Source organism: Pipistrellus hanaki, assembly GCF_964339955.1.
Source record: "Pipistrellus hanaki genome assembly, chromosome: 8".
Lineage (NCBI taxonomy): Eukaryota > Metazoa > Chordata > Mammalia > Chiroptera > Vespertilionidae > Pipistrellus > Pipistrellus hanaki.
The window spans coordinates 48,192,114-48,264,202 of NC_140510.1; the positions used below are offsets into that span (position 1 = coordinate 48,192,114).

Genomic DNA, 72,089 nt, shown 5'->3' on the forward strand with positions numbered 1-72,089 from the left:
TATGCTTGCTTGTTGACATATGTATAAGCACACACCTCTCCCTTTAAAAACACAACGAAGAGCTATGGGTTCCATTTCAACATCCTTTCAGTTCTTGTTCTGAATGGGTTAGCTCCTATAAACATATCCCTAGAAGAAATTATGCCCCTAAATGTGAGTCCTCATTAAATTAAATTATGTTAAAATACCATGTAAGGGCTCTGAAAGTTATGTCCAAATGAGGCTCTGATCTTCATAGGTATAGAACATAACCAGCCTCCAATACTTTCTCAATGATTTTACATGCTGAAAATATAGTCACATCAGATAAATTCATTTGGTTGATAGGTATTAGTGGTATCTGTGCTTTATAAGTGATATAAATTAAGGAATAAGGACAGGGAGGGAGGGGAAAGCATTTCTGTGAGACTTCCTACTGATGTAGATTTTGGTGAAAATGCAATAAAACCCTATTTTGAGATTATGTAAATCAAAGCCAAATATAGATTCCTCCTTCAAATATTTAAATAGACTCACGTGGCTCACTAGATAATAATACTATATCACTATTAAATTTTCTGCATTTGATAATTATGTAGTGATTATGTGAAAGAATGTTCTTGTTCTTAAGAGATGCATGCTGAAGTATTTAAGGATAATGGGTTATGATATTTGAAACTGTCTTATACAGTTCAGCAAGAAAATAATCATAATGAATATGCATAAACTGAAAGAGAAACAATGTGGCAAAATGAACCTAGTAAAGGCCAAATGTATGTTCTTTGTATCATTTTGGCAACTTTTGGTAGGTTTAAATTTTTTCAAAATAAAAAGTTGAAAAAATTAAATTAGACTCACAGATACCAATATGGAATTTAAGAAAACAGAATTCACCACTTTGAAACTTTCTCTTGTTTACTGTTTTTTGCTCAATAACATGTTCTATACTTTGCTTAATCATAACATTTTGTATAAAACAGGAATCTCTTGGGGAAAGAGGACAGTAAGAAACACAGAGAAGAAATACCATATTGAGGGGGAAGAGAATGAAGTGAGAGAGACAGAATGGGAGGGGTGGGATGAAAGAGAACGCTATTGAAGGAGAAGGCATACTGCAGGGCAGTGCTGAGCCAGAACAGCATCCAGAGCAGCCAGGGCTGAGGCTGGGAGGATGTGGCAGAAGTTTTGGGGGCAGAGGTCTTACTTACAGGGATGGGATCATGCAAATACACTACTCTCTTCTTGCAAACATAAGTGGATTGGGCAGCCTGGTAATGGCAGCATGTACTTTCTTCCAGCAGAGAACAAAATTCAGCCTGGAGGCCAGACTGAGGAGTCATAGTGCTGGGAGCAGTCAATCCTGTGGACAGGGTGCCTCCACACCCCCTCCCTGGCCTGGGCACTCATCAGAGCCTATTAGCCTGGAAGAGGTTGGGCCTGTGGGGAGGGTCTTTACCCTTTTGATATGTCTCTACCTTTGTGATTTGGGAAGGTTATGAAAGTTTTTTGCCTGTTAATACAACAATTATAAAATGGCAGCAGTTAATTCACCTTCACTAGAATATGTAAGTAGTTTTTAATTCATCCTGTGAACTGTAGGAAATGACAGTGGTGAAAGAGGTCACACAATTCAGTTGTTCCATTTAAGTCAGGAGCTAAAATATGCCCAGAAAAGGTGTTTGTAATAATGAGTAGACACCAGACCAAGAGGACAGATATAAAAGCCTGGGGGAAGAAACGGACAGGGCCAGACAGGCAGCATGCAGGATAGAGGCCTGATATGTGGGAGTGATAGCCCAGCTGTGGGGAATCTCCATCTCATCATGGCTACACCCGAGTGAGTAGGTCCCTCCAACGAGCTACCCAATAAAGAGCAGCTCCGGGGACCTCTTTCATTTATGAATTCACCTCCATTGTCAGCTTATTAGCCTTAGAGCCCAGAAATTCCCACAGACTGATGTAAACAAAGCTGAGTGGGCTAATGTCTTTTTTTTTAGGGGTAGGGAGTCTTGAAATAATTTGAGACAGGAAGAAGTTTAAAGGAGCTGTTTGCTTGTCATATTTGTCATATTCTTCCCACACTTACCTTACTATATGCTCAGAGCAATATTCTTTGTTCTCAAAAAAAGAAAGGATCTCAAATAAGACATTCATGTTTCACTGTCAAGGGCAAGTAACCAGTGCTAAACAAAAGACTCTAGGAGTTCATAATCCTACAAGTCTGTGTTCCTTCCCTACAACTCAGCCCTATCCCCATGATTGGCATCGTGATGTATTTTTTGGCATCTTCTGGTTTTCTGCTCTTTTTGACTTTCGTATAAAGCTGACCTTCCTTATAGAAATATATTAGGGGGTGGAGGGTACGATTTCTTCTGGGCCCTCCACTGTCCTGGAGATGGCACCAGGCACAGGCACTGGGTTTGGAGCCAGTAGGCTTGGGGATCAGAGCTGTGTCCTCCATGGTTTGGACCATGGAGTTGGGACATTCTTTGGTGCATTGATATTGTGCATGTTGCATTCAGTAGAATGGAGATAGTGGGGTTTCCATATGGGCTTTGAGGGAAATGCCAAATGACTAATATAAAAGGTTAGTCTGAGAATCAAACATTGAACATTAAAAGTTATATCCTAGGGAAATCATGTTTGTTCTTTTAAATATGGAAACTCTTCAGCCAAAGGCAGCAAATGAGGTGCCTGCTCCTTCACACGATGGGAGGTTTGCTCAGTTCACACTGTGAGGCAAATGCATGTAGAATATTGCCGATTCAAGCTAAATTGCTGCCTCCTTAGGGTTATTTGGTATTTTACTTGAAACCTGAATTTCACACAAAAGCCTAGCAGAGGGAGAAATACAGTCAGTTGCCGAGATAAGGAGGGACATCAGTGCTACCTCTCTACCACATGCCACAGTTCCTGGACTCATTCACACTTCCCCCTCTTCTCCCACACTTGACCCTGGTTTGGCTGCATTTCCCTTCATGATCCCAGGAAGATTTATTCCCACAGACATGGAGAATCTGTGTCACTTGATTCATATTTCTAGGCTGGCAGGGTTGAAATGAAACCTACATTTAAAAGAGCAGCCTACCAGCAGACAATATAGTTCCCATCTATGTAATTATGGAACCTGGAGTCATAAGAGAATACTACACAGGACAGTGGAGACATGAGAGTATTAGGAAAGACCCAGAATATGGAATTCTATCCAGCAGACTAAAACAATTTCGATAATGACAAAAGTTTTGCAAGAGGGTGAAAAAGGAGCATCAGAGATTTCCTGTGATGATGTGTTTGTTGCTTATTTCCAGCCCTACTGAGCAACTCTGGCATTTCTGCGGCTGGCCTCAGGCCTTTCCACCCACAGGATGAGGACACATTACACTGAGCCACATGTGAGAATTCAGAGTGTGATTTGTCAGCCATCTGTTGGAACAAACTTAGGTGTTTCAACTATCTTAAAATGGTATCTGGAAAAGTCGGATAGCATCAGGTAGTATCTGGGAAAACTCGGATATTATATATTTATTATATAAATAAAAACATTTAATAGGGTAATTTACTTTAATGCTTAAGATATGTTGTTTAATCACTTGTGTGCACTCCAACTATATAAATAGCGCGCCATAGGGTCAAAGAAATGAAAAATCCATTTCTAGGGCATCAGTCTATTCCTGCTTCTTCAAGAATATGAGCATAACTACCTACTTCTTATAATAACTAAATATCCTCACTGGAGTGAAGAGCTGTGATGCACAACTTCTGTAGTTGTAGTCTCTTCCTTTGGAGCTATAGTCACACCAGATAACGGGAACATGCCATTTCCACACCCCCAGTTACGGAGTCTGTTTCTTTTCTCTGTCCTCTCAGGAGAAACAGATGGCAACCCCTGCTACCTGGTTCTTCCTGTAGGTGGCCGACAGTCCAGCCTAAGAGTGAGAGAAACTCCTGCTATCTTGTATCAGTCAAAGTAGTTCAGGACAGTGGCTCATACAGTTTAGCTACATCAGAATCCCCGGAGAACCTGTTAAACTACGGGTTGCTGGGCCCTGTCCCCAAGTTTGTAATTCGGTAGATCTAGAGTAGGGCTAAAATGTGCCTTTCTAACGAGCTCCTAGGCAAAGCTGATGATGATAGTCAGAGGACTGCATTTTGAAACCACTGGGTAGGTTATACTGCAGCAACAAATGACCAGAAATCTCAGAGTTATGTTTCTTTCCTGCTACAGTGCAGGCCAGCTACAGTGCTGCTCTGAGTCATCTACCCTCCAGAACCTGTATGTCCCCCATGTGGATCAAGCCCTCAAACTGGGCATGTGCCCTGACTAAAAATCAATCTGGTAACCTCTTGGTGCGTGGGACAATGCTCAGCAGAGCCACCCCAGTCAGGGCCTGGTTAGCTCTTAAAGCTTTAGCTTATATTTCATTGGCTGAAGTAAGTCACATGGCTAAATTTGTTGCCAGTGACAATTGAGGGGCCAGACATTTTTGTGAATAATCATACAGTCTACCACACCCCCCAATATCAATTATCCCTTCTTCCATATTAAATGTGCTCAAGTTTTGATTGGACAAATGGCTGCCCTGAATAAACACTGGATTTCTCTGATTCTTCTGCAGCTAGAATATCATTCATAGCCAACGGGCTATAAGCAGAATGTTGAAATCATTCTAGAAACCTTCCTGAAATGAAAGCACATATGTACGCGCCTCCCACCTCTCTCTCCCTTTCCCTCTCCCTCTCTCTCACTGTTTCCTACAATGAAGACGCTAACATTTTTGAAGCATGAAGTCAAGGCTATGCCTCCAAATAGCAAAGATATAAGGCACATTAAGCATCATACAAGCACCAGGCCACCAACCCACACTTCTAGATGAGAGAGAAATAAAAATCTGTCTTGTTGAAGTCACTATTATCTTAGGTTTTCTGTCACTCAGTTCTGAATATAATCCTAACTAATGCACACTCAGAAATGCTATCTTTTGAAATCTGCTCACTTCTGACTGCAGCTTCTCCTGTCCTACTCATTCTCTGGCTAGCTTCTGAGCTTATTTCTCTCCTTCACATCCCTTTTATTATTCTTTGCAATGCAGTGAAAATGTCTACAGAAAGAGGTCAATTTAGCTTCATTCTTTCTAGGAACACAGACTAAGATGAAAGATGCATAGTATTCAATGGTAGGGAAAATGGTAACAAAAGGAAATGTTTGTCTAGCTAGAACTTTACTAAAGAGTCTTCACTGAAAAGCAACAAAGATAATGTTCCTCTTTATTGCCAAACCTTCCTGTGTAATTCAGGAACACTTCTGATGCCTGGGTTTATGCAGTTTGCACACCACAGGATACCTCATCTGACCACAAGGGGAAACAACCAGGCATAGGTGTTTAAAGATAACTATTAAGAGATCATATATCATAGAAATGCACACTTGAAACTTATATGATTTTATTAACCAATGTCACCCTCATAAATATAATAAAAAATAAAGATAACTGTTAGAGGCCTATGGTCACCCTATCTTCACTCTTAATTCTCCATCTCTGCACTCTTTGCCAGTTTTTCCCCAATCTGCCTGTTTTGCCATCTTCAGAGTCAATGTCTGTTGTCCACATCTCCCCACAGACGAGGGAGCAGCTGGAGAAGAGGGAAGAGGAGAAAGTCAACAAAAATTAAAAAACTGGGAAAGGGGGAGAGAGAGAAATCAAATGGAGAACATCAGCTCCAGGGTGGAAGGGGCTCTTTTCTGGTTAAAACCAGAGTTATATACATTCAAGGCCTCACTCAGATATAATAAAGAGCTTCAGAGCTAATCCAGAATATTCCATCAATGTATAAAAATAAATTACCACTTTAGTTACCCAAATGTGATTTGTAAACTACACACACACACACACACACACACACACTTTCAAGAGTATTTCTCTTCTGATAGAAAGCCATTTGTCTGGGGCATTTCACATACAGAATCTATTGCACTAGACATCATCAGTCATTTAATAAAACAGAATGTCCCAAGTTGACAATGGCTTACTTTTGGAAACCAAACAGCTAAACAAAAACTAGTTTTCATTGTCAAGTAGGCTTCAGAAGCACAGCACACAATGTTCTCTCTCTCAAAATACCTTATTCAGAAATTCACAATGTACGTTGGCATATTAAAGGTTCTGAGAATTGCTGTGGAGTGAAGATGCCCATTTATTTCTTCATAAGCAAACTTACTGACCCACAGAATCCTTTTTTTTTTTTTTTTTAGTATATCTATTAACATATGGAATGTATCCTTGGAACACAGTCTAGGATGCAGTCTCAAAAAGAATAAAAACTATTATGCAATACATGACATGTTAGTTTTTACAAAAGGAGTTACCGCAACCTGGACTCTTGTGAATATTCATAAACTATTGACATTTCTCTGGACCACACAAAAGTTAAATAGCACACAGCACTGCTCAGAACCACATGCCAGGAGCACAACACTTGAAATTTTCGGTTTATGCCAGATGTCTAAAACCCAAGACTGCACTGCAAGAGTACTTACTCTAGAATTAAAATAAATCAACCAAAATAAAGAATAAATTGTGATTAGTAATCTATATTTATAAAGGCTAATATGCTAAGTGTCCATCTGACCGGTAGCTATGACACTCACTGACCACCAGGGGACAGACCCTCGATACAGGAGCTGCAGACCTGCAATGACTTGGCAGTGGTGGTTCTCGGGTGATGAACACTGAAACCAGAGAAGAGGGAGCCCAATTCCTTGTGGGACCTTGTGATTCCACCTTAGGCCGTGGGTTATGTGGTTGCTGGGGCACTGTTGTCCTCGGATCCTGTTTATTGCACACTTGCATTTGCTTTTCACACCCTGTACGACAGCAACTTTTCGGAGTGTCCTCTCACATCCGGGACCCCTCAGGGATATCAGAGAGCTGGTTTTCACCCGATGCTCGAAAGCCAGGCCAAGGGACCCCACCTGCAGAGGGATCCCACTCACTCCACAGATGCCCTTTGAGCCAGGGCACCATACCCCAGGTGTGGCTAGCCGGGGAGGGACCGTGGGAGGTTGGCTTCAGGGTGTGTCCAGCCTGTCTAGCCCAGTCCCACCCTGCTGGTCACCTTCTAATTAATTTCCTTTCAGTGTGCTTGAATCCATTCACCAGGTCATAGTTAATAATAAAATAATAAGAAAATACCCATCTAAAAATGTCTAGATGTGGAGGAGACCATAACAAGGAGGAATGATTTGAATCAAATTATGCAAAAGAAAAAAAACAAAAGAAAAAAACACAGTGAGTTTAGCAGGATACAATTCACCTTAAAAATGACATTAATCTAGGGCCGTGGTCGGCAAACTGCAGCTCACAAGCCACATGCAGCTCTTTGGCCCCTTGAGTGTGGCTCTTCCACAAAATGCCACGGCCTGGGGGAGTCTATTTTGAAGAAGTGGCGTTAGAAGAAGTTTAAGTTTAAAAAATTTGGCTCTCAAAAGAAATTTCAATCGTTGTACTGTTGATATTTGGCTCTGTTGACTAATGAGTTTGCTGGCCACTGGCCTAGGGTTTTAGTGATTCAGCATCCTTCTCTGCCCAGAGGCAAGGGGAACTAGAAAAAACTTGGGCTTTTGAGCCCACTTAGCCTCATAAAGCTCTGTATTTATTGCTATTACAATGTTTCCCACAGTGCAATGCAATAATTACTTTTTGGTAGTTTACCTTATTATTCTGTGTGATCCTGAAGGGCAAGTGTTGCTGACCTTATCTCCTTTAGGCATTCAATAGTCAGCACACAGTGTGCATTCAGTAATGTTTGCTGGATGAGCATGTGAGAATCCTGGATATGTGTTGGGTAACCACACTGCAGGCTGCATCCTGATGAGTGAGACTGAGAGGGTTTACCACACAAATCATGTGACCACGTGACTGTGGCAGGAGGTAAAAGGAAGAGACAGCAAAGGTTTTCACTAATCAAGTAATAACTGTTGCATCTGGAACTGGGGCCAGGTTTCTGGTGGTTAAGAAGTGGGTGGGAGACATTTTTCATTTACAGCCTTTTGTTCATTTGGATTTTTATCTCATACAAATGTAATTCCTATTCAAGAGTTAATGATCTTTTCAAGTATCCATGAGTGACTACTAGGGTATGAATTCATGCATGCCAGTGACTAAAGATTTCTAGTTTTAAAATTTTCCACCGTGCTCACTAGTCACTGGTTAGTATTGGAATAAAACTATTGAGTGGGATAAGAATAAGTAAGAAACAAATCTAATTCAACGGCTTCACAGAATGCCTCAAACCTGCTCTCCGGGCCTTGGGTCTCTCCCAGCACCACCTGCTCTGAGCCACAGGGAACCCTTCCCCTCTCAGCACTTCACACACCGCCCTGCCTGGGTTTGCACCAACTCTGCCTACCCCATCCTTAGAGGGTTACTTCGAATGCTTGGTCTTCTGTGAAGCCCTCACCAACACTTAGAATTAACCCCCCAGTATCTGTACAGTAGCCCCCCCTAATCCGCACAGGGTACATTCCAAGATGCCAGAAACCGCGGTTGGTACCGAACCCTATATATACTGTGTTTTTTCCTATACATACATCCATACCTAGGATAAAGCTTAATGTATAAATTAGGCGCAGAAGAGATTAACACAAAACTAGTAATTACAGAATAGAACAATTATAACTATATACGACATAAATGTTACGCGAATATGGTGTATCTCAAAATATCTTAGGGTGCTGTACTCACCCCCCTTCTTGAGAGGATGAGAGGAAGCGGGGAGAACGCCGCAGGCACCGCTGGGCGGCGTCAGGCTGCTGCCAGGGCCCCTGAGCACGAGCTCCGATGCCTGCATCTGCTTACCAACACGGCTGCTCAGGGACTAACGGGGGCAGAGTGTGAACCATCGCGTGGGTTTGCCAAGACCGGCGAGTCACGTCCCAGACAGACCAGGTATCGCGAGATTTTGTCTTGCCATCCAGAATGACAGGTAGGTCATTTTAAATGTGTGAACTGTTTTATTTCTGGGATTTTTCATTTAATATTTTCAGACTACGGTTTGGCCATGAGTACCTGAGACCACGGCCGGGCTACTGTACCGCACTATCAATTGGCGCCATCCTTACTGTGCTTAATGAATGCGAAACTTGACCCTGGAGCAGCGACGTGGAATCACCTGAGAACAGTGGTGACATACACAGATTCGGGACTACAGAGCAGGGCCTATGTGCACAGTTCAAATCCTGCTTCCACAGGACAGCAATGGGGCCTCCAGCAAGTTGCCTCAGTTTCCTCATCTGAATAGTGGTCATCTCATTACCATTTTTAAAAGAGTTGTTGTGAGGATGAAAAGGCCCGTTTTAACTTTTTTGTGAGATTAACTGAAAAATGAAGCAGGTGGAGCAGAGCAGGCAATTTCAAACTTCAGTGTGCACATGAAGTTGGTGAAGAAATTCAGATTCCGTTCCCCTGGAATAATTGTTTCAGTAGGTCCCGGTGGGGCTTGGGAAGGTGTATTTAACAAGTGCCCGGTGCAGCTCTGCACAGGGGCTCTCTTTGACCTTGTTTTTCAAAATATTGCACCCAGTCAGTCGTTCCAAAACTCTGATCTACATATTAGAACCATCTGGGAAGGCTCTTTAAAAAAAAAACCCTGTGCAAATTCAGAGCCCCAACCCCGAGATTCTAATTTAATTTTTATTGGGTGAACCTGGCATGTCAGTATTGTTGAAATACCTCCTCTGGTGATTCTATCATGCAGGCATTGTTGAGAACACCTGCACTAACTGTCTCTCTGCTATTTATATCTATTTAAAGAAATTAAAATACAACTGAAATAGAGTCCCCTTGAACTAGATTATATGGATGGGCAAAAGTAGTTTTACAGTTGTATCAGACACTTTTTTCTTGTATTATTTATTAATTATTGTATTATGTATTTGTATTACAAGTATAAATTTTTGCCAGCCCCTGTACGTAAAAATAAGAATTCCAAAGACTTGGTTTCTATCTAAATTAATAAAAAGTTAGAAAGAGCTCTGGCCGGTTTGGCTCAGTGGATAGAGTGTTGGCCTGTGGACTGAAGGATCCCAGATTTGATTCTGGACAAGGGCATTTGCTTTGGTTGTGGGCACATACCCAGTAGGGAGTGTGCAGGAGGCAGCTGATCGATGTTTCTCTCTCATCGATGTTTTAGCTCTCTATCCCTCTTCCTTTATCTGTAAAAAAATTAATAAAATATATTTTTTTTAAAAAGTTAAAATGGATAAATGTGATCCAAGTATGCAATGCTCAAATGACCATACCTGTTGTATTAGTTTGTCTTGAAAACTTACAAGGCAAATGTCAATTGCTAAACCTTGCTAAACATCATCATGCATCGCTCAGGAAAGTGAAAGCAGTTGATTGACAGTAACATTCACAGTATACCTGCTGTTTAATGCACACGGTTGTTAACTTGGATAATTTTCTGAAGCCCAAACTTTAGCTGATATGAAAGTTTTAGGCTTGTATTTTCATATTTACCAATGGAAAAAGTATTTATGTTTTTTTATTGCATACAAATAAATCCCACCAAGACATCAATCTTTGTATAAATCCAAAAACTAAATTTCTAAAGAATGTCATTTAAAAATATTTTTTTTATTGTCTTCAGAGAGGGAGGGTGAAGGAGAGAGAGAGAAAGAAGCATCAATGACAGAGAATCACTGATAAACTGCCTCCTACACACCCCCTGCTGGGGATAGGCCCACAACCCTGTCATATGCCCTTGACTGGAATCAAACCTGGGACCCTTCAGTCCACAGGCTGATGCTCTATCCACTAAGTCAAACCAGCTAGAACAAGAATGTAATTTTTGATTCTGGAATCTTCCAAGAATTTCTGCCAAAACAGACTGAAGTAGAACATGAAATGAATTATTAAAATGAAAGTGCAAAATTATTAAGGTCAGATTTTAATTTTAAAATTAAAATTCTAAATTATTCTAATCTGAAATATTCTAATCTTAAAAAAATAAGATGAGGTAAACAGCAAGTAATGTGTGTAAAGTACACATTATTCATAAAATGAGCCATTTTGTTTGATTACCTAATGACAGTAAAAACTATGAATGTATAAGTTATAAAGAATAAGTCATTTACAGAGTGTTATCAGAAAAGAAAATGTGATTGCAACAAAGTGGGAATAAAATTTTTCCTACTGTGGTTTCCTTAGAAATTTGGGTATTAAATAAGATCTGAAACTATCATCAATGAAATGGCAATTTGACTAAAATCTGAAAAATTAAGCACACACTTTTTATTCACAATATGCAGGCAAGTAGCCCTTGAATTTAGTATACTAGCAGTTCACTCATTAGGGAACATGGATTGAATCATTCCAAACTTTAAACCAAATTGCTTTTCAGAGAACTGTTTTTAGATTCATTATGGGTATGCCCTGTAGTCAAACCTTGGGCATCATATTGGTCATTTTGTTAAAAGCCCATGTGATCATCTGAATTCTGATTGTACCATATTTTATGGGATATTTCTGGGACTTCAAAGAGAGTGAAGCATCATGGAAATTTCACACTTGGTCAAGAAGGACTGCACCAAGCATTCTGATGTATAGCACCTGAGTTTGTCAACATCAAGATACCAAATCTCCTTTTCATTCTAATATCAATGCCATGTCTTCTAATATCCAGTAATAAAAAAATTAAAAAGATTTTTCTTTCTCTTCATATAAATCCCCTACCCTCCATGCCAAGATAAAGAGAAATCACTGTTGTGACTTTTGGTATTCAAACCACTAGAATCAATTACCTCTGAAGCCTCAAAGGAAAGACCATGGTGTGTGTACCTGTGGCTACAGCCATCACCATAGATTCCAGATAGGCCTGTGAGCCTCCAAGGGCAAGTGTAAACAAAAGTTCTAATTAAACTTGAGTTTAGCATTAGTAAGACTGTCCAAAGATTACATTGAAAGATAACTGAAGTGTTACTATATTCCTTTGTAAAGCCCAGCCATGACCCTAATTAATGTGTCTAAGGTGGACATGTATTTCTTCAAGTAATGGGTGGTTTTGTTTGGACAATTAGACCAAGCTGACAAGGAAATTTTCCATCAAATCAAGTCATAAAAAGTACATTATTCAGCATTATTATGAGTTAAGCAGTATTTATTACCTGAACTTTACAATACTCTATTATCAATCATTACCTGCCATTAAAGTATGTTAACATGAGATCAAAGAAAGAAGCCAAGCTAAACAAACAGTCATGTCTACATGCCACTTTAGTGCCATCCATTTAAAGAGAGGCAAATGCCAGTTGAACTTAAGGATGGGCAATTTGCATTTAACCAGAAGATGCAAATCAGTTGTACTGTGACAAGGCAGGGATTATAGAAATTCCATGCTTGTTATTCAATAAACAAGACAAAGCTGTTTTCTATGGAATTTCTAAAAGTCGTCCAAGTAAAATGTGAGATACAAAAGTCGTTTTGATGGGCGCTAGTAAAGATTCATTGCTGTATCAATTCTCAGCAACAAGGCTGCCTCTCGGAAGTCACTAAAAATGATATCAGCTGAATGGATCTAAAGAGGAGACTGAATGTTTTTAGCAAAGTTGTAAAACTTTGGAAACCACCTCCTGAACAAACAGTCTGAAAGCTCAGAAGTCCAAGACAAGCTCACAACGCCCTGACTTTAAAATATATTCTTGTCACTACCTCTTCCCTCTTCCTCTGGAGTCAAGAGGACAAAGAAGGTTTCAGATCGGTTCCCCTTTGAAAAGTGCATTCCTCCTCCTTCATTCCAGAAACGCATGATCCCATGCTTTATAAAATAAAGATCTTTCATTAACGCCCACTGGTTTTCTTCCCCCTATTTTAAAGCTGATGTGGAGATGGCTAGAGTTTACCTTCAGCTTAAAGTCATTACAGAGAGCTGGAAGAGCTCTTCAATACTTCTCTACCCACCACTGCTCAATACAGAAAAGTGTTCATTTGAGGATCAAACATCCTTATAAATTTATATTTGCCTTTCCTGACTGATCTAAAGTTGACACTATATACCCTTGGCAGAGGAAAAGATGTGACAGTCTTATTCTTTGCATTTAACATTAGGTAATCCTTCAGACATCATGTGCCATTTTTGCTTTTTGTAGGACAGGAGATGGATATTTGTTATTCAAGTTACCTTACTTACAGGAATTCTCCAAGTTGACTAAACAAAACACTTTGGACCAACCATTACTTGGCCTCTGTCTCATGAGTTGCAAGGCTCCATACATAGAAAGATGGCTCACACACTTACCAAGGGGTGGGAAGAGTACTGAGAGAAGAGGGAGGATTGGGTGCCATGGGCTAGCGAGGGGAGCCACTGAGCATATATCCAGCCAACCAGCCAGCCAGCATACATTAGTGCAGAACTCTTGAGTTTAGCCACTTGGAAGGTAGGATGCAAGCTGAGTGGGTAGATTTTATACAAACAAATGGGGCAAAGTGCAGCCATCCACGATGGTCAGAGGTGACCCTTCCTTTTCTACCCTGACAGCTGTTATAGGAATGCACATGGCTTAAGTATACCAATCTGATGGGTATAGAGAGGATTTATGTGGGCTCTGAGGAAGAATCTATACATTTGGAACATATGTTTGGAATCGAATTGTAAAGGACCTTGAAGGCCAGACTCATAAGAAGGAAGTTGATTCAGTTAAGTAGTGCCTTTCCCCTTTTAATTTCTAATGAGGGGCATGGCATGGAGAAGATAGTATGTGGAGAAGATTCATTTGGTGGGAAAGTATAGTGGAGGCTGGAGTGAGAAGAATCTAGAAGCTAGGAGGCTAGACCAGAAGCTACCATGCCAGCTGGCAGGGCCTGTAGGCTGCCGTGGGTGGCAATCTGCTGGAAAACTGGAAAGAACAGAGCAACAAGGGAGAGGATCCCAAAGCTTGGAGTCAATGCTGTGTGACAAACATGGATGCTTGGATGCTCTAGTATAGGGGTGTCGAACTCAATCAGAGAAGGGGCCAAAATCTAAAATCCAGCCTAAATCGCGGGCTGAATGGTTTACTGAACAGTCATAAACTGACAATGTCATAAACTGACAGCGGAGTGCAGTGATGACAGCGCAGTGTGGGCCACATTGCAAGGCCTGGCGGGCTGGATTTGGCCCGCGGGCCTTGTGTTTGACACATGTGCTCTAGTAAGAATAATTGATTGTCTCCCAATTTTCATTCTCTCATTCTTTCTTTGCTAACAGAACCCTGGATTTTAGAGAGAGTGTTGCAGAATAGTTAAGATGATAAATTTTGAAAACAGTCTGTGGGAGTTTAATTACCTCCATCATTTATTCTCTCATGTCCTTAGGTGAGTTACTTCACCTCTCTGTACTTCAGTTATCTTATCTGTAAAATGCAAACAAAACTGAAACTTATCTCATGGGGTTGCTATAAGTCAGTATGCGCAGAGCTCTTAGAATAGTGTTCGGTTCCTAGGAAGCACTATGCAAGTGCCAGCTATTATTATTAGCTGAGCACACTGCCCTAGCATTTCCAGCTCTGTGAAGGCACATGCCTAACATATGATGTACAACTTTTAGGAGCCCTTTTAGGGCTACTCTTCCCCTTCCTGTTGATGACATTGAGATCATGTTGATTCCAAGAGGTGAAAGCTGTGTGTTAAGGAGCCCGCGTTGCTGACACAATAAGCTGCCATATCAACCTTACGCTGCTTATGCTCAGATTATTGCCTGAGAAAATAAACTTCTATACAATTTAAGCCACTATTACTTGGGTATCTTTGTTATAGCAGCTGACCTCTATTCAAATTAACACACATGATTATCATAAGCCCAGATGTAGCCTCTTGGAAATTTCTGAGTTATAGCATGACTGTTTGTCTCTAGCACTTGGCTAGAGGTGAAGGAAGAGTCTCTACCCCCACAGCTCAAAGTGGTCTGGGGCTCCTGTCTGCCAGTTTTCCAGCAGCAATTAGGCTTTTAGCTCATTTCATCAGTGTACTTCACCTGCAGAGAAGGAAAGGCTATCCCTGCTCCTTGATCTCCAGGCTGTGAGGTAGCAGGTTGACTTGTATGTGGTTCCTCTCCCCTCTCAAATATGTTCTCCATGCTCATTTTAACTTGATTTCTATCCACATAAAAATATTGGTGTTCAAGTATATCACTGTGACTCATCTAAGTTGTCACCTAGTCCCAGGAATGGCCATGCCTGAACTGCTAAGAAAATTATATGACCACAAAATGGTGACGGGAGAGATAGTGCTGAATGTGAGGTAGGGTAGGACCTACAAGGAAATCGCCAGCTACTGGTTGAAGATATAATCGAATTTAAGAGAGAGGATGGGACTGTGTGATACAAATAAAGTTTGAATTTGGTAATCAATTTATAGCTTGTCAGGAGACTTAGAACTTTACTTTCAGAAGAGCAATCTCTTCTACTCACACAGCCACGGAGCCTGCCCTGCTGGTTCCCACCCATTCACAGTTAGGTTGCATTTCTTGAAATTAGGTTAAGTAAATACCCCATTCAGTCCTTCCTCACTGGGACTGCCATTTGAAACTCTCTAGTGAGCGATTTGATCCTGTCTCTTCTTGCTCTGAAATCATCGCTGGCTCTACACAGCCTTCTGGGGGGAAAAGTGGAAACAGGTTGAAATTAAAAACTTCAAAATCTCTATCACCTGATGTAAACTTTTCTGACTTAATTTAGCTCACATTTCTTCCTTTATAAAACTTGCATTTATTCAAGCCAAGCTCCTGACCCTTCCCCTTTTCCTGCTTCTTTGCCATTCTTTGTACCATTACTTTTTTCTAATATGACTCTCCCCCTGCCCAGATTCCCCACCACTGATAAATAACTTATTCGCCAACACACATCAAATACTTGTCTTCATGAAAGAGCCTGGGTCACATCCAACTGATCTGATTTCCATCACATGTTGGACTTTTCTTGTCTCAATATCACATGCTAATTGTTTTATTCTAGAGTCCCAGTGCATGAATTCATGCATGGGTGGGGTCCAGCCAGCTTGGCTCCAATTGGGGTGGATCGGGGCTGAGCCTATTGGGAGGAAGAGATGGCAGGAGATTGGCTGGCTGGCCTGCTCCAATCAGGGCTGGGCCAGCTGGGAAGAGGTGCCAAGGGTGATTGGCCAGCAGGCCTCACCCCTGATTGGGGTGGGGAAACTGGTTGGGGGCAGGGCCAGACATGGGGAGGGGCTGTAGGTGGTGGGCCATACTGCCCTGCCCCCAAACAGGGTGTGGGGGGCTGATCGGGGTCAGTGGGGGGGGGGGGGGGGGTAAGGCCATGGGAGGTTGGCCTGCCAGCTCCACCCCTGATTGTGGGGGAAGGGACGCCCAATCCAGGGCATAGCTGACTGGGGGGAGGGGCCATGGGCTGTTGGATGGCCAGCCCCACCCCCTATTGAGTGAGGGGGGTGATTAGGGATAGGGCTGGCCTGGGGGAGGGACTGTGGGCTAATGGGGTGATGGGGGCCCATTGGGATGGGGCTGGCCAGAGGGAGGGGCTGCGGGGGCGTGGACTGGATGCCCCACCTTCTATTGGGCTGGCTCGCTGGCCACAGAGGGCATCATAGCAACAGGTTGTTATGTTCATTATGGCATTCCAGTCGCTGGCTTTTTATATTACTTTTTATATCCTACACCTCCTATCATTTTGTATGTCAAAGATCTTTAAAAATCTCTTTAAAAATTTCCTTGTACTGGCTGGACCAGTGCCTCAAACATTTGTTGAAATAGTGGACTAATAATGAGTACATGATACCACAGGAACAATTCGAGTTCTGTTTTTAAATTTTATATAAGACACTCAGAGAAAGAAAGAAAAAAAAAAGGCTCTTTTTACTCCTTCATGGGATTGTTAAACTGGGTGATGTAAGCCTAAAGCTGTCTACCTGAAGGAAGGAAATGTCCAGGTTGAAGGAGTAAAGCAATGAAGTTAATACTTAGAAAAAGTAAGGAAGAGAGGGCAAGCCAGTGACATCATGTGGTCAATGTTGTTGACAAAGACAGCACCAGCCTCAGGCTCCCCCAGATCTGGAACCTAATATATCTCCTTGGGTGTTTGTGCTTGTTTGAGGCAGGTTTCTATTCCTTATGAATTAAAGAGTCCTCAGCATTCACATATGCTGAGAGGCTTCTTGTGTTTTGAAGCATATAAGATAAAGTTACCCTAAGCACATTCCTGCTGTGATTCTGAACATCTGTCAGGCACAACATATGTTTTTCTAAAGCATCTCACTATTCTTGCTTCATTTAAGATGAGGGCATTTGATAAACACATCATGTTAGTTGAAAAGTGATTATTATCTGCCCTATCAATTATTGATAAGGAACTTAAATTTAATGAAAAGAATTCGCAGACTGATGGGTGCATTACATTACTGAGAACTGCACCCTTTCTTAACCTAACTGTCTGGAGGATTTCTGAGCTTCTCAACCAATCCTAATGTCATATTTCTAATGGCCCAATAAAGTATCCTAGACTAGCTCTACTCGGCTCAGAAACTAGGGAAGGCTTCTAATACATGGACCTTCTACATTTTACTAAAAGGAAGTACTCATTCCCAAAAATCCTGCCTATCATCTCAGGTAAACCAACTTCTGCTCATGCTGTCAGGATTTTGTCAGTGCTCTGCTTACAAATCCATTGGTCCAAGAGTACAGATTCTGAGGGAAGCCAGGCTATGCATTCTTCACACCTTTAAAAAATGAAGTGGAGGAAGAGTTCCCACCACCTGGTACCATAACATGTAAAATCTATGAATCTATGGGCTGAAAACTATCTTGTGATTTCCCTGAGCATTTTCTTAGGAAGATGGAAGAGGCATCAGTGTCTCTCCATCTGGTCCCATCTATTGCAACAAATCACTTAAAGTTTTGAAAAAAATAGTAAAGAGTAAAAGTCTAATCAAGCAAGGCACCCAGTAGCCAGTTGGTGACCCCAGTTAGGCAGATCCTGAAACTTAATGGTAAATTGAGGCCTTGAAATGACTTCTGACCAAGACACAGGGACGCCATTCATTATTAAAGCATTTAATTCTTGTCTCTCATAGATTGTTGGATGTGTGTGTGTGTGTGTGTGTGTGTGTGGCCTCAATCAAGTTTATCAACAGTCGATTATTGATAATATTCTGCAAATCTTTTTCCAATACTTCATATATATCATGGTTTCCAAGAGCTCAAGGATGCTATTCCGTTTTCTAGTGATTCATATCCAGAGACCCATTGAGGAAAAACTTAACGACAGATTTCAGGAAATCGTGAATAATTTCAATGCATCACATATAAAAGGGAAATAAAGAATTGTGGAATTAGACAGTCCAAAGCCACACTACCTTATTAGACAACTAGCTGGGTGACTGCAAGCAACCTGCTTACCCTCTCTGAACTTCAGTTTTATCATCTATACAATAATAATAAAATACTCAGCGCAATTACATGGGTTTAACAAGACATGACACACGTAATACATGTGAACACAAATAGCACAGTGCCTGGCAGCCAGCGAAGTGGTAGTAAATACAGTTGCCATGTGTCTGGTTTTAAACCAGACAGCTTGGTGTTTGAGTTTTCTGTCTGAGAAACAGATCGAGAAAAGACCAGACGTATAAATGTAAATGTGAGTAAGTGCTATTATTACTGCCATGACATGTCTTGTGCATGAGGACTCGAGCTTTCTCTCATAGAACAATTTGCAACCAGGAATGAGAGCACCCACCTCACCGAGACATGCTTCAGGCACCACCACTTGAGGAGCTCAGCACGCACCTTGCTAAGTCCTGCATCCCACCGCTGCTGCAGGCCAGGTGTGTGGGGTGGACTGTGCAGTGTATTCAATGTTTCCTTTTACAATTGTAAGATGTACAGTTCCTGACAATGTGGGCCTCTATCCACTCTCATTTTCCTGTCATCTTCTTGTTCTCCTCTCTGGCAAAGGGAGATTAGGCAGTGTTATGCTAAAGAACTGACTGCTTAAAAAAATAAGAATTTTGGATTTTTATTTTAATTCTCAAATTGCTTAGCAAAGAAGACAATATTTTTTCCAGTAAGAAATTTATTTTACCAAAAGTACACTTACCAATTCTTGTCATTAATTTATCAGCATCCTAGAGAGGCCAACTCTCCTGTGCCCAGCTTTCCCATGACTTTGAATTTGTCTGCCTACAAGGCCAGGCTGGGAAAAACCCAAATGACCTGATATTGCCTGGAAATGGCACCCCTCGTAAGATCAAAGTGTGAGCCTTACCTCAATGCCCAATAGAGACAAAAGTCCAATTGACTTTGCTGGCCTGGGTGATACCCAATTAGTATTGTATTTCATGTCCACCGAAGAGAGACAAGCATTGTTGAGCTTCTTCACTGCCAATCAGAAAAAAAATTATCACATGTTGTTGGACCCAACAGCCTAGAATGTCAAATGATATTGGTTTCTAACCTAATTTTAAACATATACTTCAGTTTCTTTCCAAAGGCATTTCACCCGATAGTGTTGGATTCTTGGCTACCCTCACAATACCAGGGGTTCCCTCCTTAAAAAGAATATAGCCTGTAGAACAACACCATAGCCCAACTGAAAAGTTGTAAACACTTCCTAGGAATGAAGTCAAGATCTCTAAACAATATTGGTTATATCCTTAAAGTGTGTAATGAAATCAATCGTAGGAGAAAATCTCCTTTCTCAGGAAGAGCCTGTTCCCTGATGTGTTGCCTATCAATATAGTACCGATGCCTTTGAGCATATGCCTGTGCTTAAGCTTAGACGAGTGTAGTTGGATACAGCCCCCAGATTCTGTGGTGCCCCTGCCCCGTGGAAGGTTTTGATGTCCCAGGATTTGACTGATTCACTTCTTTAGACTAATTATGTTGAGCAATTAATAGCCCAGGATGCCTTGTAGATTTATGTCTTTAACTGGGATAAAGGAGGCTTCCAATACGGCAAATATCTTAGGTACGTAATAATTATACAGACTTTCCACATTCAGTTATCTTTCAAAAAGAACACTGTGCGAAGAATTTGTTGTTTTAGAAACTGGTGTCATGGCGTCCTTACTTCTTCCATAGAAGTGAGGGAAGAGTAGTATCTTAGTCAATTTAAACTGCTATAACACAATACCACAAAATGGATGGCTTAAATCACTGACATTTATTTCTCACATTTCCGGAGGCTGACAAGTCCAAGATCAAGGTTCAGGCAGATTTGGTATCTAGTGAGGATCCACTTCCTGGTGATCAATTAGCATATTCCCTCTTTATTAGATAGGATAATATCTCAGTAAAGGGAGGGGGTGGGTTCTGAGGGTAGGACCCAGCAATCTGTGTTTTAACTAGCCTTAGAAGATGAGTCTGATATGTGCTAATGTTTACAAAACCTCTGTCTGGAAACCAAGCAGAAAGATTTTAGGTCAAAGGTGAAGAATAATTTTCTAGCAGGATCATTAAACTGATGTGGGCCATCTCCAAAGACTGGGCTTGGGTCTCCCTGTTCAGCCCTGATGAACAGGAGGGGCCTTTTGATCTAGAAGGTCCTTCCACCTTCGTTATTCCCTCTCTCTCGTATAGAGCACCACATCACCAAATCTTAGGGGGCCACTCAGGACTCTCATCATCACCAGAGAAAGCTCACTCCTAAAATTTAACCAAACAACTGACTATTCCGATCTCATGTGTAGGTGCTGGGAAAACCATCAGCAGGAACAGGAAGGGTATCATCACTGTTCTCCCCCGCTGCTCCCCCAATGCAGCGGCATGCCGTATATTAGCAGGCACTTCATATTAGCTCACTCAGATTCCCCCATTAGACAAATCCCACCTGTGAGCACTGCTGTCTACACCACATAACACCACATAGATCAAGAGTGGGGAGAGGCCAAAGTCATGAACACCATAGCTTTCCATAAAAGTTAATTAATGACAGAAGCATATTGTTGGGAATGGCAACACGGCCGTTATTTATGGCTCAGGAAACCCCAAATGTAGGACTTGTTTTTTCCCCTTCCCGTAGCCCCAGCTCTGCTTGGGAGCAGATTACTCACCCCACTCCAGTAACTTCATGAATCATTTGCCAAGTTAGCAAGAGAATGTAGCGTGGAATCTATAAAAATTAATGCAACAGCTGGACATCTAACACACATCCCAAGAGGAACAGACCACCCAATGGATGCTGCCCTGTTCTTTGCTATCCCTGTATCTCAACAGTTTTCACACTTCACATTTCTACTGCCATTAACAGTTCCAACCCATCACTCCCAAGAAAAGCCTCTCCCCAAGGAACCCTTGCTGCTGAGAGGCTTCTATAAACTCCCTTCCCCACTTCCTGGCCACACCACCACACACAGGCATGGGCCGGCTGCTGGGGAAACAGCCCTACGCTGACACATAGTTATCGCTTTAGGAGGCCGTGCTGCATGTGGTAAAAAGCGTTCATCAGGCTTCAAATCCTGGTAGTGTTCTGAGGGTCCTCCCTATAAAACGGATCCAATAGTAGCACTCACCACTGAAGGTTGTTGTGCGATTTGAACTAACATGATGAGTGCATTGCAACACCTACTGCCGAGTAAGGGCTGAGTAAACCTTCATGGTACTGAGTCTTCTACTTCACTCTTCCTCCCTGAGAATGCCAGGCGGCCCCTAGTCTAGTATATTCCACACATCCTAAACCATTTTTCTTTTTTTTTTCTTTTTCTTTTTTTAAAAATATATTTTATTGATTTCTTACAGAGAGGAAAGGGGAGGGATAGAAAGCTAGAAGCATCGATGAGAGAGAAACATCGACCAGCTGCCTCCTGCACACCCCCTACTGGGGATGAGCCCGCAACCAATGTACATGCCCTTGACCGGAATCGAACCCAGGACCTTTCAGTCCGCAGGCAGACGCTCTATCCACTGAGCCAAACCGCTTTCGGCACCCTCAACCATTTTCCATACGGATTTAGAAGGAGGTGGCCTGATGGTGATGCAAGTTTTCACATGTGTGTTCTTCTGTGCGTTATTCTGAAGAAAAGATCTAGAGCTTTCAGTTTATTCTCCAAGGTACTGACCACCTCCGTGTCTCAGGGAAAGAAAGGAAACCATATTCTTGAAAAGCTCAGAAAGCACGCGTGCACATTTATGCTTGAGAAGACAGTCCTGTGTTGGAAAGAGCACTGCACCTTGAGTCATGTGCCTCCGGTTTTACTTCCACTTCTACCGTAAGTGAACCGTGCAACGCCCTTCTCCCAGCTCAGCTCCCATTTCTTTACGTTTGAAATGGACATTATAATGCTCCTCCCCTGGCCTCATACAGTTGCAGAGATTTAGGTGATGGATGTGAAAGCATCCTTTAAAGCAGAAAACAGCACCCCAATGAATGTATGACCACTTACGGCTCAGATGCCTCATCAGGATGCCAGGGAATAAAGAGCTTTCCCAACTGGCAGGTGGAGTACAGAAAATCATGAGGAAAATAATGATGGAGCGAGTTACATTGTCCCTTATTGTTTTTTGTTTTTTGTTTTTTGTTTTGTAAACTAGTATAGTTATCTCTGAAATAATTTATTCAACATAAGCAAGCAGAAATCCTTTGCGGGAGAGGGAATCCTGTAAATATTGTCTGAGTTCAGCCAATCCTTCCAGCTACACGGCTCCCCCCATGGTTTGCTTTAATTGCATGTCACTGCTAACGTCCTCGTAAAGAGACAGGCCTCCGCCGTTCCTTCTAATTATCCGAATCGCCAGCCACTGTGTGTGGCCTTACCTACGGCTTTTAACCAGAGGCAATGTCACTAAATCAAAGCAAGTGGGAAGCGTCCCTGTGGCAGTGACTCTAATAAATGCTACATGACATTCCTTTAAGACCATTTGGAAATATTCTCTTCAGGTTACACCGATTCCAACATGATAACTCATCAGTTAAAAACAGTCCTAACCAGAAGCCCGCATGTAAACCGTACCTCTCTTACCTCCTCTTGCTAGAGGAGCCACATTTCATCTGTCGAGAACATAAATTTGGCAATTTCATTTCGGGCCTAGGCCATCCCCCAGAGGGGTGGGGGAAACATATAGTTCAATACAATTATATAAAGCTATTTCTGTGGCTTTCCCAAACCCAGAAGCTATGGCATTAGATGATATTGGCATTAATGATAACAAAACTCCATTTATTGATGTCTCCCTACATGCAAACATCATGTAAACATCTTTCTACAGATTATCACACTTAACACAATCCTTTATATAGCTTATTATTCCCAATCTACAGTTGTGTAAACTGAGGCCTTGACAGGTTAAGATTAAGAGAGAGAGAATGTATGTGAAACTGATAAAGAGACAGTTGCCAAGGAGGCTGAGATAAATTACTCTGGCTTCTCATGACTTACGGACACAGTTGTACTATTCCTCTTATATATGTCTGTTAAAACTTTGAGCTGAAATATTTAGGCATCTGAAAATATGAGTTCCTCCTAGTTCCAACTTACAAATGTAAAATTATAGAAACCCTGGAGAAAATGTTTGTTATTCATGAGAAATATTATTTGTATTTCAGCATTTTACCATTATAGCTCCAGATATTAAAAATACTGTTGCATATTTTTTATTTGCATGCTGGTAAAATGGATGTGTTTAGCTCTCATGAAAATGAAAAATCATGTACCCTTATATACATAATAACATAATAAATGTACACAAGGCTGGACACTTAGGCTTTAGACAGTTTCCTACATGCATATGTTAATAAAAAATTTTTAAAAGTATATCTATGTGTAAATGCATATTCGTGTTTTATTATATTCTCTATACTTTCCTGCAAATAATCATAAAGCTGTTACTATTCCTTTTAACTTTCCCCAGAATTGTTTTCCTTTACAATAAAAACATTTGCAACATCATCATGGTAAATCTCTTGGTAAATTTTTGTCAGCACTTGAAAACTGGTAACCGTACATCAAGTCCACATCCCTGATACAGAGACCCAAACAGTTGGCTGTTTAGTAACTCTTGCCTAGAAGGTCTAAAAGGAGTCCATTATAAGTATAAGAGACTGGAGGCCTGGTGCACAAAATTCATGCATGGTTTGGGTCCCTAGGCCTGGTCAGCAATCAGGGCCAATCTCCAGGGCAACTAACCGGGCAATCAGCAGGCCATTGAAGGCACCCGCCTTGGCTGACCTGGAACCACCACTGCTGCTGGTCGGGGCCTGCAGGCTGGGGGAAGCTCGTGCATTGAGCATCTGTCCCCTAGTGGTCAGTGTGCATCATAGCGATGAGTTGTTCCACCAGTCCTTCCGCTGTTTGGTGGATTTGCATATTAGGCTTTTGTTATATAGAACGGTGAAAAGAGGCAGCTACTCTCTCCCTGTTGACCTTGTTATTCAGAGCAAGTACAGTGCTGAGGTGAGGAGAGTTGCCCCAGCAAAAAATCTGCCCCTCCTGCCCAACCAAATGAGGTTTTAATAGAAACACCTCCTGGGATAAGTGCTGCTCCGTGCCCTCAGTCCTGTAACCCCGGGTTTTCTCCCACCTTTCATCCCTCTTCCACCAACACCAGTCAGAGAACCATGCAGCAACTGGAAACAGAGTAATAATAAGATTTAAATGATTTTTAAAAAATAGTTACACTAAAGCCTTTTGTTGCCATTTTTAATTCACACACTTGCTCATTCTAATAAGCTGTGATAATCTAATTCACATCTATTTTTATCAATTGTATCTGCATGAGAAAATTACTAAGGGGCAGGGATCCAGTAAATATAGCTCTCTGTGCAGTGCATTAGTAAACAGACTCAGCTGGTAAACAACGACCCATCCACCAGCAAAACAAATAAACAACAGCAAAACAGAGAAATTTGAATAGACGCCATCCAGGGTTGTTACAGCAGCTCAATATCATTAGGAACCCAGGAATTGTTAGATTGTTGCTCTGTCATCCTCAGCTGACAAGTGCTATCGAGATCTCACCTCCACATCCATTCTAGCCAGTGGTAGGAAGAGGGAGAAAGGAGGGCATACCTCAATTCTTTAAGGGCATAATCCATAAATGGAATATCACACTTCCATCCCCTTGGCCAGAACTTAATCACATGGCCACACCTAGCTGAAAGGGAGGCTAGAAAATGTGGTCATTAGCTGGACAAACATATGCACGCTAAATTTTGAGGCTCTATTGCTAAGAAAGAAAGAAAGAGAGAGAGAGAGAGAGAGAGAGAGAGAGAGAGAGAGAGAGAGAGAGAGAAGGAAGGAAGGAAGGAAGGAAGGAAGGAAGGAAGGAAGGAAGGAAGGAAGGAAGGGAGAAAGAAATGAAGGAAGGGAGAAAGAAAGGAAGGAAGGGAGAAAGAAAGAAAGGGAGAGAGAATGCATATTGGAAGAGAACAAGTAAAATATTAATTCATTCATGTATTCATTCATTCATTCATTCATTCATGACACTGGATACCTACTTAATGCCAGGAACTGTGCTAGTATTAGGAATACACCAATAAAACACCATTCTCCAGTCCCTAACTTAAGGGAATTGCAGTCCGGTGAGGAAATAAATAGGAAAAAACATGCCTGTTAATAAAAACCAAATTGCTCTACTGGGATTATGCATTCTGCCTAGCAGAACCAGGAAAGCTCAGAGAAGGAGGCAAGCTTTGAAAGACAGCAATAATCACCCAATAATAATAATAGCATCCCTTTGTTAGTTACTTTGTATCAGGCACTGTTCTAAATCCATATATGTTAATTTTTAATCCCTGCATGATAGAAACCATTATTGTTCCCACTTTACAGATGAGAAAACTGAGGCATTGTGCATTGCAGAATTGAGATGTGCATGCATGCAGTCTGACAGCAGAGCCTGTACTGCCTTTCATGAGAAGGAAAGGGTTCCCACCTAAGTCACCCAATGCTTCCTTGCCATGTAGAAGAAATGGACCATGACAGGAGGGGAGAATTAAAGGAGCTCACAGTCTAGTTAAGACACAGCACGATGGAACTCAAAATGCAATAGGCTCTAGCTGAGAAGGGTGGTTCTTATTGTACATTCTAGGGAAACACTGCAGGGTCCCAGGACCTGTGGAATACTCTCCGGAAGATTAGAGCTTACCAAACATATGGCATGTTTAGGGATTTTTTTTTAATTCAAAGAGTAATTTTTGAATTTTTTAATTCTATTTACTAAACACTAGACATCAATTCACCACCCTCCTTCGAGAAGCAACATAATCATTCCCTTAATCCTGGGGTGTTAGTTTTTGAGAAGCAATTCTGCCATATTAGAAGGGGGTCCACAACCGAAAAGAAGTTTGGCCTTCATGGAAGTCAATGATGCATTCAGAAAAGCTCTTCTGCCTTGATGACCCTGTTGGACAAAACAGAATTTGTTCATTAGCAACAGTTATTTACTGTGGGCTCTTCTATTATTCTAAACAGATTGCCTTTTATTTATAAGGTGCTGGCCTGAAAAGATGAGGGGGAAACACAAGTGAAAGCATTCAATGAAGACTTGGTAACATTTCAGCGTGTTTCAATGAGACTCTTTTTCTCATGTTTTCTTCTGGTCATTTCCCACCCTTGATTAGTAATTTTACACCCTAATAGTAAAATATGAAATACTTTTTAATACTGCCATGGTGGTAAAAGTGTTTGGTTTTTATGATGTGTCTCCAGAGGTAGCGGTACATAGTGAGGTTAATTCAGCATAAAGTGGCATAATACTTTTTTTTTATTTCTGTTCACTCATTTAGAAATTACGGGGATAAATTCTAAAGGAAGGTTCACCCCACTGACTGGGGTCTAGTGTTTTTAAAAGACTGGGGTTCTCTTTTTCTCTGTAGGGAGGTGGAAAATGTTTCCAATCTGCCTTTTTTAAAATATAATAAACAGGAGTTATTTCCCATTTTTCTTTCCTCGGGTTCCTGGGAGAAGGTCCGTTATGGGGAGCTTTGCTGTTGCTGGAGGGCCAGCCACTCCTGCTTTTCCCCCTTCAGACGCTCCCACTCCGGGAGCTGCTCTAAAGGAGATCTGGAAACCTAACAATCCTTCTCCCTTCCGCCCTTGGCGAAGACATTGATAACACTTCCTTCGGCTGTAGTGTTCAATGTGTGAGGCAGAGAAAGAAACTGAGTTAGCTACCTGGTGGTAACACAGTGGTAAATCCAGAGGGTGAGGGAAATGAAAAGAAAACAAACAAACTCAGGACTTAATCTTTCTTGGCCATTGAGCTACACTGTAGGCAGATCCCCCAGCTCTGGTGCCTGGGGGCGGTGACACCCCGCCCGCCCATGGAGATGCATTTAGAGAAAGTCACAGCACAGCCCTGTGTCTCCCAACATGCACCGGCATCACACACAGAACGAAGGTAAATTTCACGCATGTTCACTCTTCCTAATATCAGCACTTACAAAAGTCCAAATTGGACTTGTACAATGAGCTACCTTCTACCTTAATCTCACAGTTGCTTCTAATTTCAATCTCTAATGAATGCTTGGCACTCCTGTGCTTCCTTTCATAAAAAGACAAAGTTCCTGCTTCTCACTTCATAAAAATGGCAAGAACAAGTTAACCTTTAGCTAATATGGATAAGAAAAGGTTAATATGAGTAGAATGAAAACACAATTTCCCCACAATTTTAATTTTACAGTGAAATCCAAAGCTCTTTAGACTAGATAATTGTTAGTTTTTCTGGGTACTTACTGCATTACCCCACTTGGAAACCTATTAAGAATTAAAAGTAAACATGTCAAACAAGAACTGCTCCCTAATTAATACTAAGACAGTATGAAAACATTCTTGAATATTAGGCTTGGTAGTATTGTATATTATACTGTCCTTGCTTATAAAAAGTTAAATGTTTCTTCAAATGAGAATGCAGACCAATAAAGATAGCTAAATATGCAAAGTGCAGCTATCCATCTGACACGCACAAACCGGTTCTGATAATGTTACACAGCCTCCTTGCATTTTAAAGATTAATTAATTCTAACTACCCTCCTGTGAGAGAACTGATAAACAAACAAGTTGATTAACAGAGAAGTTAAAAAATATATAACATCATGCAAACATACCGCACCTGAGGTCAATGCCTAAGCAGCCGTGACAAAGAGACTTTAATTCTGTCTGATTTCTAGCTGCGTGGTCAGAACACCACGTTGCAAGAAGACATAAAGAAAGTGACGCAATGCTTCACACACCCCAAGAATTTGCTGCTGGTGTTTAAGAGCAGAGACTAAAATCAACCATAAATATATAAAACCCAAATAAACATAATGATCTCTTAAACTCTGACCCAACCTTAATCCAAGTATTAATGATTTTCTCAGAACTAAACCAAAAGAGGTTTTCCAAGAAACAGAATCTACCTTTCTGAGACATCAGATGGAATCGAAGTAAGCTGTGGTGTGTGAAAGGGTGTGGGGACCTGTCTTGATGTGGCCCCTGGGCCACAGTTTGAATCCAGGTCTGTCACCTCCTGAGGGATAGCAGAACCTCTGAGCATCACTTCCTGCCATGACCGTGTTTCCATTCTTCACACACCTGCTACGTTTTGGGACATGGTGTGGCTAGGTCCGCTGAATTCAAGGACGAGGAAAATAAGGAGGGTCTAGAACTTCACAGAGGAGCGTCTCCTGAAGGGGAGGTGGTACTTTGGGGGACACTCCCAGTTCAGGGAGAAGATTAGTCCAATAGACAGACCACAGTCTCCCAAACACCTACAACTCAGCAACAGTGTGCTACCACAGGACACAAGGTAAAATAGTAGGTCACCCACTTCCAGACTTTACACTCAAGTAGAAGTTGATTCATCTGTGCTGTGTGGACAGCAGCAAACATACTGGTCTATGGGATAATTCCATGTAATGAAAACTCTAGTCTTTCAGGTGCTCTATGACTGCTTGTCAAACTATTGTTCCTTATGGTCTGAAAACTGTATCCTTATGGTCTGAAAACGTTAACATGCCTCTGAAAGTGCTTATCATGGTTACATGCTTACCACACCTAAAAAATCTGCAGCCTATTAATGGAACATATGTAGAATGAAAGGGGGTGGGTGGGTTTTAACTGGAAAAACAAGTATCAAGACAGGATTTAAAAGTCATAAAATCCAGGTCTCCTTCAAGTCATTTAAGAGAGCCAAAGCAGTCTGCTGTTGGATACAAGAAAATATAACAGTGAGGAACATAACAATTTAGCCGTAACATAATAGGACAGAGAAATTAAATAACATTGTTAGGTAGAGAAAAATATACTGGACACAAAACCTAGAGCATGGCAGTGATTTTAGTGAGAATAACCTTGGATGACCTTCAATGATTTACATATTTAAAGGGGAACACCAGTTTAACCTCAAGTGAGGAGGACTCTGTTCTCTAAGCTCTAGACTCAAAACTCCAAAAGTCTGACTGGAATCTGACCAGCTACTTCCCTAGTCTTTATTCTCTGGCACTGGCCTACTTCTCAGAGTTGAGAGCAAGCATTTTATATTAAAGGTGGAATACATGAGTTAGGAATATATTTGATTTAGGCAAACAATGGTTTCCAGCAATGCCACAATTTCACTAGGACATGATTTTATGATCTAGGAGAGATGAAAAAATTAAGTACACAGATATTTGTACCTTCATTCTGTCTAAAATAATGGTGATGGTGATAAGACATAATCACCCCAAAAACAACTCACAATTGGCATGCCCACTGAAGAATAAAAGTCTGTTTTTACTATATATTCTATAAGGAAAAAAAATCACTCCTCTATGTTAAATTTTTTAAAATTGTGCCTCTTACTAGTTTTTATAATTGAAGTGTTAAAAATCCAATACACTCTTTCAAGAGGAAAATCTAAACAGTTTTTTGTCAGTAACAGCAACATACAGTAGTCTGGAACCTCCTTGAAGTTAATTGCAGCACAGCTCACTAATGAAACTTTCCGTCTATTAAATCTTAACAGGCATAACTATAAAAATGGCGCCAAGCTTTCTCCTGCTCTGGAATGTCCCAGCCAGCACTTTGTGACTTTTACCCTTTATCTTTGTAATTACTGTAATTATTGCAGAGTTGGAGTAAAATCAAGATCTAAGAACATAATTTTTTTGTTTTTTTTCAAAGCCCAATTTTTAAATATATATATTTACTTGGGATGGGAAATGTTTGAGATGGCCTAAGAAAGGGTCAGTTCATTTCACCGTAGAACCCATGTTAGAGTCAAGGATGACTGAATTATCACTGAAATCCAGAATACAAACTTAATATACTAATACCTTCTACAGAACTGTGATTTCTTAGTACCCTGATTTTATATTTTATTTTGCATAATCCACATATTAATAGAAGTCATTTTGTAAGTAATGTAAACATGGAGAAGACATCAAAATCATTACTTTCAGTTTTATAGTGGAGCAAGAAAATGTTCCTCTAGTTTTTCATATTACCCATCTGAAAATGAGCATTATTCTTAATCAATATTTTGAAGTCTTTAGATGAAAACTAGAAGGCAATAACAACTCTTTTCTATATTACCTGTTCTCATGAAGAACAAAATCACTTTTATTTTATTGTCTTTAAGTGGTCCCTACTATGAGAAAAGGACATAACTCCTGTCTCCAATTCTTATTTGTTTAATTTTGTATCACTTCTTTCTAATATTAAAAGGAAGTGCTTTAGAGTAGCACTCCTAGAAAGTACATCATTTTGTTCCTGGTTCCAAGCCTTTGTCCTAAATAGCAGCAGCTAGAGAAAGGAAATGTCCCACCAAGAGACCAGTTTGGGGGCCAAATGAGGGTGGACTGTATGCATAATGCATTGCAGTTATCTTTATAAATTCATGCTTTGCTGCGAGATAAGTGTATCTGCAGCATAATGCCCGGTGGGCATTTTATTCCATTTCTATTTTCTCTTCCCTAGGCAAGTTGGAGCCAAACAGACAGCATGTACATATATCGTTTTGGCTACGATACCTAGGGCATAAAACATGTTAATTAACTTTTAAAAAGTAAGTTTTGATTAGTTTTATAATATCTGTTGGCACCTCTGTGATAAAGTGGAATTTTGAAATGACCCTGAAGACCAAATTTTCACTTAAACGATCATCAGTTGCCGCTTTATGCATTATATGGGCATCTCTTTACAACTTAACACTCAGCATGACACAGGTACATCTTCCAAAGCATGGTTCCTCTAAATGTGATCAGCACACGGACCACCTGCGTCATAATTACTTAGGGAGCCTGCTAAAATGCAGATTGCTAGGGCGGCCGAGTCAGATTCTCTCAGGTAGGAGGTGGAGAACAAAATTTGTTTTACTGAGCTCCCTGGTTCGTTTCAACGCACTAAAACTTGTGCACAGCTGTGTTAAAGGAACTTCAGCTTGACCTATTGCCTTTGATTGTTCCACTTAGCATCATCTTTACAGTCAACTACTGTTTTTACTTAGCCCCTATTGAGTACAAGACGAGTACAAGACATTATCCCGAGGGAAGTGAGGGTCGCAAAGGTGAAGTGTTGGCACATCTGCCCTCCAGGCACTCACAGTCTGAGTGGAGAGATAAGTCAAAGATAAATACCGTGTTTCCCCGAAAATAAGACATCCTCCAAAAATAAGACTAGCTTACAGGTTTCCTTCTGACTGGAATATAAGGCATCCCCCCGAAAATAAGCCCCCCCCCCCCCAGGCTAAACATGAGAGATTTGGTCCACTGATTCTGAAAGAAATGGAGTCACAAGAAATTCACTGGGAAATTCAGGAATTGGATTGTTATGATGATGTTCCAGAAGATGATGACATGATTGTCATTGAATAAATGAGTAAATTCTTGATACTGTAGGATTCACAGTTTGTCTGGTTTGTGTTGACAACTACCGTACTACCGTACTGTATACAGGAAATAAATTTCCTTTATTTTCATTTAACAATAAATGTGTACCGTATTCTTCTTCGTGGAAAAATAAGACATCCCCTGAAAATAAGACCTAGCGCATCTTTGGGAGCAAAAATTAATATAAGACACTGTCTTATTTTTGGGGAAACAGGGTAGGAATACAGCGTAGCATATACGAAGCCCATATAGCAATGATGGCAAGACTGGTCACTTAATGAGCTCAGAATATGAGCAGGCCTATTTATATATTTTATCTCTATTTCTCATAATCCTAGGTAAAACATGTAATTTTTCTTTTGTTACAAATAAAAATTTCTAAGCTCAGGAAGTTCCAGTTGACCTTCCCAATACCACCTGACTTATAAATGAAAGATATGGAGTTGAATCCAGACCCCATGACCTCAAGGCCCATATCTTACAGCCCACTATGCTGGCCTCACTAACTGGGGCACTAGTGGAACAGAGTTGGGGCTTAGTCTTGTTCTTGTTAATTATCGAACTTAAACTAGCAATGTCACAACGTCTGGGGCCTCGATGAATAAAGATTATGTCCTGAGATGTACAAAGGGATGTGATTTACTCCGAGCATAACCACATTCATGACAACACATAGGTGATATAGCAGGGTTTTCTGTGTTTTGTTTCCTGTAGTCAAGAACAAAGTATTTTGTAAAATAGCTAAGGTTCATTATGGTCAAGAGTACAATTATCTGAACTTAGTCTTTTCCAAGCCATGAATACTTTTTCCTAATTCTTTAACACAGATTTAACTTGGGACAGAGAGAGAGGCCAATTGCTATTTCAATTGTAAAAAAAAAAAAAAAAAAAAAATGAGTCTTTCTCAAGTATTGCATTATAATTTTAAAAATCTCTAGATTTTTTCTGACATAATTTCTCAACAGTAACAAAAAAAATAAAGCAAAAAAAGCAAAATAAAAAACCCAATATATTAAAAAATCGATTGCATTAGAAATAGTAAGTTAAATAAAAATGTAGGGTCAAAAGAATTTTATACCGCCAATACCAGTTTAGCTCAGTAAAAAATCAATAAAATATATATTTTTTTAAAAAAGAATTTTATACCATCAAAACTTAATTTGTTTTAGCTCTGTTACTAGTAACATGACCCAAATTATTTTTTCATGTATTATTATTGTGAAAGTATTAAACTGTTTTAAAATCTGGTTTTAATGTTTTAAAATTATATTTTAATTATGTTATAATTATAGATTCACACGGAGTTACTAGTATATGAAATAATACAGAGAGCTCCATGTAAAAGAGTAGCAACATTTTGCAAAACTTTAGTTCAATATCACAACCAGGAGATAGATAGATATATATATATATATATATTTTAAATATATTTTATTGATTTTTTACAGAGAGGAAGGGAGAGAGATAGGGAGCTAGAAACGTCGATGAGAGAGAAACATCGACCAGCTGCCTCTTGCACACCCCCTACCAGGGATGTACCGGCAACCAATGAACATGCCCCTGACCGGAATCAAACCCGCGACCTTTCAGTCCACAGATTGACGCTCTACCACTGAGCCAAACTGGTTCCGGCACAACCAGAATATTGACATTTGATATTGACAGTCATAATACAAAACATTTCTATCACCCTAATGATAGTGAAACCAATCTCCCTTTTATAGTGAAACCAATCTCCCTTCCACCTGTACCCCCCTTTAACCCTTGACAGCCTTTAGTGTTTTCTACATTTCTATAATTTTGTCATTTCAAGAATGTTATATAAATGTAATCATATAATCTTTTTTCACTCTGCTTAATTCTCTGGAGATTTTTCCTTGGTATAAATATATACCACAGTTTGTTTAACCATGCACCCACTGAAGGATATCTGGGTTGTTTCAGTTTTTGATTATCCCATAATAAATGTAAATCGAATAAACCACAGAACAGCCAGTTGCTATGATGTGCACTGACCATCAGGGGGCAGACGCTTAACGCAGAAGCTGCCCCAGATTTTCAGGTCCCAGGCCAGCCAAGGTGGGTACCTGGCGGGGGGGGGGGGGGGGGGGGGGGGGGGGGGGGGGCGGGGGCCTCTGATCACCTCATCAGTCGCCCCGCAGAGGGAGACAACCAGTGGCAACAGCAGGGGGCAGGGCTGGTGAGCATGCGGCGCCAGGCCAGCCAAGGCAGGTGCCAATGGGGACCCACCTAATCACCCTGCCAGTTGCCCCACAGATTGGCCCTCATCTCTGGCCAGGCTTAGGGACCCTACCCATGCATGAATTTTGTGCACCAGACCTCTAGTTTCAAATAAAGCTGCTATAACATTCATGCACAAGTTCTTATATGGATGTAGCCTTCATCTTCTGGGGTAAATGCTCAGGAGTACAGTTGCTGGGTAACATGGTAGTTTCATGTTCAGTATTTTAAGAAACTGTCATGCTATATTCCAGAGTGGCTGTCCCCATTTTATAGTTCCATCAGCAATGTATGAGTAATCCAGTTTCTCCATATTTCACCAGCATTTGGTATTGTTAAATTTGTTTTAACCATTTTGGTAGGTGTATATAATAGTAAACTCTCATCTGGTTTTCATTTGCATTTCCTTAATAACTAATGGTGATGAACATCTTTTCATGTGCTTAGTTGACATTTTGATAAAATATCTTTTCATGCATTTGCCCATTTTTGAATTATATTTGTTGTTTGTTTGAGTTTTGACAATTTTAAAATATATCCTAAATATTTGTCCTTTGCTGAATATGCGATTGTCAGATACTTTTACCCACTCTGTAACTTGTCTTTTAATTCTCTTAGGCTCTTTCTTAGAGAAGTTTTTTTCTTTTTGAAGTCCAATTTATTAATTTTTCTTTTGGTGTTAAGTCAAAGAACTCTTTGCCCTTAGCCCTTAGTCCTAAAGGTTTTCTTTTTTTTTTTTTTCTTCTAAAAAATTTAAAGTTTTAGCTTTCACATTTGCATCCATGACTATTTTGAGCTAATTTTTATATAAGGTGTAAGACTTAGATCAACGTCTTTTTTTTTTTTTTGCTTGTGAATGTCCAATTGCATATGTTGAAATGGCTGTGCTTCCTCCTTTGAATAGCTTTTGCAGCTCCTTTAAAAATCAGTTGAACATATTTCTGAGCTTTCCATTCTGTTTCATTTTCTATTCCTTTGCCAATAACATACAGAGTTAATTACTATATTATAATTATTAAAATTATTCTTATTTTCCTAATTAATATTTTTCAAAGTTGATTTAACTATTTTAATTAATTTTCCTTTTTAGAAGTTTTGGAATAGCCTTGTCTCTATCTACAAAAAATCTTGTTGGGGAGAAACCAAGATGGTGGCAAAGGTAAACACCTAAATTGCTGCCTCGCACAACAATTTCAAAACTACAACTAAAAGACAAAACGGACATCATCCAGAACCACAGGAAGGCTGGCTGAGTGGAAATTCTACAACTAGAAAGAGAAAAGCACACTGAGTTTCATAGGAGCTGCGGAAGGCAGAGGTACAGAGGTGCACGTATGGAGAGGGAGGTACATGTGGACAGGGCTGGCAACTGAGTACGCAAATGGCTTTCTCAATTGGGAGGGAGGCAAAAGCTCCCAACAGCTCTGAACTCCAGTTCCAGGCAAGACTGTGGGGACCCAGACTCATATGGGGAGAAACTGGATTGTCTGGCAGTGGACGAAACTTGAGGACAGCTTTCCAGCTTTCTCTCAGAGGTGCTTGCAGTGATTACCAAGGGACACTTAGAATCAGGGGCCTCTTAGGGCAGGGCTGACGGGAAGCCATCCCTGTTTGCTCCACCCTGAGATCCCGCCCCATGAAACCTTTGCTGATTGCTCCAAGCTAAATTCAGAGGTTTTTGCATATGAATGGCCTAGTCCTTTGAATTTTAAACTTACCTAACAAACTGCAGGTGAGTCAGTGAGATCCAGAACATCCAAAAGAAGGCCCAAAGCTCTGCAGCAACTTGCATTGCTTCACAGCTGGGCCTCATCTGGGCACCTCCAAAACCAAACAAAGAAGAGGAATTTGCAGATCTCTCCTTAGCTCCTGCTGGAGATTAGCACTTCCTAAATTAGCACCTCCCTGAAGATCTAAGAGCCAGTGTACCCAGGGGTCACAGTGGGACCATCCAGATTACAACTCCTCAAATCCATAAGGGACACACTCAAGGGGTAGATTCATGAGCACCAAAGCCCCACTGACTCAAGCCTTGTCTCATAAGGGTGTCTCCAGCATGGAAGTTCTTCCATCGTAGACACAACTGATCCTCAGCTCTTCTGTTTGGTGAATAAACATTGAGCGTTATGGTGTCTTCTTGGTAGACTGACCTTCTATCATGTAATGTCCTTCTATATCTCTAGTAATATTCTTTGCTTTGACATTAATATAACTACTCTTATTTTCCTTTGATTAATGCATGACCAATATATTTCTTTCCATCCTTTTACTTTCAACATGTGAATATCATATTTGAAGTACTTGTTTGTTTTTTTTTTGTTTTTTTTTTGCAGATAACATATATTTGGGTCTTTTTTAAAAAACTTACTCTGGCCCAACCAGATGTGGCTTAGTGGTTGAGCATAGTCTAGGAACCTGGAGGTCAATGGTTCAATTCCCGGTTAGGGCACATGCTTTGGTTGCAGACTCAGTCCCCAGTAGGAGGCCTACAGGAGGCAGATAATTGGTGATTCTCTCTCATCATTGATGTTTCTATCTCTCTCTCCCTCTCCCCTCCTCTCTGAAATTAATAAAAATATATTTAAAAAATATTTACTCTGCCAGTCTTTTAATTTGTATATTTAGACCATTTATATTTAATGCAATTATTGATCTGTTGGGATTAAGTCTGCCACTTTATTTTTTGTTTATTCTTGTGTTTGTTTACTGGTCAGTTGGTTTTCCTTTTTCTGCTTTCCTGTGGTTTACTTAAATATATTTTTAGATTCCATTTTTATTTATCTATAATATTCTTGATTATATCTTTCTGTATTGTGTTTTCAGTGGTTGTTCTAAATATTATATTTAAATATAGATAACTTATCAAAGTTTACTGGTGGTGTGATTTTAACAGTTTCAGTGAAGTATATAAATTTTACCTCTCTTTACATGCTCTTAACCTCCCCAATTTATAATATAACTAGAGGCTCAGTGCAAAAAATTTGTGCAGAGGGGAGTCCCCTCAGCCCAGCCTGCACCCTCTCCAATCCGGGACACCTTGGGGGATGTCTGAATCCTGGGGATTGGGCTTAAACTGGCAGTTGGACATCCCTCTCACAATCCTGGACCACTGGCTCCTAATTGCTCATCTGCCTGCCTGCCTGGTCAACCCTAACTGTCCCCCTCTGCTGTCTTGATCGCCCCTCCTTGCCTCTGTGCACTAGCCTGATCACCCCTAACTGCACCCTCCCTGCTGGCTTGGTTGCCTCTTATTCCTCCCCCCCCCCCGCCAGCCTGGTCACCTCTAACTGCCCCCCCTCCGGCCTGGTTGTCTCTTACTCCCCCCCTTGCCAGCCTGGTTGCCCCAGCTGCCCCCCTCCTGCTGGCCTGGTCACCCCAGCTACTCCCCCTTCCAGCCTGCTGTTCAATTGTTTGTTCATCCCTCACTAACCCCCCTGCTGGCCTGGTTGTAGATAGCCATCTTGTGAGGGTCAATTTGCCTAGTACCTCTTTATTATATAGGATTGCTTAAATATTTGGAATGTTTGAAATTGGTATGATTATAGTTTTAATCATCAAACATAATTTAGAAAACTCAGGAGAAGGAAAGCCCTTTGTATTTAACCATATTTTTACTTACTACATTGTTTCTGCCTTCCTGATTCTCTAGTGCTCCATTTTTAAAAATTGTTTCCTTTCTGTTATAGAACTTTCTTTAGCCATTCTTTAAAGCAGGTCTTCTGAAAACAAATTCATTTCTTCTTCATCTGAGAATATCTTGATTTCCCTTAATTTTTAAAGGTATTTTCACTGAGTATAAAATTCTGGATTGATAGTTTTATTTCAGCACTTGAAAAATATTTTGCCAGTTTATTATTCTCTATTGATGAGAAATACAATGTCATTTGCATTACCTTTTCCTTATAGGTAACACATTGTTTTTCTCTTGCTGATTTCAAGACTTTATCTTTAGTTTTCAGATATTTAATTATAATACATCCTGGCTTTGCTAATGTAAACATTTGCCTATATAAAAGCTCTTTCAATTCCTCACACAAAGGGTTGACCAATTTGAGTATGTAACAATTTAAAGCCTTTATTTGTAAGAAAAAAATACCAAAAGTAAAAAATAAAGAATAAATGTAAAAATTATTTGCAAAATATTTAAAAATTAATATCTCTAATTTATAAAAAGTTCTTTTTTTTTAATATATTTTATTGATTTTGTACAGATAGGAAGGGAGAGAGACAGAGAGCCAGAAACATCGATGAGAGAGAGTCATTGATCAGCTGCCTCCTGCACACCCCCCACCGGGGATATGCCCGCAACCAAGGCACATGCCCTTGACTGGAATCGAACCCGGGACCCTTCAGCCCCCAAGCCGACGCTCCATCCATTGAGCCAAACCGGTCTCGGCTATAAAAAGTTCTTAACATTAATTTTAAAAAATAAGGCAAAAATGGGAAATGGCAAGTAACAAAAACAAATGACCAATAAACACATACTAAAACAGTTCAATCTTTTTTAAAAAAATATATTTTATTGATTTTTTTTTTTTTTTTTTTTTTTTTTTTTTTTTACAGAGAGGAAGGAAAAGAGATAGAGAATTAGAAACATCAATGAGAGAGAAACATTGATCAGCTGCCTCCTGCACACCTTCTACTGGGGATGTTCCCACAACAAAGGTACATGCCCTTGACCAGAATCGAACCTGAGACCCTTTAGTCCACAGGCTGACCCTCTATCCACTAAGCCAAATCAGCTAGGGCAGCTCAATCTTTTTGATGATCTGAAAATTTCAAAATAAAACAATGAATAATATTATTTTCTGCCTTTTATTTATCCATTTTAATATCCAATAAATATTTATTGAGCAATGACTGGAACTGGGCATGCCAGGCAATAATCATACAATTGAACAAGAAAGATACGTTCCCTGCCATCCAGCATTATCAAGCAGGGCAAATCTTGAACAGGTAGTGGTGCCAGTTGGGATGTATTATATGGTGGTGGAAATAAAGAGAACCCTGGGAACATTGAGGAGGGGATGTTGTCAAGCATAGGATCAGGGATGGGCTCCTAGAAAGAATGAGAAAAAGCATGGGGGCATTTGAGAAAATGAATGAAGCTCAGTGTGGCTGGCACACAAAAATATGAGAAAGCCGAGGAGAGATGCAGCTAGCAGCTAGATGGGAGGGGCAGGTGCAGGGTGGAGGGGGTCAATGCGGGGAAAAAACCGAGGGATATCTGTAATAATTTCAACAATAAAGATGAATTTTAAATAAAGATTTAATTGTGTTTCAAGCATACAATTTTATGATGCATTATCTGTATAACTTGAAACCTGCATAATGTTATTAACTAATGTCACTCCAATACATTTAATTAAAACAAACAAACAAAAAAAGATTTAATCATGACTTTAGAGCAGTGTTTCCCAACCTTCTCTCATGATGAGAATCACCTGGTGGAGTTGTTAAACCACAGATTCCTGAATCCCAACTAAGAAGTGCTAAACTAGAATTTTTGAGAACATATAGGTAAAATTGCATACCTAACTTAGTGCTCTGTATATAAAATCTGTCTTAGAGCACTAGTTAAGTATACAATTTTACCTATATGTTTCCAAAAATTCTAGTTTAGCACTTCTTAGTTGGGATTCAGGAATCTGTGTTTTAACAACTCCACCAGGTGATTCTCATCATGAGAGAAGGTTGGGAAACACTGCTTTAGAGCATGTGTAAGTTCCTAGGCCCTAGGGCAATAGGAAAGTGATAGATCAAGTAGAATCTCGGTGTTGGACTATCCAGAAATCTGTAGGACTGAAACAAGCCTAGAAGTAAAGAAGCCAGCGGGGGTGCACCCACATTGGCCCTGGAGAGAGGCGGCAGGGTGATGTCTGAGAAGATGAAGAAGAGAACTAGAGGAGCTGACAGTCAGGGATTGATTGAATGGTCAGGGAGAGGGAAAAGGGCAAAGTCAAGGTCAACATTCACATTGCTCCCTGGGTAATCGCTCTGCCAGGACACAGTGGGAGAAACAAGTTTGAGGGGGGAGGAGAGACTATAGATATGACCTTTGTTATACTGAGTTGAACGGATCTGTGTGTGGGATAGGCAAGTAAGAAACATCCAGAAGGAAGTCAGATGTACTTCTCTGGAGCCTGGGAGCCAAAATCCCCAAATTAATGTTATCTCTTCCACACTCCTTCCCTCTACATTTTGGTCTCTTCAAATACTGCCAACTGTACCTTCCTGCAATTTTCTAGTTCCCTTCATCTCTGTTCTTTGGGCAAAGCTCTGATCAGATCTCCCTGGATGATTACAACCTCCCACAACCCTAATTCTAGGTATTTCTAAAAGTGTTGTTTGTTTGTTTTTCTGATGTATTTTTTTTCAGTTATTCAAAAGCAATGGATAGGTCACCTGGAATCCTCAAGGGGTCCTTGTCCAGGTGGCAGGAAGGGCAAGGGGCCCCTGTCATGAACAGTTCCTTCTCACTGTCCCATTTTCACTCCTAGGCCACCACGGAAGCCGAATGTTATTTCATTGAAACCAGCACTCTAAAAGTAACCTTAAAAGGAAAACAGTTTTATTTTTCAGGATTTTCCAATATGGGAACTTTATCCTAGCCAAGAAGGACATGAACAACCTTTATCCCAACATTGCCTGTCGTCTGTCCCTTCAAAAATGAAAGCCAGCCACATGTGTATTGTCAAAGGCGGTGAGTCCACAGACTCATTTGTCTATTTCAACTCTGCAGGAAAATTAATTTTTCACTGGTTCTTTCATTTCACATCAACTAGTTCCTATACTGCTACCTTTTTTTTTTTTTTGCCTTCCTCAAAACAAGCTCTATTATTTTATTGCCTGGTAGTAAAGGGACACTAAAGAGCATTTAAAATACCTCCCACATGGTCAAATATGGTAATTCCCAAGGGTCAAGCAGAAGGAAATGTGTGGCTCCTGAACCTCGTTCCTATTAAAAACCTCCAGTGAAATATTGAAGCCACTGCAAAGTCGACAGTAGAGACTACAGATAGATCAGCCACTTTTTAAAGGTCAGTAAGTCTCTTTCTCTTTCACATCTCAAAAACTCCCACTGAGAAAGTCTGTAAAATCCAGTGGATGTTCTGAGACACACCAAGGGCTACCTGCCTTGAAAAAGGAAGACACCTGCATGTGCAAACATCCATGAAAATTCCACAGCTGCCCTTCTTTCTACCTCTCTCCCTTCAAGTAGGGAGTCTACTAGTATTTTTATAGTAAAATCACTTGTTTTTACACACACACACACACACACACACACACACACACACACACACACACATATATATAATTTATTTTTTACAAAAAGTGGCTAATCATTTTTTTGGAACCAATAAATCATCTTTTCAATATCAGTTTTTATTGACCAGGAGGCTATATGAGGTTGGGATAGGACTTTAAGCAGAAAATAGTTTGAGGCCACATTGCTAATGACAGATGGTTAATGAAAGGTTGAGTTGAGTGAGTGGAGGAGAGGAGGTGAGGAGCAGCACCTGACCTTGAACTTCCTCCTCTGACCCGTCTCTGATCCCAGCTGAGCAGGCCAGGTAGACACCCCCCCCCCGCCCCCCCCCCGTACTCCCCATCAATGAAACAATACTCACAATATCTCTCCCTCACACTTCATAAAGATATGGGATAGAAAGTATTTGGTTAAGTGATTTTTTTTAATGGAAAGCTATATCTACAATAAGGTGAAAGAAATCACCTTTATATATGCTTTCTGCCAGCTTTGTAAATTCACTGTAATCCAGGGTGGTTTCTGGGCTTCTCTTATGAATCTTTCTGTGGGTCGGTGGAAAAATTACTATCTTATCTCCTATAAAAATAAAGGATCAAAGGATCATGGATAGATCTTTTGTACATCGTTCTGCCTCCTGATGAGACCCACTATTCAGATGGGCAGGAAGCTACTCTTCTTTTTCTGAAACTATTCTGGTTTTTAGTATTATGTTGACTCCAAACTCATCAAGGTGACTGATATATTTTGTTGTATGAGAAACAATTGGTTACTCCTTTTTGTTCAAAAGTGTATCATTACAGAGACGGACCTCTCCCCATCCCTACTAAGACCCTCCTACACTGTGCCCTCCTACCAGATACTGAAACTACGATATATTAAGGACAGTTGGGGAAAGTGCTGTATTTTCAACAAAGAGGATTTTCTGGTTAACTGAATTCTCTGGCCAACTAAAGTTAAACATTTGTGTTTCAAGCTATCTTCATTCCTTTACAAGTTCAACATGGTGCACAAACATGTGTTTCCTGGCATGTGATTTATAGGGCAGTGGTGCCGTCTTTACAAATGTTAGGTCTCTCTGGACAACATGTGAACACATAGGAATCGGGCTCCACATGTACCAGTCTGAAAACATGCCCTAAAAGATGATTTTTTAAAAAGGTTTATTTAAATTCTTTATTGTTGAAAGTATTACATATGTCTCCTTTCCCCTCATTGGCTTCTCCCTGCCTGCTTCCACCCCACAGCACAGGCCCTCAGAAGAAATTCTTGAAGAGGAAATTCTCTTTGGTTATCATTTGTCTTTCCCCATCCGCAACCCCCAGTTAAAAGCAGGAAAAATAAATACAGTTATCTGAGGATTTCTATTAGTTAACTTGGAATGGAGTCTAAGAATCTTAGCTAATTTTACCCCCATAAAAATAAGGAAATCAAGACCATACAATTTAGCTAGTGTCATTCAAAATCTATTCCCCACCCCACCTTACTCCCTCTTTTTTCTGTTTTGAGGTTTTGGATAAAATTTTAGAATGTTAAAAGACATTAAGGTAGATATTAGCCATTATAATTATACCAGAGGCTCAATGCATGATAATTCATGCACTCAGAGGGAGGGGGAGTTCCTCATCCCGACCTGCAAGCCTCTGGCTCCCCAGGACCTCTCGGGGGATGTCCACCTGCCAGCTTAGACCCACTCCCTGGCTTAGGTTTGCTCCCCTCCACAGCCTCCGTGCTGGCCAGCCATGAATCAGCTTCTGGCTGAGCGGTGCTCCCCCTGTGGAAGCACACTGACCACCAGGGGGAAACTCCTGCATTGAGCATCTGCCCCTAGTGGTCAGTGTGTGTCATAGCAACTGGTTGTTCCCAGTTGTTCTGCCATTAGGGTTCATTTGCATATTATCCTTTTATTATATAGGATTCGTGTTTCTATCTTCAAGTTTCTTGTCCCCTTTGGGTGTGATAATCATCTTTCTTGCTCTGCCTTCTCCATAGGACCAATCCCCAGGATCCACAAACCTCAGTAAGACCCGGGGTGAACACTTCAGTATCTGGATTCTCTGTCCTTATCAGGGAGCCCTCTGCTTAAGAGCTTGGAAATCCTGGACCCACTACTTACCAACTTTGTGATCTTAGGCAAGCTATTCAATATCTCTGAGCTTATCTGTAAAATGGGCAATATAGTGCCAACTGCTAAAACTATTGCTAGGTTAAAATGAGATAACCTGGATAAAATACCTAAAATAGAAAGCTCTACTTAAATTTAGCTATTTTATTGTTATGTTATCACTTCTCCCAAGCTGCACATAGCAGTCGAGGACTGTAGAAGTTCTCAGAGGAGTTCTACACTCCCAATTCATCATAATTACACCCAGTTTATGAAAAGTGTGGATTCCTGCTCCCTACCTCCAGAGGAGCAGCATTCAGTATGTCTGGGGTGAGGTTTAGAAATGGTATTTTTACTATTTGTGACACACCTGAAAATTTGAGAACCATTTCCATAAGTGGCTCTAAGAAGCATTTGATTATTTTATTTGCTCGCTAACTAGTAAGTTATCTTTAACTTGATTTTTTTTCTGTTCTCCTGGGTCTGAGCCTTTCTTCCACTCTAGAAATTCAGGCAATTCATGTCCCCATGTCATGGACTCCAGTCATTTGTTGTCTTCCTAACCTTTGAACCCCTAACATCTAAATTCTGTATTGGATTAGTCTTAGTGGGAGATAGGACACCCACGTTCAGGTGAAAAACCGAAGTAGGAATGTCCTCCTCCCTCACTCACTCATCCCCTAATCTCTCCACACAAGCACACACCAAAGCAAGGACATTTGACTCAGATTAACCACACAGACACTGCCACTCAGACTTTGAGTCATGGAGAAAGAGAGAGAGAGACCCAAGAACTAAGAGAAAATGATTAGTGGCCCAGCCAGGGAGAGTTTGGGGCCAACAGTCCTAACAGTGTGCAGCAGGCCTGGTGTTAATGAGCATACCCATCCTGCCCCTGCCAAGTTTCAATGAAAAAATGCCTTTGATAAGGGAGGGAAAGGGCCTTTTTTAAAGCATTAAGATGTCTACAATTATGCTAAAAGGTAGACAATCTTAGGAATATTTGTTAAGGTTGAGCAAAGAGACAAAGACTCAGCTAGCATACTAACACACCAGAATTATGCTCTGTGCAGTCGGTCGATTTTTGCAAGAGAAAGGTTTACTTATCTTGAAGATGCTTTCTCCTGAGGCTAGAAGAGGCAATGCCAGTTTTTTGACCTTCTTCTACTTGCAGAACCTGAAAACTATTCCCAGCTCCTACTCTGGGTTTATTAAGGTAGAAACACATGGAACTCAATGCCTGGACTTGATGACAATAGGAAAAAGAAGCAGAACTTGGGGCGGGGGGTACAGTAAAAGAGAGGACTATAAAGAATAGAGAAGAGAGAAGAATATCGCAGGGAACTCCGGGGGTGGACATAGGTGGATGAGAAGGTTGCCCAGTGTAAGGAGGGGGGATCTATTCCCACCCCCGATTCTCATAGAAGACACAGCTAGAAACAAGCTTCTGTCCTGTTTTGGCCCTCCCACACTCTTCTTCCTCAGGACTAGGAGGAACCTCAGAGACTGGGAGCTCTCCTGGCCCCTCTTTTATGGGACATGCACACATGGCCTTTCAAAGGGAAGGTCAACAGACTTGGGGGCAAGCCCAGTTCAGAGGTATCATTAGGAAGGTCTTTTCACTGAGGAGCTAGGAAAACCAAGGTCCATGCTCACAAAGTGCCAGGATAGGTCAAGGTCTTGATAACCTTTATTGTCTCTTCTAGCCAGAACATTCTATCTTCTGTGAATATTCTACATATGCTTTATAAAAAAACAGTTTTTATCAACCATGCCTCTGCCACTGTTTAGGCAACCAATCCCTCTACCATTCTGAATCTCAGTGTCCTTTTATCCATATGTTGGGTAAATATATGAGTTACCTGTGTCCCTTTCCCACTTCTTCCTTTTTAACATAAATCTCATTCTGTTCTAGTATTCCCTTGCCTCCCTTCCATACAGCCATGTGCCTCAGGGCATCCTGAGCCAGTCCCAGCCTTAGGAATAGGCCTAGTGAGTCTGAAAGTCATCCCATTCCTCTTGCCAATGAGTAGTTCAAGAAGTGCATGCAGTGCAACTCTGGCCAATGAGCCACGAAGGGAAGTTTGCAAGATGGCTTTTGGACAAAACTTATCACTTCTAAGAGAGAGAACAACAGGGGAGAAATGACCTTTCATTTTCCTCTGGCAGTATTTGGGCTCTGCTGTGATGCCTGGAACTGCTGCAGCCATCTTCCTACCAGCTGGCAGAGGTAGGCAACACCAATGATAGCAGTTTGATAGAAATAACTGGGGATCTTGATGACAATGTTGAGCCACTGAATCAACCAATTCTGGAATCTGCCCACAGACCTAAACTGAAAGAATGAATGTACTTATTGTTAAAGACATTTTGAGTTGAGTTTTCTTTTACATGAAATTGAATACATCCAACTGATACAGTGGATATAATATCATAGCATATTTGTAAGGGCCCAAGCAGATAAAATATACAGAAAAGCATTAAGTAGAATATAAAAGTAATATGTTATTATTATCATGAATGAGTGCTTAATTCTCTGCCTTCCACATCCTCATGAATTTAATATTTTAAGATCTTTGAAATAAAACAATTTCTAAATATAAGTAATATTATCTCAACACAAATGAGAATGGGAAGGTGGAAAATAGAAAACTGATCTTGGGTTTCCTGTAACAACTGCAGGATTTGGCGAGAGGGATGGTCTGGTGCTCTCATTACCCCCTTGATAGGGGATCCCAACCTGACCTTTCAATCCAAGTGCCCCAAACTAGTTTATCTTTCCTTAAGCATTTCCTTTTACTACTTTCTTTGTGCTTCTGAGTGTCATTTTCTCTCTGTGTTCCCCATTGCAATCCCATTGACTGAATGACACTCAATAGCAAAGGCAGGCAAAATCAATGTCAAAATATAGTTGGAAATGGGCCCTGAACTCTGGCAGCTGTGCCACTTTTTAATTCACTGAAAACTTTATGAATGGCTTTTCTCTCTCTCATTACAGAGCAAATGACAATGCTGAGGAGACCAAGATAGACTGCACTGTGATGATCTCTGAGTCCATTTCATTCCAGGTGGGTTTTCCACTGAGGATCAGTGCATAAGGAGACAGAACTGGAAACGTCTTTCCTTCATTTTTAAATAATTAGTAAATAAGAATGTACTTTCAAGACAGAACTGGCATATGAAGTTAAACTGCTCTTGCCAGCTCTGCCAATTTGCCTAGACTTTAAAATCAGTTATGGTTTTATTTCTAACCTCAGATATAGAATTTGGATTTCAGAGGATCTATGCCTAGCAGAAGGAACACTTTGGATGAAAATTCCTAGTTTCTAAGAGACTCATTGTTCTTAGAAAACCTTGCTTAGACCTCTGATTTAAGCTACCAAGAGATTTCTATAAAGAATTGTATACTCATACCTCTATTGACATTTACATCGATATCTATATATAATCAGATCCCAAGACTTCAAGAGAGCTCAAAGCCACCTAGCCCAATCCCTGGAAAGATTCAAGAGTCAAAGAGATCAAGAGACTTGCCAAATATCACACAGCCCGCTCAAGATTACAGGCAATAGCAGCAATACTTACCATAATAGTGGCTATTACTTGTTTTGCTCACACAACATGCTTTGCATTCATCAATTTAGGCCTCAAAATTATCCTGTGTAGTATATGTTAATTATTCCATTTTAGAAATGAGAAAAGGGAACCTCACGTGCATTAATTATTGTCCAATGTTTATCTGCCAATAAATGGCAATGGTTCTCAAACATAGGAAGATATAACTCTAAAACCTATGCTTCTCACCACCCTGCCAAGTTGGTACATATTGTACCAGATACTAGTAGACCCTATCTAATCTTACCACACCCAGATAACACTTACATTCAGAAAAGTGGAAATTAGAGTAAAACATTATACTTTAACTATTATAGCTTTTCACGGTTATCAAATTCTAACCAATATTAATTCTATTGTAGAGGGGAAAATGAGCCTCATAATATGATCTAAAACCTACTTGATGCTTGTTTATATTAAAACAGCATCTAGACAGGATATAACTTGATCTCTTTGCAAAGCACGACACCCTCTTTCCTTAAAGCTTGGAAAGATTGTTCAAAACAAGAGTAAATTTCTTTTCTGAGTATTAACACGAAACACCTTGACTTTATCCTTTCAGATCTCCTCTATTTATCAGGCTGACGTTTTGAAATTTGGGTTTGCTATGAAAATAGCTTACCCCATGAAAGAGCATTGTGTTGGGCCAATGTCTTTTTTGAGCACGGTGACTCTTGGTCTCATTGTTCTGTTTTGCTGCAGAATTACCATTGCTATTTTTAAATCATCACTGTATGCTTGTCAGCTTTGAACCACTCCTCCTCTTGGCTGCGCGGGCTCCAGCTGCCTTTTCAGTCCTCCTGATAAGCTATCCCATGTGTAATATTTTTATGGCTTCTCATCTATTTATAATTGCTTCTCAAAAACTAGAAAATTGTGTTTGTGTCCTACTTCTCCCCACCCCAGTCTACATTACCCTTCTGACTGAAGTAATAACCTGTCATGCTTAAACAATTAGCGTAATGCAGAGGACACTCGGGCCTCCTACACACTGCTAATGGAATACCAAATGTGGCTTTAGAAAGTCAGATAAAAATGTGTTTTACATGGGCCAGCGCTGAATTCTGGCAAACCACCCTTGCACGCACATTACTGACATAGGCCCATCACACTGAGAGCGTCTCTGCAGCAGCAGCCTTCCTCCACCCCAAGTCTGAGACTCAGCGGGAGGTCTCTATGACTCGAATGCCTCTAGTACATCAGAACCGTCATTTTGCGCAGAACGTGACACCAGGGCAGTGCAATGTCCAGGTCTTCCACGGATGCTAATTTCCAGAGTATGGTTCTAAGACACATCCTTGGCTTCGGATTGTGCAAGATTTGTTTCCAACCAAGCTGAGCTGGGTTGGGTCAGGTGTGGTGTGATCTGGCCCAGCTTGGATTTGGTATATGGAATTGTATAAAAGTAAGCAACCCTTTAGAAAGTGTGACACTCTAATCAGCAGCGTACCCCGCTCCCCAGTGTATAAAATTGTATCTCAATTAACCTCATTAGCTTCTTTTTACTTTCTCAGGATTCTTGTTGGTGACCATGGAGTTTTTCTGCATTCTGAAGAAGGAACTCAGCAGCAAGGAACACTGACCTTACTGAATTGGTTGCTATTCATGAAGCGGTTTTATAAAATAGAACTGACTCACACCAATGGTTGAAAGTGCCCTTTTGAATCTTAAGTACATATAGATTTAGATTGAAAGTCAAAAGCTGCCTCTAGTTTTTTAATGGAAATGGTATAGAAATAAACGTCAAAAAATAACATGAAAGGATGAGCTATTCTGTCATCGGAGATTTGAAAGTTTTCCTCCTTCTGTGTGTAGAACATGCAGCAGGAGTGGGACAGGGAACTCAATTTTACCCGCAGGCTCCATGTCCATCAGAGACTGTCTGACTGACACACTGAATAGTTTTACAAACCATCAAACAGGGTCTCTTTGTTCAGAAGACAAACACAAGCCTTATGATACATTGTTTGGCTAGTTATTTTTATTAGAGTAGTGTGAGATAGCAATAATGATTATCTCTGTTGGGTACTTCTTGTCCTTCTCCACACACTCTCCTTATCTGTTAGTTGCTTGCAGAAGATGCTGAGGTTCTAGGAGATGCATGACCCAAGATGAAGGAGCCTCACCTCTGAATCACAACATGGAAGCCTGCTTATCAGGAGCATGAGCCTTGGGCTGTTACATGGGTGAGAAATAAACTTCCATTATGTCAAAGCACTGATCATTGGGGGGTTATTTGTGACAGCAACCGCTGCTCTCCTAGGTAATACACAGGATTAATCTGGAGGAGCCAGAAAGCAAACCAAGAGATTCTGACTCCAGAGAACCTCTTCTTACCCACTCCACTGGAGCGGCTCTCAGGGGAAGGAGGCAGCAAGCTCTTCACTGAAGCTCACTCATGGCAGACATGCAAAGTGGGGAAGAGATAGGATTAAGAGGCTAATTCTAAAGAGCTCTTCTGAAGAGAGTCCAGGCACACTTGCGCCTCACTGCATTGTATGTCTCTTTGCCCACTTGATGTCAAACAACTCAACGTTATCTTGAAATGCTGGTCAAAGGAGGTTTGCATTTCTTTTCTCATTTTAAATTGAATGTCAGCTATTTTCTAAGAACTCACCAAAAAAAATAAATAAATATATTGACCTAAGAAAGAATAAATAAAATAATTATTCTAGATGCATTCCTCAATGAATTAGGTAATTTCTAATTCTCTGACATTGAGAAGTGTGTCCCTAAGGCAGCTGTGCTCAGACTCTATGGCACAGGCTGAAAGGTGACAGCTACGAATACATTTAGGTGCTAACTGAAATCAGGCAAACTGGATTTCTCAGCTCCCTGTCCCATGGTGCCCCTACACTTTCCCTCAGTCATCCGTTATCCAGGCCAACGCATACCTTTTTTATGGGCTGAATTTTCTGGATGGTTATGATTTTAAAATCTCTGGCCTTAGAGTGCTATAATTACTTCTTGATGATGTAATTAGTAACAAAATTTAACAGAGTATCACGGGACACCTAGAACCTTTCCAAACGCATCCACCTCATTTATAAAGGGTTTTGAGCCACTTCCCCAACCAACTGCCCATAAAATTCTGGCTCCCAGGGAGACAGAATTCACCCATTCCGAGTGAGCACGACACACTGACCTGGGCAATAACTGAGGCTGAAGAGTATTATAAATGTTGTCAGTGACCAGTAACTCACAAGTGCTCTCATTACCTTACCAGCGGTGGAGGCAGGTGTGCTGAAGTTAGCACCCTGGGATACATTAGACATGATGTAGGGAATTAGTCATTAGTCCCCATAAGGCATGTTTTTCTCCCACTGTGGTGATGTGGAGGGTTAACGTGAGCACGCCGGTGTGAGAGCTGAGCCAGTCTCTGGCAGCTTAGACGCTGTCTAATGAGAGCTGTGCAGGCCAGCCCTGAGTTCACCCAAGATGGGGATTTTCCTTTCAACCCTGCCCCTCACCTGCCATCCCCATCACAATGAAGACTGCCAAAAGAGAATCGGGCATAGTCCTAAAGAGACATCATAAAGGTCCATTATAACAGCTTAGCGTCCAACACACACATCCTCAGCCCGGATTGCGGCTGCTGGCTTTTTTAGGGCTTAAAGATTTAGAAATGTGAAGTGAAAGGAGCTTGTTAGCAGTTAATTCAGCATGTATTTAAGGAGAGCTTTGTGGCATCAGACGTAATAACATCAAACATGACAACAAAATTCTATAAATTGATAACATGTCACCGCATCGGTGATGAAGAAGCAGCTAAAATTTGAGGTCCCCTGGGACTCTGGGAACTTCTAGTTAGTTTAACAAACCACTGGCCTTGAGGCTCTCGGTGGATTTGGATGTACAGATGAGCAAGCAAAGTGCCCATTTTATTCTGGGTAAGTGCTGACATCTAATGTCGCCAGCGACTTGGATGGGGATGAAAGGTTTGTTCCAAAGTAGAGGAGCTCTGAAGAAATGATATTTGACTTAGAGTTTGAAAAGAACTGCAGCAGAGTTGGAAGACAAGCTTAACACAATCTCTGTAAGATTAAAGAATGAATCTAATGCTGAGTGGGAAATTAAGTTTTCCCTAAAATGAAGGCTAACCTCAAACTTTCCTATCTCCAGCCTGACTCTGACTTGAATTTAGACTATCAATGTTAGAGTTAAAGCTCCTGGAATAAATTCTAAGGATCAGGGCAGAAAAAATAGAGGCCCTGCTACCTTTCAATCAGTGCCGTTTGAACATCAATACCCTTTGAGGTGGAAAGTTTTTACCGTGGGGTTATCTTTTGCTAGCTATATTATCTTAAGTGAGGCATTTTTCTTTCCTCTGAGTCTCATCTGCAAACTAAAACTAATAATGATATCTTTCCAATTTCTCATATTCATGGAGATTGGGTTCTTGTAGGAGATTCTACTTCAAAAATAAAAAAAAGAGAGAGAGAGGGGGAAAAATGGAAAAAAACAGCTTGTTCCTAAATGAGAGAATGCCCATATTCTGAAAGCTTCAAGCCCCACTCAAGGAAATGGCCTTGACCCTTGAAAGACTTTTGCTTAAAGGTCAAATATTTATGGAAATTACTTAGGACGTATGCTCTAGGTACTGTGTGGAGAAGCCTGGTCTGAGCGAGGAGATACTAACCTGTGTTATGGGAAATAAAAGCAGTTCGAAGGCACATCCTGTCCAGAAGCAAGGAGCACATGGAGAGGCTTTTCCAGAGAGAGAGAGGCAGAGGCACCATGGAAGTCCATCATCATGAAGACATGCCGCTTCTTTCCTGGGAAGTAAAATGGTGTCTTTTTGGAAAAGTATCCCATAAGTCATGCTCCGTCTCTGCCCCAGGAGGTGGGTCTGAATGAGAAACTCCAATGCTCCCCATTAACTGCCCAGCCTCTCTTCTTCACCCAGTGATTCCCTCACACACACACCAACAAGGGTCACTCAGGGGACCTTTATACATTATTGCAGAAGCCTGTGCGGTCTCCCCATTGCTAAGGCCACTCCACTCCAACATTCCCTGAGCCCCCTGTAGCAAGCTGTACCCTCCTAAAGCACCACATTAAAGAAGATTTGTGATAAGCCATGATTTACTCAAACTCTCTTAAGAGCATCCATGACCTGACCCTCATTCACCTTTCAAAAAGCTTTCTCTGCTCACTACCTGTGCTGAAGTCAAGCTATACATGTTTTCCAAACATATACATTTTCCCATTTACCTAACTGCCCAGACTGCTGCCCTCCTCTATTTGAGGTGTGACATCCAAACCAAAGGCAATAATATGCCCATATTATTGCACAGATTCCTTGCAATAATGCCCCTGAAACATGGCCCCTACATCAAGCATTTATAAACCCCCTGGCTGAATTCATCCTTTTCCTACAGTTCCTTGTATTTTGCTGAGAACAATTATATTTTCCTGGTGACAGTTTTTTATATGTTTGTTGGGTTTTATTTTATAGACTTTAAATTATTTGAGGTTAGGAAACTATGCCTTATCTTTATTGTATAATTCAGTAGGTGTTTGATATGTTTTAAGTGAATGAATGTATTAATGAATAAATGAAGGAAGTCTTCCTTTTCCTCTTTTGTTCATGCTGTTCCACACACAATACTCTGACTTGGCTTCAAAATACTATCCATCCTTCCAGATCAATCTCAAGGCTCATTTGTTCCATAAAACCTTCTCCAAACTACTTCAGACCCCACCTACTCCTTTGCTGCATATCCGGTCCATATGCCAAAAAGCCAAAGGAATTATCTTCTAAACGTGATTCAGTATGTTTGAAGACATTGGGCTTAAGCAGAGGGTCTTAAATCTGAGATCCATGGGTAGGATTAGAGAGACTATGAACCCTCTAAAATTGAATGCAAATTTTTCTGTAAATGCCCAGGCCATTAGAGTGTCCAAGAGCTCTATGCCCTCCCAAAAAGATTAAAAGAACCACTCTTCTAAGGAGACTGTAAATTGCTTCCTTGGAGCAGATAGTGAGTCTGTTTTATATATCTTCCCTATTTCCCCCGATGGCTAGCTAACAGAGAGGAGACCGTCCTTGAATGGTTAGGAATGTCTCCTTGTCTTCCTACTGTGCCCACCTAGCACAGCCCTCAGCCTGAGAGGTGGTGGGTAGAGATTACCGATGGCATGGTAAGTAGATAAGCAAGAGCTCTCAGGAGTGTGGCGAGTGAATGCCTAAATCTTTCGAAGATTTAGTGATAGGAGGGGCAACTTGGCCTAACAGAATTAATTGCCTTTCTCTGTACAATTCTATGACAAGATGAGGCAGGTGACCTGGGCAGTTCTTGGTAGTTAAAAACTAAACCAGTAAAGGAACTGGTCTCCTCCTGGCCCGGCCTGTTCAGGAGAGCAGGGGAACCCACATGTGTTGAATTAATATAAAATAGTCTTTACAAAGCTTAATGCTTTCAGGAGATAGTGTTAGTAAAGAAATGTCAGAGTTTTAACTTGGGGCTGAGCAGCAGGACAAAATAAGGTCTTTTACCAGCTGTAATGCTTTTATGGAAAAACACACCTATGGAGTCTTTTTAAGTTACAAATGATTATTTCAGCTGTTCAACAAAGGAGTTGATTTTCAAAGAAAACATCAGGGAAGTACCAGTGGTGATTTTTGTTTTAACAAGCTCAACTCCTTTTGGTTTATCCTTCCTTTAAGTCATAGCTTTTGTTACAAAAGAAAAAACAAAACAAAATTATAAGCAGCCAGTGCAATCGAGGTTTCGATAAAACTCTCTTAAGTAATGATGATCCCACCTTATTTAGACAAGTCAGGGGTCAATATGGCCTTATTTGCTTCTGGTTTTCATTAGTGGTGCTCGCTCTGTAGCATCACTCTTCCTACCAGCTCCTTGAATACACAGAGGATTCATGCTTCAGTTCTGCATGTATTAAGAATGCAGCCATAGCAACTAGAAGCATTAATGAACTATTTGCTTATGCAGTAATAATTAACTTCCATTACATTACTTTGTGTGATTACTTTCTTAATTGCCTGAATTATGCATCCATTTAATATTTAATAACCATTCTCAGAAATCAGACACTGGTAAAAAAACAAATTGCTCACAGTTTCCTTGCAATAATTAAACTCACAAGAATAAATGAAACCTTTTAAAAACGAATGCCTTGTGATTATATCCTTGCATACAGAACAAGATCCTAAATTAGTTATTTATTAAATCTAAATTTAAGTCCAAATAGTGCATTTTTCACGTTCGCCTCGGGAAATCAACCTGCACGGTACCTGATATCAACAACAGAATTAAGTGCCTTCTATTTTCTTTGGGAGTCACAGGCTGCATTAATATTTATTACCATGCAAAATTCAAAAGTCCTTAAAATAGTGTGTTTATTATTTATTTCAACTTGGCATCTCTTTTTACACAAGGTAAGTAAGATGTTTAGTTGGAGATTAAAGTGTTGTGAAATGAGATCAATAGCCCTCCATTGAGATGGCTATTGTGAGCCTTCCCTATTCTTTTTCTGCTTCCTAACACGCCCCCTTCCCCCCCACACACACACTCACGCATGAACTCAGGTCCATATAGTCCCCTCCCAGACCCTTATAAAACAGTGAAAACACGCATAGGCAATGTCTTTTTAACCAAGCAAAAGCAGATTCATGGCAATTTATCTCCAGACGTTTACACTCACAGCCAGGCAGTTTGATCTCCTTGCCTTTTCAGGTTACCAGCTAGAGCTTTCAGAATCCCATGCCCTTCTGCCAGCACCCAATCAAAGCCACATGCTGATTTGCAAAGTGATAATGCTATTATCCTATTGTACATCAGCTTCAGTTCCCACCGGCTTGCAAAGTCATCACTGTCTTAACAAATAAATCGTGCAACTGCTTTATCTCGGGTTTCTTGGTGAATAAATTCTATTGAATCCGGACAAGACAGCTTTTTTTTTTTTTTTTTTTTTTAATCTTCCTGGGACCGCATCTGCAAAATTGTTCTGCCATTCCACATTGATTATGGCAGCCATGTACAGACGTGTTTATCTGAACCATAGCCATGTTAGTCTTACGCTACAGGGACACAGGGATGTTCTTTACCCACTGTTCCCTGTGCATATATAATGTACACAAAACAATGTGTGCCATGTGAGAAAGGGGCGGGGATCACTTAAAGCATTTTTGTGCCAAATGAGCTAATCCAGAAAAAAGAAGTGCAGCCTAAGAGATTATACACAGAGTGCCAAGCAAAAGGCTGAGATGAACCATTTTCCTATCAGAGAGGAGAATCTTTTTTTTGCAAGACATGGAAATAGCCACGGGGAAGGGGTAGTATTGGGGGCAGGGGCTGGTGTGTGGAAAACAGCTGGAGTTTAGGGTGTCACAAGTCAGCAGTGGCTGCTGTCCTGAGTTTCTGAACTGAGCTAAATTGATGCCAATCTTGCTGACTGTTGTTACAGTGGGCAGAGTCATTAGGATTTGCTTTTTAAATGATCTCTCAGCCTGTAAGGCTGAGAGCTGCTAGCAAGGCAAGGTTAGAGAGAAAATGATAGCAGTATGTTGATGCTTCACAGACCTCATGATAGTTTCCGTCTGTCATTATTTACGTCTGACTAGATGCGTCATGTCAGCTACCTAGAAGGCGCTTTAATATGAAGCCCTTGTTTGCCTCCGCTCTTGCGCAGCCAGGCTGGGATACTATTATTTTTGCATCACTACACTTAGGTGAAGCTTGCCTCAATCTTTCAGTAATGACACACAAAAGAAATAAAAATGGTTGTGTCCAAGTTATTATACATGCTTGTATTCTAACAGGCCTCGTCAGCATTGCTCAGAAAAAGAAGGGGAAAAAAGGGAATTTAAATCAATAAACAGACATTTATTAAAAGGTCAGCTGAATTTTATTTGTTTCAGTTTCTTCCCCAATATTTTAGGTAAAACTATTTTTGGCTTTGGATTGGTGTCATTGTTATTGGATGGAATCACTGAGGTGGGGGGAGGGATGGGGCACATAAAACTAACATTTGATCAAACTTACTCATGTTGCTTAATATCATCTTATCATTGTTTTTATAAATTCTATCAGTGCAACTGTAAATAAAGCCACATGAGTAGCTTTTGTATTTATATCACTGGCACCATAAAGTACAGCTTTTCAAATATGTGCATTTATTTGTAAAACTATAGAGAGGTCTAGTGGCAGAACCCATACTGATTTTTAAATGTAAGATTTCTATTTCATATATGAGGAAAAAATACCATTATGGCAAAAAAAATAAAATAGGATATTTATGTTATCTTTCACCAATACTGTCTTGTAAAACTACCACTACCTGCCCCTGGTAGAGAAAAGAAATGTTAGCTGAAAATATTTCTAAAATGTTAGAATTTCTTGACACAATCTTATATTAAAACCTGCACCATAGATTTTGCAAGAAGCACATTTTAATAAAGGCAAAATATTCTAGGTGATTTTTTATGCTTTAAAAATCACAATAAATATAATTGGATTTAGGTATGAATAAAACAATTACAAACATTTAAAAACAAAAGCATGTACATATATGTAGTGTACCAGTAAAAAACATATAAACAATTTACAATTTTTCTTTACATGAATAATTTAGTGCAAATGCTTGAAAAGTTTCAATTTAAAAATAAAGTAACTCAAACTGTATATTAGGATCACATTTATACTTTTGCCAAGATTCTATATTTACACAGTAAATAGCATTGTAACAGCCAGAAAATGAGTTATTACTTTAAACTGAGTAGTTTAGATGTGAGAGAGAAATGAACTAATTCATCCTGCCTTCTGAGTTCTAAGTGTTTAACAGAATCTCGGGACTACAATGTTAACTGAACAATTTTCTACCAGAAGCCTGGTTATTCTGAAATAGCTGGGTATGTACAGTACTTGATCTCCTTGTTTAGACACAAGTGCTTACATTTTTGAAGTCTACACAAGCCGTGTAAGCATAAAAGTAGATGATAGAGATCTCTTTTCTGTTTTAAATATCAGACACTAGCTTCATGAGCTGATATTTTCAAGTTGATGCATTCGTGTTTGTGGACTATTTTTATAAATTTCAACTATAACACCTTGTCAGGACTAAATGACATGCCGTGTGTGTGTGTGTGTGTGTGTGTGTGTGTGTGTGTGTGTGCATTTTGAACATGCTAGAGTTTATATTTTTAACCAATGTGACTGTCATAAACTACTAAGACAGTAATTTGAAATAGAATCAATCACATTCTCTTAATCTCTTAAATTTTTTAAATAATTATATTACAGCACATATGATAAAATACTTTTTTAAAAGATGGTTTGCCCAAGGCATTTTTTCTTACCTCTTGACCAAACAAGATGAGAGTTGTGTTGAAAATTGAACAGTAGGTGGCAGTCAAACCACTAAACTGATTCAGGGCTTTATTAACTAGAATCTGTTGTTAAGAGTAATGGGAAAGTAATATATTTTTTCATTTTAAAGAATTTGCTTTATAATTAATCTTGAAATACATTTCTAAGGTCCCAAGGTGATGAAATAGTGAGTTGATTGCATCCTTAAGCGAATGAGCCTAGATAAAAGTGATTTAATTCAAGAAACCTTTCTGCTCTGTTTCTACAACTTTAAAAAAAATTTCTCTGTTATTACTCTTTTAATGTGGGTCTTTATGCAGTTTGGTAGTTGTGGGCATGATCAGCACATTCTTGGGCTGGAGCCTACAACTATGTAAGTCATGCTTGTATATCTTCAGGCAGAGTTTAAATAACCTGCAGGCACTTTCTGCTCCCCTGATCTTACAGACTGAGTGTGTATAACTCCTTTCCGTGCCTCAGAAACGGACCTGTTTATAAGGAGAAGATTCCAGACAAGTAGCTGAAACACAGAACAAATATTCTCTGTAGCAGAGAATCGTGGACAACTGAAAATCCAGAGAATGTGGGTGAAAAGTAACTTTGCATAAAAAAGGCTATGTCACTTCAAAGAGAGGAGGGCCTTTCCTTATCTGTTGGGTTCACCCTGGTGTCTCCTTGGCTCAGAATGGATGCCAGGCACATAGTAAATGTTTAATGAATATTTGCTGAATGAATCAATGAACAGCCAAAATCCAAGTCCTACTCATTTCTCAAATGTCTATCCTATATCTTGTTTTGGTTTCAGTTCTTCACAGACAATGATAAGACCATGTCCCCACTCCTCACCACTGTCCCTCCCCCAAACTATTGTTGGTAATTGACATGGCAGCGCCAAAACAACCCCCCCAGGACATGACTCCAGTCTAGTCAGTTTGGAATGCCTTTCCTGTGAGCTACTGGCCAGAACTGTTTCCAGAAATCCAGGCTCATGCTACAGAAAGAGCAAAATATGTAAGTAGCACTAGCCTAAAAGCTGGGGCAACTTGATTAATTTACCTACCTGTCTGTGCCTCAGTGTCCTCATCTGAAATGTGAGGATAGCAAGAGTGCCTATATTATTACTGGGGCTGCAGTAGGAACTAAGTGAGTGAGAACATATAAAAACTCAGACTCTTATCAGGCACACAGTGAGTCTTCAATAAATATCAGTTATTATTAGTATACTAGAGGCCTGGTGCACACCATTCATGCATTTGGGGTGAGGGGTTCCTTCAGTCCGGATTGTGAGAGGGCACAGGCCAGGCCGAGGGACTCCACCAGTGGATGATTGGGGCCAGGGTGGGACCCAGGAGGTTGGCAGCCAGAGAGGGACTTGAGGAGGTGGGGGGGCCTCTAGGGTGTGTCCAGCCCATCAGGCTCAGTCCCAATCAGCAGGATCCCAGCAGCAAGCTAATCTACCCATCGGAGCGTCTGCCCCTTGGTGGTTAGTGCATATCATAGCTTGCAGTTGAGCAGCCTTATCATATCATTAGAATATTATGCTTTGATTGGTTGAACGGACGACCAGACACTTAGCATATTAGGTTTTTATTATTATAGGATTTGTTATTAATGTCAATGACACTTTACAAAACAATTTTTGCTCATCCTTAATTGTGCATTTCAATGGAAATCACTGTGAATGGACTTGGAAATGTAAAGAAAGATTTGCACAACAGAACCAGCAGCTCCATAATAATAAAGTATGACAAATGGAACCTATTTTAAGTTGACCAAAAGCTTGATTTTCTTTCTTTTTTTTGACCCAGCTTTAAGGACAGCCAGGAAATAATTAATACTCACTACCTTCTCTAATCCCACCCTATGCTTCCTCACCTCACAGTCCAACTGAGCTATGAAAACATCTTTCAAACATTTAAATAAAGCTCACCTAAACCAAGGATTCAAAAATTCTCACTGATTTTGAATATTTTCCTCAAATTTATACCTTAGTTCATTAAAATGACCACCTTAAGGACAATTAAGAGGGATACATTATAAGGTGATTTCCTTTTATCCTTTGTGGAAACAGAGAGCTGCATTTTGTCAAAACTAAATTCAGGTCCCAAGAGGACTTAAGTTTAGTTCGAACCTCAGAAAGGAGGCACCTCAAGTTGTGTTTACAATCTGGCAGCTTATTCCCTCCTGTGCAGATAGCAGTGGGCAAGCCCCACAGATCAGATTTTAACGTAGCAATAAAAAACAATTTTTAATCTCTCTGAGAAATGAAATTTTTAGGGAACTAAAACCCTTTCTTCAACTCATCCATCTATTTCTCTCCTCCTATGGCAAACCCTCTATATGTATTTTAGTAAAAAACTATGAGCTAGTCAAGCCTAAAAAAAAGAGGGGGAGAATAATTTGATAACTTTCTGAAAGATAGGTTCTCTTATTTTTTTCAGAATTTTCTATTCTCTCAGATGACTCTTTAAGGAAGGAGGTTAAAACATTGAATTTGAGCAATTTAAATAAGATACATTGAATAATTTAAAAATGAGACATTCAGTACAAGACCCATTCATTTAAATTATGTGAAAATCCAAGGTAGACGCTGTGTAATTAGGAGCCATGTAAGTCCTCAGGCAATTTCAGTGGGGGTTAGGCAATTGCTTTAATAGAATATGACAAGGTTCCTTTTGTTTTTCATAAAATATTCTATTCCCTCTTGAAATGTAACAAATCCTTAATGAAATTACAACCTCTTTATTGTTAGGGAATACTTTTTATGTTTTGAGAGATCAACAATGTCAAAACAATTACTGCAAATTAATGATAGACAAACCTCAAAAGAATCATATTGTTAGTTCAAACATATGAAGCCTCATGTGAACGTATGTACTTGAAGGCTGTAGTCAAAATCTTACCTGATAAGGTGCTTCCATGAGAGATGCAAAGGTCATTGCAATGCAGGGTTGCCTTGAGGAGAAAAACTTGGCTAGGAGAGAGGAAATCCGATTTTTACTGGTTCTGTACTCACCCCTTGGATTATTCCAGAGAATTAACTAGGAGTTTCTAGACTTGCTTTTCCATCTTGTTTTCTTTTGTTTGTTTGTTGGGGTTGTTTATTTATGAAGATAAATAAATCATGTTCTGTGAAGACTGGAAGACTGCTGAAAAAAAGCAAAGAGAATTTTTGTCGTTTATAAATGTAAAGTAAAACCCATGGTTGGATTAATAGTAATTAGTTTTTGCTAAGCCAGAAACACACAGTTTAATTTAGTCCTCAAATAGTAAAATTATAGGTTCTAGCCAAGTCCATAAACCAAATGATGGTGGTAACTGTGCATGTTATAGCCAATGCCACAAGTATTTAATGTGATTTATTAATAGCTAAGAGAATGGGAAAGGAGCAAACCAGAAATTTGCTTTGTAAATAAGTCATGCCAAACTAACCTCCTTTTCTTGGGTTAGTATATGGATACTCAGTAGTAAGTCAATATAGAACCCTTGCAAAATAGGCATTTTTATTTTAGACAAACATGAAATTAACTACTTTGTATTATCTTGGATGAGAAAAGTAAGTATAGAATGGATGATGATATAAACCTAGAGTGCTCTGTAATTGTTACCATCTTATTTGGCTTTTTTTTCTTTTCAATAATAAAGTTGAAGTCATAAAAGGAATGCCTATTAGAGAACAAAAAAAAATTGGGAGGGAGACTAGATATGTTGGATGACACTATCAAGATTCAAAACACTTAATAGATTGGAACATATACTAAAATAAATCATACAAATTTTAAAAAGATAGAGTCCTTCATTTTAGCTCAAATGCACACATATACAAACCACACACACACACACACACACACACACACACACACATATATATGTACAGTGTTTGTGTGTGTGTGTGTGTGTGTGTGTGTGTGTGTGTAGAGAAAGGGGGGTGGGTAATGTTTCTTGGTTTGCATATAAATGGCCATGGTCTTTAGCTGACTAAAAGTTCAGAATGTACTGTGTGGCATGACTGCCAAAAATCTGAATGTAATGACACCTCACAAATTGACTTATGTTTCAGGCATTGTTCCAAACTATTCACAAGCATTATTATATTTATCCCTAACTAGAGGCCCGGTGCATGAAATTTGTGTACAGGGTAGAGGGTCCCCTCAGCCTAGCTTGCACGCTTTCCAATCTGGGATCCCTCTGGGGATGTCTAACTATTGGTTTAGGCCCAATCCCTAGGCAGTCAGACACCCCTCTCACAATCTGGGACCACTGGCTCCTAACTGCTCACCTGCCTGCCTGCTTGATCACCCCTAACTGTCTCCCTCCCCCTGTTGGCCTGGTCACCTCTCACTGTCCCCCTCTGCCAGCCTGGTCACCTTTCACTGCCCCCCTCACTGGCCTGGCCACCCCAACTGCTCCCCACCCATAGACCTGGTTGTCCCACATAGCCTTCTGCTCAGTCATTTGGTCACTCCTCATTAACACCCTTGCTGGCCTGGTTGCCCTACATAGCCTGCTGCTCAGTCATTTGATTGCCCCTCACTAACCCCACTGCTGACCTGGTCACCCCATGCAGCCGGCTTGTTCAATTGTTTGGTTGTCCCTTACTAAACCCCCTGCCAGCCTGGTCGTAGGCAGCCATCTTGTGAGGGTGTGATGGTCAATTTGCATATTACCTCTTTATTATATAGGATATCATTACGAATAGAGGTAAAAACAAACAAACAAACAAACAAACAAAAAAGAAACACAGAGGTAAGTAACTTATCTTGGGGCAGATTCAGGATAATTATGCCAGCATCTTCTCCCAGATGACTTTTAGCTTAGGGAAAGTAACGGCCCATTGTTCTCTGGGCTAGAGTCTGGCTCTTAATTCTCTATACATCTTAAGGGAACAGAGAATCAAATACAATATAGACATAGAGAGGCAAAGCTGTAGGAAATAGAGATGCTTGCCTGGATGGTAGAAAGCTTGGTGAAGCACTGATAGGTGTTCTCAGATGTCTAGATTAGAGATTGTCAAGGAAAAGATTACATTTGTTTATCTATTCCCATAAGAGGTGAAAGTCACAGGGAGGAAAATTTCAACCCAATATATGTTCTTACTACATAAATGATCCAAACTAGCATATGATGCATTGTGACACATGAGCATCTCATCCATGAAATGATAGAGAGGAGCCAGGTCAAGGAGCAGTATTGTGCAACAGTGGGAAGTTGACCCAGATGACTCCTAGGGTGCCTCCTGAGATGCAAATGTTTGATAATCAAGGAAAAGTTTGAATTGGAAATATTTATGAACTGCTTCACTCCCTCCACCCAACACACACACACACACACACACACACACACACACACACACACACACTTTTTCCCCTGTCTCCATTTATAGCCTTACAGTATAGCAATTACACTGAATTTATAGCTGGCTGGTAGATCTGAATTATAAACATTTTACTTATATCTCTGCCCCTTTTAGTTTCTTTTTCTATAAATAAGAAAGGAAGGAAGAGAAGGATGGATGGAAGAAGGAAGGGAAGGAAAATGAAAACATGAAAAAAGGAGGATAAGAAAAATAGATTTAGTCATGTTTCTTCATAACTTCCTAGACTTTTGGGAAATTACTATGAGATAATAGATTAGCAAGAGTTTGGGGGAAGAGAAATACATATATTTAAAGCATTTTATAAATTCAAAGCATTGAAGGATGATTTATTTGTAGCAGTTTGGCCTAGTAACCTGTATGTATTCTAGATCATGGATTTAATACATATAAATCAGTTAATTGCACTCTATCCTTTGACCACATGCTCTTTGCCCAAATCAAATCTGGCATCTGGTGAATGGTTATTCTTCATTTCATCAGAGACTGCAGGAGAGAATTAGAAGAGCTCAGTACAAAGCCATCTCCACTACCAGGAAACAACTCAGCATGGAATTCTTCATCATTGCGCATAGTGGCATCATCCCAGTACATAAAGGACTACCCTCTTAGTAATGAGATACTTTTCTGCAAGTGGGGAAAATTTACATTTAGATGAGAGTTAAAGTGGAAAATATATACATAAGCATACACATATATATGCAGGAGTACAATGTGTATATGTGAGATACAAAAATCCCAGAATATGAAACTGGGAGGAAACAAATGCCCAAGTCATTGCCCAGTATTGATGCATTTCCAGCCAATGAAATATATGGGTCTTATTACCAGTCATCAGTACCTAGTGTTTACCCTTTTTCACTCACACAAACTTTAAAATAAAGATATAGAATTCATAGGAGATTATATAATAAAACAATACAAGAATCTCCTAAAGAGTTTTAAAATACAACTTTAAGCTTAACAAATCAAATTCTACATTTGCACGTCAGGAATAAAAACATAAGCAGTTCAATTATAAGCATAATACCCTTAAGGAATTGGATATTATATCCTTAAGTAAAATAACAGATCTAGTAAAATGTAGAAACTGGAAATGAGGTGGTTTATTTTTCAATTTCCCTAGATTTACATTAAGGAAGTACAGTTGAACTTTGAAATCATAATTATAATATGGAGATTAAAAGGTGTTCAACAGAGGAAAACCTTTTAGCTAAAGAATGGTTTGGGTGGGAAGCATTACATATTGCTCAAAAGAGCAAGCTAAAGAGAAATAACACGTCAAATAGACTTGGAGTAAAACTAACAAGAATAATACAATGTATTGAAAGCATTCCATTCAATTGTCATCTTGAATTTTCCATTGTGGAATCTTCTCATGCTGAAGATTACTATAGCACATTTTAAACTGCTACCTGGGATATCATTCTACAATTTTCTTGATTTGATCTGCAATTAACTGAAAAGTTATAAATCTCTAAATAGAGTACTAAATATCCTCATTTGCATCTATAATACAAAAACTATTTTGGGTTGTGGGGATATGGCAAACAGTCCACCAAAAGTTATTGATTCCTTCTTCCATTTCTCAGCCTCCTTTGTAGCTAGAAGTGGCCACGTGACCAATCTCTTACCAATACAATATAAGCAGAATTTAAGTGAGCAATTTGCACTTCACTTGCCAAGAGGGAATTTCTGGCTTGGACCTTCACTCTCCTTCAGGCTCTAAGGACCAGAACTTGGAAAACAATATGTGCAGAACTACTTCATGCAGATGGCAGGACTGCAACTGAGTCTGATAAAGTTGGTAGAGCTTCCCTGTCCATCGAACCCCTCATTTTAGAAATGTTATCCATGAGAGAAATAAACATCTCTGTTTTGTGAGTTGCCTTATTTTTTGAGTCTCTTGTTATAGCAGCTTAACATTTTATCCAATTAATACATTATCTTCTTATACACAAAAAGGTTGAGCTTCAGGAGTAGACATAGTTTTCGATATTTTAATAAAACTTACTTAAAAACTTACAAAATAATATTTTACTATAATATCTCTAAAACATGACTAGATTGTTTTGATTTTTTTTAGTTTTATTATCATTTCATTTAATTATACAACTGTAAACTCTTATAGAAGCAAATTACCTGAGTTCTAAGAGTTTGGATGAGAATGCTCACCTCAGAAATGCTATCATCAACTAAAAATGATAGTTCCAACTTTTCCTGAATTATTTTTATACTCTAATTGTTTTAACTAGGTAACTAGATGGTGGGGGGTGCAGGGGGTAGGGGTGGAAGGGAAGGAAGGGAGAGTGAAGCTTACTGAGCATAAAATAATTAGCACACAAGGCTTTGAGACTGCTATGGTCCTTACAAGTTTGGTCCTTAGCTGACATCTGGAAATTAGAATTTCAGGCGAGTGCCCACCATTCCCTAACTGATAACGTTGGCTCACTGAGCCCATCCTATTTGTAAAAACAATGTGGTTTATGCTGAACACCTGCTTTTCATCAGGTTATCTGAACTCCTGAAACATGCTAGGCAGAGTGTGCCTATGCAACTGGTCTCCAATAAAAACTTTGGGCACTGAATTTCTACTAAGCTTCTCTGATAGACAGCACTTCACACATGGTGTTACAATTGGATTTTGGAGGAAGTACGCACCGTCTGTGTGACTCCACAGGGAGAGAATTCTTGGAAGCTTGCGTCTGGTTTCCTCCAAACTTTGGCCCATGCACCTTTTCCCTGTGCTGGTTTTGCTTTGTCTTCTTTCACGGTAATAAATCTTACGTGAGTCCGGTGAGTGTGTGTGAGTGCTCCTGGTGAGTCACCAAACCCACACAGGACCTCCAGTTTCCTAGTTCTAAACAGCCCTCAAGTGTCATCATCTTCTCCTTCAGAGTGAGGGACTGAGGTGTAGCTTTGCCCAAGATTTAGGATCACAGAGCAGACATGAGACACAGGACTACTAAATGCTAATCACCTTCTATTTCTCCTAAGTCAGTGTTTACAGTCTATGTTGTAAGAGCCTAGAAGTCTGAGGGAGAGCCTCAGGAGTCACTGGTAGGATGAGATGACAGGTCAGCTTTTATATCGGAATTTGGATTACATTAAAATAATTACAAGAATTCCATTGATTTTGTTTTGTTTCGTTTTGTTTAAATAATACTGAATTTTATCTTTTGGTTTCTTGTCGGTAGTCACAAAAATCAAACCTAAAAATTCAGTTTAGTTTTTATTTTTTTAAGGTAATAATCCACCCATAAAGAGATTTTAGCAAATGACTCTAACGTAGATTTTTACTCAGTCATTATTAATTAGGTATGATCACAGCAGAAATCTTTTATTCTGCTCTTACAGAGTGTTTACCTGTTCATTTTTCTGCTTCCTTTGCCTTAAACTTCACCTTGGATTCTTCACTGTTCTCTCTAACACTCTGGATGCTTCTGTTTCTTTTACACACACTAAACTTAAACCGGAAATAGCTATAGAATCTGCCCTAATTTAGTTGTCCCTGGGCTACGGAAGGGCAAAGGTAGGTTAGCTACAACAAATTCGTTCTCAGCTCTGAGCTTTCCAGAAGCCCTATTTATCAGTCATTTCTACCAAATCTGTTGGCTGATGCAGAGAACATAAACTCTGGAGCCATAGAGACTTGGAATTCAAATCTGATTTCACCATTCGCTAGCTGTATGGTCCTGGGTAAGTCAGTTAACCTTTCTGGGTCTGAATATATCTGCAAAATGGCAATAACATCACCCATCTTGAAGAGGCTGGAAGTATTAAAAGAAACAGCACCAAATCCATAGGAGTCTCTGCTATATTTATGCAGCCCTATTGTGATAATTATAAGCCAAGCCTACCCCAGAGGTAGAGTGCTTTTCCCACAGGTCGATAAGGAAACCACCACAAGTGTTTCAGCTGTTTGTTCACTCACAATGGAAAGAAAAAGCTTTTAGCCTCTTAAGATACGAGGTATGCAAAACACAGGGCTGGAGCTGAGAAATATTTTGGAGTAAATTTGTCCATCAGAAGGGAAGTGAGAAGTAAGAAAATGGTTCACCATGGAGCAGAGAGTGGCTGCTCCCGTGAGTTCTGCAGCTGAAGCCAGCTGGGAACGAAAGGCCCTGAGGTTAGGTATGTAAGAAGAGAGAGGATGAGCACCGTGTGTTAACCATCTTTTCTATTTCGGATTCAGATAAACAACAAAAGCTACAGACGCAAGTTTTAGCCTGAAGCTTGAAGGGAAAGCACCACGTGTCACATTTCTTTAGGTCATACTCCAAATGCCAGTATAGCTAAACCTGAAATACAAGGGTGGGTGATGAGTATTTAATTAGTTCCTTACATTATAGGAATAAAACGAGGCTTTAAAGAATCTGCACACAAGTATAAAAATGTGCAGGGGTTTTTTGTTTTGTTTTTTTGTTTTTTCTCTAGTAGAGTGTCTAAGAGGACCCAACCCGCCTCCAGGAACAAAACCTTGTTTATTTCACCTGAGTCCAGTGACATGAGACTTCATAATGCACTTTAGCCCCTATTCCGAAATATGCCCTTCGCTCCATGTCCAATATCCTAGGTATTATCCTCAGTCTTGTTCTCTTGGTAATACCTATCCTTAACCCAGTGCACAGAATTACTGCTTCTCTTCCCACTCAAATGATGCAGCCGCCAGCAGGCAGCAGCTCTGCACCTCACTGACCCCAGGTGATATTTGGGACAGTTGCAGAGTGACGACAGCAATTGCCCAGAATGTGGTTGTCATGATGGTCTGAAGAGGTTGGCCTGTTGAAAGTGAATTTTGTCATCCATCTCACACAAGAGGGGAGTGCCTCAGGTGCCCACGGATGGGATCTGCCTTGTTGCATGTGTTTGTTCCTCCAGCTCTCAGTCTTTATTATCTATACAGTGTTTCCCAAACTTTTGACATATGTGTACCCCTTCTATAATTTTCGTAACGCTGAGTACCCCTCGTACTCATGAGAACGTAGAATTAGGCGCAGCTAAGCACGGTGCAGTGCATATCCCCACCAAACTCCGGTGCAATGCGTACCCCCACCAAACTCTTCCCGTACCCTGGGGGTACGCGTACCACACTTTGGGAAACACTGATTATAACAACATGCTATGGAGTTCATTTACAATGCAGATTTCCAAACCCAATGCTAACAATTTTTATTGGATATTCAAGACTTGGCTCATGAAACTGCTTTTAAAAATAAATATTTTTTATTGATTTCTGAAAAAGAGATGGAGAGAGAGATAGAAACATCAGTAATAAGAGATAATCATTGATCAGCTGCCTACTGCATACCCCCTACTGGGGATTGAGCCTGCAACCTGGGTATGTGCCCACGACCAGAACTGAACCTGGGACCCTTCAGTCCATCGGCCAACATTCTCTCCACTAAGCCAAACCAACTAGGGCATGAACCTGCTTTTAAACAAGCACACAGAAGGGCCCGGATGCTAGTGATCCTTGGGCTACATTTTAAAAATTGCATTCTCTCTCATTCTTTCACCTATAACATCTTGACTCATAATTTTTAATTCTAGTATAAGAAACTCATGAGTTACAGTCCTGATGGAAGAAATAAAATAAGCAAAAGCCCTAAATACTGTTATGCTTGTAAAGAATTGTTCTCTTCTTGGCTTCTCAGATATTGTTGGGGGCTGAGCTGGGGGTTCATATGTAGGCCATGGCCAGACAATGAACTCTACAAGGGAAACTGTTCAGAAGTATAAAAGTTGGATGTATTCAGAAGTGTTCTGGAAGAGATGAAAAGTATGCTGTTATGTTGAAGGTGATCAGATGTATCTCGTTACAATGAAAAGTTTCATCTGTGCCTCACACACACTTACAGGGCTATAAAGGACAGCAAGGCAGGCTCTTTCCTAACTCCCAACTTCCTAGACTTGGTGCATCTTCAGGCTGTGATGAAGGAGCATCTAGTAACTTCTAGTTCCCAGGAGTCTGTTCCCGGCTATCTCCATTCTGTGCTAGACCTCTGCACTTCAATGAAGATGCGCTTGCTCCTGCTAAAGCATGTGTGAGCATGACCATTTGTGTTCAATCCGGTGAAGCAGAAGAATAAACATCTGTATGCATCCCTGGCTAACTTCATAACACCTCCATGTGCTGCAACATCATCTTCAGGAGCTCCGTGACAATTTCTTTCACTGATTATGGTAATAGAGTGATAAATATCTACTTCTTATTCTGATATTGCATGCATTCTGTGTCATGCACTATGCTATGTTCTATATAGTATATTTAAAACAATGACGAAGACATCATTCCTGAACTTGAGAAAAGCTTACAGTCTAGTGAGCAAAACAGAAACAGTACAATTATCAACCACACAATTTGACAGGTGCTTTAATAATATGTTATAATGGAAGCACAGGAAAGCTAGCTTAAACTGGTTGGAAGGGGAAAGCTTGGGAACATAGGGAGGCTATAGGGAGGAGGTACTGTGTAAGTAGGCTCTTAAAGAGTAATTGGGAGTATAAGACAGAAGGAGAAAGCATCCCAGCACAGCAATCAGCATGAGCAAAGACTCAAGAGTTGTGAATGACTGTTGTGTCTGGAGCAGAGGGAGGGTAAGGCAAGGATGGTTGTGACGAGAGAAGTAGAATATGATCAGCTGTGAAGAGCCATGCTAAGGGATTTGAATCATCTCCTATTGGAAAAAAGCAAAAATATAACTTGTTGACAATGTGAGAATGAATGGGAGAAAATGAAAACAAAATTTAATTTAAGAAATCTTCAAATCACTAGGTCAGAGAGCATGAGAGCCTGACCAGAAACTTGGGCAGTAGAGATGAAGACAATAGCATAAATTTGAGAATATTTTAGAGACAAAATCCATAGTCCTTGCTAACCAATGGTAAGTGTAGAGGGCATGGCTGCTTCATGCTTCCCATGTCCAGCTCAGATCGGGACCCAGGCAACAAACAGAGACTTGTCCAGCTCATATTGAGACCCAGGCAACAGAGAAGTAGCTGATGGCAGCTGCCCTATATCTAAACCTAGCCTAAATCCAGGAATGCTTAGAACTTTCTCAAGGATGCAAATAATCCTTTCCATTAATATTTACAGGGTAAACTAAAATTATTGTTAGAGTATTAAATTTGACTGTAAAATAGTAGTCAAGTTTTCAGATTAATTTTAATTGATTAATTGAAAAAAGTGATTATTCAAGAATATTTAATTGTACAAAAAGCTGTTCCTAAAGTATTAACAAAAATTTCTATTGGTAGTTCATTTCATGGTAAAATTGCTTAACATGTAATGAACCTAAAAGCAGTCATATTTTTGTGCAAAAAATTTAAAAATTTGAAGATTGCATTATAAACATTTTCCAAAAAGCCTCCTAATAATTACATAAATCAAAAAGGGGGGGGGGGGGATAGTGGAAAAATATTATGTAAGGAAACATATCCAGAAAGTTTTTTCTTTAAAAAAAAAACCCTAATTTTCATTTGTAAAAGCACACATGATGTCAGAATAAGCCAAATGAAAATCGTTTGGGCAAAAAAATAAAAAGGATCCCAAGTCTAATTTATAGAAAAGATTTCTTTATTAACCTTTGGTCGAGAATATGTTTATATTTCCAGAAAACTCCAAGATTGTATGGATTCCTGCAACAATGGATCCCAAAGAGGACCTGATAGGGCTATTCCAGCCACAGAATAAGTAGGAGCTCACAAGAACAGAGCAGAAATAGTCCAGAAATAAAAATATTGAAAATGCCTTGCCATGATAGCAGTCAGCATCTGTGCATTGCTGCAGGTTGTCCAGAACCAAGGGCAAGGAAGGACTGAGAGTTACCCATTGACAGCAAAGTGGAAGAAGAAGAAAACTGAAAGCTACGCAAGGGACTGTGGTGCCAACATGGAGTCATCTGAAGAAGTTAAAGACTGAAGTGGAAGCTACATCTTCCACCATGTTCCTGCTCCTGCTAGTATCTGTTAGCTTCCAGTCTTCTGCAAAGTCTTGCACAGCCAAGTTCAAGGACTCTGAGTAAATATACACCAGCAGCAAAAGATAGCTAAAAATGTTAATATTTCTTTCATTTGATAGCTAAAAATGTTAATATGTCCATAGTTCTGATTTCTCATATTGTTGTTTTGCATTGACATTGTTTTGTTACAATTTAATAGCCAGAGTTTTGCTCTTGACATTCAAGTTTTGAAAATGATAACATGTATGTAGTTTAGTTTTACATTGGCATTATTTGCAATTGTTTTAATTTAGAGTTTTATTCTTAATGTTTAATTTTAAAAAAGAAAGGGTGAGATATAGAGGGCCAAATGGGAAGACACCTGGACATTCTTTAGATTATTGCTGACTGGGCCCGGGATATTGGCAAAATCATGTCAGTTGCATTCCCGCCCTGGGAGTGCAGAGATGTTCTTAGTTCCTGGCTTGTTTGTCCAGGAGGAAGGAGTTGGTGGAACCTGGGCCCTCCCAGGCTCCTTGTTTTCCTGTGAAACCCCCTTGTTGGATTGGAGAATAAATAGATGTGCTGCGTGGCTTAGGAGGTCGTCAGTCTGTCTCTCCAGCAGAGGAGTTCAGCCGCCCTCCCAGCTCCCAGTTTGAAATCTATCTCTGTGTCTTCTCTCTTTATTTCTAATATTTCTCAATCCCTGGGCACCTCTACTTAGAACCGGTTCATTCATCTCTCTTTCCATGCGGGACGCGGAAAAGGGAGATCCCAGCCACATCAGGCCCCCACAGTAAGTATGGAGAGAGAGTGTGACCTTGGGTAAAAGTAGATGAGGTCACCACATGCAGCATTGTGGAATATAGATTGGGGAGTAGGTTCAGTACAGTACACATAACAATTTGCCATTTGGGAGATAAGGTATTTGTCTAGTGGATTTAGAAATGGTCTGTTATAATGATGCTAAATTCATGTACAGTTGACAGATTCAGAGGGGGGAAAAGCAAAAATGTTAAATAGGATTAACAGTTAAATTTTATTTTCAGATAAACTTTTTTGTTATGTGTTGTTTTTTTGTTTTGTTTTGTTTTTTGTTTTTTTAAAAATATATTTTATTGATTTTTCACAGAGCGGAAGAGAGAGGGACAGAGAGTTAGAAACATCAATGAGAGAGAATCATCGATCAGCTGCCTCTTGCACACCCCCCACTGGGGATATGCCCACAACCAAGGTACATGCCCTTGTCCGGAATTGAACCCGGGACCTTTCAGTCCGCAGGCGGACGCTCTATCCACTGAGGCAAACCGGTCCCGGCACAGATAAACATTTTTTAGTATAAATATGTACCATGCAATATTTGGAGCATATTTATACTAAAATTTATTAGCAAAATAATTTGTCTATAGACATGCAAACTCTGCCCTATTGGGAAGATGTTCAATTAAA

General features: G+C 40.1%; 1 long non-coding RNA gene across 1 annotated transcript; it reads right to left on the reverse strand.

The window, feature by feature from the left end:
- Nucleotides 1-26,224: 26,224 nt before the first annotated feature.
- Nucleotides 26,225-40,539, reverse strand: LOC311626307. Its single transcript, XR_014795666.1, has 3 exons — nucleotides 40,412-40,539; nucleotides 35,725-35,827; nucleotides 26,225-26,316 (listed from the first exon to the last, which is right to left on the reverse strand). It is a non-coding gene; the product is annotated as an uncharacterized lncRNA (long non-coding RNA).
- Between the last annotated feature and the right edge of the window lie 31,550 nt (nucleotides 40,540-72,089).